Raw genomic sequence first — 67,552 nt, forward strand, 5'->3', positions numbered from 1 at the left:
ATGTCGACTCGATCATAAGTCACGAGAGTGAGGACGCGCCTCCAGCCAAGTTTCCTTCTGGCCAGTACGCTAGCCCGCGGCAGCCGGGCCACGCCGAGCACCTGGAGTTCCCCTCGTGCAGCTTCCAGCCCAAGGCGCCCGTGTTCGGCGCGTCCTGGGCGCCGCTCAGCCCGCACGCGTCGGGGAGCCTGCCGGCCGTCTACCACCCCTACATCCAGCCCCAGGGCGTCCCGCCGGCCGAAAGCAGGTACCTCCGCACCTGGCTGGAGCCCGCGCCGCGCGGCGAGGCGGCTCCGGGGCAGGGCCCCGCGGCGGTGAAGGCGGAGCCGCTGCTGGGCGCGCCTGGGGAGCTGCTCAAGCAGGGCACGCCCGAGTACAGTTTGGAAACTTCGGCGGGCAGGGAGGCCGTCCTGTCTAATCAAAGACCCGGCTACGGGGACAATAAAATTTGCGAAGGAAGCGAGGACAAAGAGAGGCCGGATCAAAGTAAGTTATAAAAAGTGAGGAAATGCCCAGGCCGAAGGCCAGGCGCGGGGGGCGGGGGTGGGGTGGGGAGGCCATAAACGGCGGACAATGTGCAGGGCGACCGCGGCGGTGGCCCCGGAGCGCGCAGGGGGCGGAGGGCAGGGCCCGGGAGGCAGGCAGGAAGCCGCTGCCGCAGAAGGGGAGACTGAGGCCGCGAGAGGAGCGCCGCCCCCGCGCCTCCCGGTCGGCGCGGGCACTGCGGCGCGGGGGACCGACGCGGCTCGCGTCCTCCCTTCCCCCCACTCCCGCGGAGACCTCGGGCGGGAAAGCCGGACCCCGTCTGGCCCAGGCTGCCCGCGACGGGACTGCAGGGGCCGGGGCCGGCCGCGGGCGAGGCCCGGAGCCCGTGCGGGCGCGGCTGGCAGGAGTCCCCGCGCCACGCGCAGCCCGGGAAAGCCGGCCAAGGGGAAGTGGGAGGGGGCTCATTAGGGTTTTATTTGCGATGCAACAGCTTGGCGGAGGATGGTGCCTCGCAAAGCTGAGGTTGGAGCGGCGCAGGGGCCCCCGCAGCCCGCGGAGGAAGGAGGGGGGAGCCCCGGAGCCGGACCCCCTCCCGGAGCCTTCCCTGCTGCCGCCCCCTCCCCTCCCCGTCAGGCCTCCCCGCCCGCCCGGGGATCAGCTTCCTTTCCGGTGCCCCCTCCCCATCCGCCCCCCCCTCCCCAGCAGCTCTCTGCGGGGCTCCCTCGCTCGCTCCTGCCGGAGCTGTCCGCCTCGCGGGGAGTCGGGGAATCGCTTCCGAACTTCGGGGCGGGCCGTGGGAGTGGAGAAGGAGAGATCCCGTCGGGACCCCAGGAGAGGAAGGGTGGGAGGGTGGAGGGGGGGAAAGAGGCTTGCAGGGAGGCGGAGAGAACTTGCCCCTTCCAGGGCCCTTCTTCTCATTTCTGTCCCCCTCCCACCAAAAGAGGGGTCACCCCAAGTCTGGCAGATTTCCAAGAGGAGCTGCTGGCTCAGGGGTAGGCACCGGGTGAGAGGAGTCTGCTGGGGTTTTTTGGTTTTTTGTTTTTAAGGTTGGGAAGGACAACTTGGTTGGGGGTTCTAGGCAGCCCCCAGGGTTGGTTAGGACAAGTCCTCATCTCATGCTCTTCTGGGGGACCTAGGGTCGCTGTTAGAGCTCCTGCTGCTTTGCCAGATGCCACTGTCAAGGGCTGCAGTCCCCCAGGCTGCCCCTGAGGCTGGGTGGTAGGGCTGCCCCCTCTCTGCAGGGCATCCCCACCCCAACCTGCCAGGCTGATTCTTTAGAGTGGGACTTGGGGGAATAAGGTCTTCCCACGCCCTCTCCACTCAGAGCCAAGCAGACCCCACTTGCTGGACCCCACAAACTGCCTGGAAAGCCCATAGCTATGCCAGGCAATGGTTGGACTAAGGATCAATTATTAACCGTCCCCCCTCTTTTATATTTAATGTGGCTGTGGGTCCCCTCCCAGGCAATCACATTAAGGAAATAGCGCTGCAAGTCGGTAAGAGGCTATTTAGTGTAGGATGAACCAGATTAAAAAGAAAAAAAAATCATCAGGGCTTTTCATTTGGGGAGCAGGAATGTAGCAGAGGGTGGCTGTTATTTTTAATTGATTCTGTTGTATTTGGCAACTTCTCTGAGTTCCAGGGCAGGGAGAGTGAGGATGGTAGGAAGAGAAGCCCGTCCTGCTTCCCACCCCCTCCTTCCACTCAATTACTCTTTCCGCTGGCCCCCTTCCCCACTGGGACCAAATGGAATTAGGTGTGCAGTGAAGAGCTTTCTGTCCCGACCCCCTTCTCCCCCCTCCTATCACCCAAGGCTTTCCACCTTGGGACTGGAGCAATCTTGCTTTCCAGTTTCCCTGAACTTGCTTTAACCAAACTGTGAGGCGAGCAGCCTCGGAAAGAAGAGACTATTGCAACCATAAGTTATCTGAGAGCCCTTGGCGCTCCCTTGTCCACAGGCTGGACTTGATAAATGGTTGCAATTGGGTTGCTTGTGAATTGGAGTGTGCGGGATGCTTGTGTCTCTAAGTGTGGACCCATATTTGTGGTGGGGAGGGCTGGGAGGGGGGTGCTCACAGACACACATGCCTACTGCCATGTGGCTGTGAGACAGGAGCTTGTGGCCAAGGCAGAGATGTTCAGCCCGGACTGGGGACCAGGCGGTCTCTTGACTGTGCCTGATCAGAATCGCCTTACTCAGCATCCCCCATACGCATACCGACCTCCCAGTCCTCGAATCAGCCTTCTCCCCAGGTCAGACACCCCTGGCCTGTCTTGGTGGTGCTGGTGACCGGGTGCAGGTCAATTAGGCTGGGCTCTGACATGGATCCTAAGTAACCAGTTTGGACCCAAGTGGAGAAAGAAATTGAGCAAGAACCTGAGGTTGGCCAAGCTAAGAACCTCCATGCTGAGAACCTGGGATACGTGTTTGGGCATGCTGAGAATATGGGGTACACCTTTGGGCATGCTGAGAACCCAGGGGACATGTTCTGACATACTGAGAACCCAGGGCACACCTCTGGCTTGATTCCATCTCATTCAAATGACCTCTTTACCTGGCCTGTCTCCAGCAACTGCATCCTGGTCTCTGAGACCCTTCCTGGGGACTTGATGGTCCAGACCCTCCTTTTCCCAATACAAGGTGGGGAGAGAGGAGCAGGGGCATGTGCCCCTGTTGAAAGGAGAACTCTGGGGCCCTCTCACCCCTGCTTCCCTTCTTTGATTCTATCGCTGCTTCTCTTTCAGCCAACCCTTCCGCCAACTGGCTGCACGCTCGTTCTTCCCGGAAAAAGCGCTGTCCCTACACCAAATACCAGACGCTGGAGCTAGAGAAAGAGTTTCTGTTCAATATGTACCTCACCAGGGACCGTAGGCACGAAGTGGCCAGACTCCTCAATCTGAGTGAGAGACAAGTCAAAATCTGGTTTCAGAACCGGCGGATGAAAATGAAGAAAATGAATAAGGAGCAGGGCAAAGAGTAAAGAGTGAAGACCCAGCCCCACCCCTCCCCATCCCACTCTTATTTATAAGTGATGGCTGGAGAGCCGGTGCAGTCTGTCAGTGCTCCAATGAATGGGGAGGGGGCTGCTCCCTTCCACCCCCCTTTCTGCCCCTCTGTCCCCTTTTCCTCCACCTTGCCCTGGCCTTTCTCCTCTCTGTGCTGCTGGGGGAAACCTTGTTGATTTAGAAGGTAGAAGTAGTTTGCTAAGAAAGTGATGGGCCACAGAAAAGAGAGACCCTAGTTGAGCCCTTAGGAACCCCCTTACTTTTTCTGGAAAACCCCAGCTCTGCCTTGCTAGCCTGCCTGCCCCCTCTGCTTTCTGATTTTAAGGGCAGCCTGAGTTCCTGTGCTACACTCAACCCCAGAGATACACACACCCCTAAGCCTGGAGCCCGAAGAACCCTGTGGAATGTGGCGCCCACACCCAAGGGAGGTGACCCCCCAAAAAAACAAGGATTCTGTGGCAGAACAGGCTGCAGACCATCAGACAAGCCCAGATCCTCCTCCTGACACACCAGCACCCGAAGTTGTTTAAACACACTCTGAGGGTGTTCAGGCCAAAGGGCGGCACAGCCCTATGCCATGTCCACAGAAGCCAGAGCTGTACCTTACCTGGGACCCAGGGGCCAGTGGGCACACACAGGCCCCAGTGTGGTGGGCCCAGAAGGGCAAAGAAAGGCACATTTTTGGAGGAAATGTTTAATTCTGCATGTTTCCGCCTCCTTGCAACAAAAGGAGGTCAGCTCGTGGGTCACCCGCCTTGACAATGTCACCCTGCTCACGTGTGTGTCCTGCCTGATAGCCTCCGAGACTGTCACTGGACTCGTTCTCCACAGGCCATGCATCCTTCCGCATGCCCCCCAGCTCTGAAACTTTGTGGGGGGGAGGGGCGAGGTGGTGCCCAAGTCCATCTCATACTCCCCCTGCAAGTCAAGCCCCCACACCCAGCCCTGCAAGCTCAGTGCAACCCCACCCCCCAGGAGGCCGGGAAGCCTGGGTCAGGAGAGACCGATGGAGAAATTTATTGTGGATCGATTCTGAACTCCCTTCCGGGATAAATTGTCTAGGACCTGGAGGCGCAAATGTTCCAAAGCGCCGGAGTGCGCGCAGCGTGGTGGTTCTGTCCATCCCGGCCAGCGCACAGCCCCATCCAGAGGAGCCCAGTGCGCTGAACCCTGGCTGGGCCCAGAGCCCAAGGATACCCACCCAGGCTGGGCTCTACCTCCCGCCAGCCCGGCCGCCTAGTGCTAAGCCTCAGGCCCGCAGCCGCGCGCACGCCTCTGGGGCACTGTCCCGCGTGCAAAGGAGAGGTGACACCGACCACACCTGAGCACCAGGCCACTCACGGAGAGCTTCCCTGGCGTCCCCTCCTCCCCAGCCCCCTTGCATTCCACGGCCCCCTGCTCCTGTTTCTCCGGGGCCCTGCCGGGTCGGGAGGGGGGTGGAATGCCCGTAGAACTTTTTGTTTGTTTCGTCAGTGACTGTCGTGAAATTGTGCTGTGTTCTGTGCTTTCTTTGGGGGTGATTGTCTCGCCTGTTTAAGTTGTGGCTTACACGGGGGGAAGTGGGGTGGGTGGGTGGGAGTCGGGAGGGTGAGGGGCCTAGAGCTCTGAATGTTTGTTTTGGAAGAAAAAAAAAGAAAAAGAACAAAAAATATATATCACTCTAGAAAATCCACTTCTCATCGTGTCTTATTCTGGGTTGACCCCCTTCACCTGACTAGAAGGACAGGTCCCAGTGTCTGGAGGGCAGCTTGGGGGAAAAGGAGGCTCCTGGATGGGGTAGCTTGCTCCTTAGACCTTGCAGAGCCAGTTACCCACGGAGCAGAGCTCCGGTTTTCACTCAAGCCTCCCAGACCACTGCAAAAAACGAGCCCGCATTGTCTGAGGGGTGACATGGATGGGGAAGGAAGTAAAGAGCAAGCAGCTGGGGCCACAGCAAACAGTATCTTCCAAGATGCAAGGGAGACATACCCCCGCCACCCAGGGGCAGAGGCAAACTAGACCAGCTACTGATCTCAGGGGTCTACCTGGCTGCCAAACAAAGCTCTCACCTGGTTTGACCACCTGGAACTAACAAGGACCAAGAACCTAGTCTTGAACTCAGTCTCTCCAGGGCTTCCAGTCCACAGAAGCACCCTCCAGGGCCCTTGACCCCCACCTGGAGGCCGAGGTCCCTGTGTATGTCCCGGAGTACTTGGTATAAGGCGGGTTGAGTTTGGGAGACCGGGCAGGGAGAAACCGTTGAAGGGGAAACACCTCAGGAGGAAGAAAAGCGTCCCCAATCAGACCCCAGCACCCAATTTCGTTTGGGATGGCCCCTTTTTGTCCCTCTGTGTGTGCGGTTGCGACGGAGAGCCCTTCCCGACCTCCCGGCTCTCCGCAGCCCAGTGCATGCGAGCCTGCGGAGCCGCGGGTGTGGGCAACAATGCGGAAGCCGCTTCCGGCAGGAGCCGCGCCTGGCAGCCCCGCGGAGCCCAAAAGGATGGAGCCGGTGGGGGCACAAAGCCAGGCCCGCAGGGAGATGGGAAGGGAAAAGGCTAGGCCTACCCCTGTCCAGCGAAAGGAAGGAGGAATAAAGGGCGCGAGCTGGAAGCACGAGGAGCGCCCGGTCCGCAGCCTGCAAGGAGCCTTCCGTTCGGGGTGGGATATGACTCTGGCTGGAGCGTTCGTGTGGCCGGGGCTCTGTCCCCACGCTGGCTCCCTGGGGTCAGCCGGCGCCGAGAGCAGGCGGAGAAGGCCGCCTGCCATGCCGCAGGAGCCGCAGGCGCGTGGAGCTGGGGCGAGCTTTCTCCCCGCGCACGCCTGGGGCGGCGGGTGGGTGCCGAGCCCGCCCAGGCGGCTTCTGTACAGACACACAAAGGCAAAGATGCGGAGGCTCGGAAGCCGGAGATGGGGAATCTGTTGCCATAAAAGAGGGAGATTCCGAGAGGGAGAGCAGAGAGAGTGCCAGACCAAGAGAAGCCGGGAGAGGAATTCAATGCCGTGTGTGCAACCATAAAAGAATATGACCGCTATAAAAGTTTATAGCGTATAAATTTCTGAAGGTTAAGAAACTAAACAGCAGCAAAGCAAACAGTGAGGGGAAACTTTCCGGAGAGCCAGTTGCAGCTGGGCCTGGGTTTGGGGCCTGGCGGGTGCATGGGTGGGCCTGTCTGTCCCAGCCCCCCACCTACCCCAGCACTGGGGCCTGGGTTATTTTTTTTTGGGGGGGGGGTCGTGTGCTTCGAGGAGTAAAGAAGGCAGAAGGTGGAAAGGGTGGAGAGGGAAAAACACTTTATTGTCACAGATATTTCTTAGGATGCACTTGGGATTAGTCTTTGTTCTTCGCACCCGCTCTGGAAGCCGGCATCTAAGTGAGCCCCCCAGGCACCCGAATGCACCAGCACACCCGCACACATATGCACACACTCGCACGCGCTCAGGCCGCAGTGGGGCCAGACGTCTGGGCGCTGGCTACTCTCGAGCCTTTTACAAGTCCCATCCACCCTCCACCCCTCAAAGCCCAATTGTTTCTTCTCAGAATCAGAAACAATCATGTTGGGTTTGAACAGTGCCTAGTTCCCCCTTTTATGGACGATAAACGACATACTGCCTGGCGGTCTCCACCAGAAATTAAGGGTTTGAGGTGTGTGCATGTGCGTGGGGGGTGGGGGGAGGGGAGTGTTGAATGGTGCTAGTAGAAGTTGGAGAGAAAAATAAGCTTATTTTTGTCCCCTATATTCCTTATTTTTTTAGCTTATAGGCACAATTTCATGAACCATTTAATGATTTCCAAAGCCCTTTCTCTCGCTCGCTCTCGTTTCCCTCTTTTTCTACTAATAAAGAAAGTTTCTCCACACAAGCCTTGGTGGCTGGCTAACCGAGAAATCAGCCGCATTCACGGCGGCATGCCTTTTCTGAGAATGACCGCTAGATGGCACCCTTGCTCCACGTGAAAATCCGCGGTGCGGCAGCTGCGGGCGCGGGCTGCGGCCAGTCGCACCTAGGCCGGCCCTAGAATAGTCTAACTGCTCGCTACCAAAAGTAATGAATAATTGGCGCGTAATGAAATAGAGGGTTCGTTATGGTCGTTTCTCCCATTTTCTTGATTTAAGAAATGCTACTCTTTACCCCCTTCCTACCCACATTCCTCCCGAAACTCTCAATTTTGTGAATTTCGCCCAGGAGGAGTGCTCAGCGCTTTCCACCCACTTTCTGGGTTTGGTGGAACAATAAATGCATGAAACGGAGAATCATCATTATAGGAATAATAGATCCAAATAAAAGCAAGAAATTGGTTCAGGAAAAAATGAGGTTGCCCCCGGGAGGGAAGCCAAGTGCGTGGTGGCGGGTGAGCAGTTCAGGTGAGAGGGCAGCGCGGGCAGAGAGAGAAGGTCGGAGGCAGAGGAAGCGGCCCAAAGCCCGCTGCGGGATCGGGCAGGAAAGGGAACCACGAGAGCCCTCCCGGAGGGCGGCGGAGAATCCATCTGGGCGGAACGGGTCCCTGGGTTTTGCGGGGCATCCGGAGGTGCCCCTGGAAACGGGGCAACTTCCCAGGACCGACCCTGGAGCCTTTTTGTACGTGGCCCGGGCTGGGCGCGCGCCACGGGGCCGGTCCCCTCACAAGCGCGAGGTGCGGGAAGGCTTGCGGTTTCCTCGAGCTGTGCTGAACGCCCCACTTCGGGTCACCCCAAGGCGCGTCTTCCCTAGGCGAGTGAGCACTGGCGGGGCGGCCCCGGCACCAAGCTCGGGGCTCCAGACTGCCCGCGCCTCGGCTGCCAGGTGAGAGCCGGCTCTGAGCGCTGCGGGACCGGCCCGGCCAATCTAGGAACCTTCAGAATGTCGCCTAACACTCCCGCCGATTCAGTGCCGGCCCCTAGACCCCTGCGATCTCATCCCCTACTCTCCCTGGTTCCTAACCTCCTCTTTCTTCCCGGCCCAGCCAGATCAGCGAACCCCCATCCCGACAAACCTGCGCGCGGAAAAAAAAATCCCCCCTCCCTGTTTGCAAGGAGCCCAGCGGCCCCCTCTGAGCTCTGCGCTCTCCCGGTGCCCCCTCGGTGCAAAGAGGCGAGGGGAGTTTCTCCTCAACTTGAGTTTCTCTAATAAATCTGCGCTCCGTTGGGTGTTTATAAATTATCTCCTCGCTCTTGCTTGTTTTTTCTTATAATAGAAACATTTTCCTTCCATCAGGAATTTCTTGCCCGGTGTAGGGATGATTTAGAACAAGCCATTGAATTTCTACCTCACCGGTGAGTCCTCAAATCAGAACCATAAACCCCCTCCCCAGCCCACCGCACTTAATACAAATGTTCGCTTCCCGGCAACTTCTCTCTGCCTTCCGCTGCCTGCCAGCCCCCTCAGCCTCAGGAACCTTCCAGACTCGGGTTCTTCTCCCTCCTTCTCTCTTTTTCCTCGCTCTCCCCATCAGCTCTTCTCTCTCTCTCTGGACTTTGCTGCTGAGGGATCGAGCGGCCCCCCTGGAAAAGGTGAGGGTTTCATTTTTACAAAGGTTGGGGAAAATGGAATTCCTCCAAAGCACCTCTCCAAAAGTAACCCACTCTCCATGCCTCAACAATGGGCGGGTGTATCTCTGACCCCTACCTCTGGTGCTGTCTCTCCTCTTTCTCCCTCCTCCCACCCTTCTTTCATTGCTTCCCTTGGCCTGGGGGTCACTTTGGGAGCCTTTCTAACCTCACCCGAGCCTTCTGAGGCCCAGTCACCCCACCACCCAGGCTCTGAGGCCCTGAGGGGAAACGTCAGCTCTTCACACTGTTAATCTTTTGTGGGGAGCCTAGGTCCGCAGGTCTGGAGGGAGAGCCAGGCTTAGTAGAGATGCCCCAAGGGGAGAAGAGAGAAAATGGGGGGCCCGATGGTATCTGATCCCCAATTTCCCTGGTGACTTCAGATAGTTGCAGTGATGTACAGGGCAATGAAGGCCAGAAGGTGCCCCCACACCGTTGCAGCCTCTGAAAAGGCAAAGATGTTCTCTGAATTGAGTACCCAGGCCGGGCGCAAGGCCCCAGTACTGGGCACTGGCCTGTGGTCACCCTCTGCTCCTTTTAACAGAATTTTGGTTGGGTGGGACCCTCTCACACAACCCAGAGTGCGAGGGGAAAAGGTGCTGGGCCAGCCTGGCCAAGCTGGGAGCCCCCACTGGGTTTAGTTACTGGACCCCCCCCCAAGGCCTGGCACAGGGAGGAGGCAGCTCAGCGTCCTACTTGGCACTGTCCTATCTCTCTTCACATAAAGTCGATGCCCCCAAAGCACTGAATAGACAAAGTGCCTTCTTCCCGGGGACCCCCACATGTCAGCTCTACCCCTTTCCCCCACCCCAAGCCAGCTAAACAGTGCAGGGCTGCATTTAGTGGGCTGAGCCAGCCTGGCCTGCCCTGCTCCTCTCTGCCCATTAACCAGAAAGTTTTTTCTACCCCTACCTCTCTGAGACCCCTTCTCTGCAGAAAACCCAGGCTGGAGGGGCTCAGGGGGGAATGTTGGTGAGGGGCCTGAGCGAGGCTGAGGGGTGATGTGGAGGCTCCAGACCAGGGTTTGGGGGTCAGGTGCTCACCACAGCTGAAGGGGGAGAAAAATCTCAGAAAAAGTCACCGTTTGCGGCGAAAAAAAAAAGCCATAATCGTTCTCATTTCGGCTTCGTCACCCCCACCGTGGCGCAGTGGGCGCGGGGGCGAGGAAAGCTGCAGTTTTATAGCTGTAGAGGAAAGAACTCGTAAAATGCTAACAGCTTTTATGCGCTGCGGCATAAACAACAACAGACTCCGGCTTTATTGCGTTTTATAGTTTGTTAAAGAGTTTACAGCCGTTTTTGGGGGGCTGGTTACTCAGCCAATTCCCTCCACACGATAGTTAAACCTTTATCAATAATAAGGAAATTGATCATTAAAGCTTTAAATATGACTACCTCGTTTGTTTGAAAATATGTTTAGGAGAGGAAGCTGTATGATTTGATAACTTGTATTAAAATACCAATTACATTTATAGGACCTTTTAAAACTCGGCGCAATTAAACCGTGTTCTTTTACATTTTTCCGAAGCGACCCTGACATTTAAAAAGACTCCAACTGCCTCGTTAAAATCGCGAAATTAACAGCGTGCCTCTCGTGTTGTGTGTGTGTGTGTGTGTGTGAGTGGTTTTTTTCCACGACTCCCCCACATCAGTCTTTGGGGGTGGTCTGCGAAGGTATTTGATTTGTTGTGAGGCAAGAGATATCTCATTAATGTAGGTAGTTAAACAGATTTAATCCGTATTCATTCTCTCTCTCACCCCCTCTCCCTCTCCCCCTCTCTCTCCCCCTCTCCCCCTCTCCGTCTCCCAGGGTATTTTTTTTCTTCCCCTCCTTTTTTTTTTCCTCTCTCGCTCTCTCTTCACTCCCTGGCGCTCTCTCGCTCTAGCTCTCTCTCTCGCTCTGCGTTCTGTCCGGGAGGAGTACAGAGAAGCCAATAGCATGCGGGGTCTCTAATGGATGCAAATGATCGTGAAAAGACAGTGCGAAATATGAAACAACTCATTTGCAGGGAAGTAAATCACCGAAAACTGTTTATGAACTGGCATCCCTGCTTCGAAATGTAAAGCGAGGACCTCTTTAAGTGGCGGTATATTTTTGTTTGGGGGGTGGGGGGTGGGGGGAGGGCGAGCGAGCCGCGGCTGCCATGCAAGCCTAGACTTTTCCAGGCTTCGCTGGCCTTTTCCTATTCCTGGAAATCACCAAAAGTGCGGCGGCTTCGAGATCTTCTTCGCCTTTTCTTTCTTTCCTCCCCCCCTCCTCCCTTTCCCTCTCCTTTCCTGGCGAGGGTGACTAGGAGCCGGCGAATCCGCGTTTTTTTTTCTCTCTCTCTCCCTCCCTTTCCCCCTCCCCACCCCCTCCCCAACAGCCCCCAACTACAGTCGCCGCCGCCGCCGCCGCCTCAAAATTCAATAAAATGAGCTCTTATTTCGTCAACTCACTGTTCTCCAAATACAAAACCGGGGAGTCCCTGCGCCCCAATTACTATGACTGCGGCTTCGCCCAGGACCTGGGCGGCCGACCCACCGTGGTGTACGGTCCGAGCGGCGGCGGCACTTTCCAGCACCCGTCGCAGATCCAGGACTTCTACCACGGGCCGTCGTCGCTGTCCACGGCGCCCTACCAGCAGAACCCGTGCGCCGTGGCGTGCCACGGGGACCCCGGCAACTTCTACGGCTACGACCCGCTGCAGCGGCAGAGCCTGTTCGGCGCGCAGGACCCAGACCTGGTGCAGTACGCTGACTGCAAGCTCGCAGCCGCCAGCGGCCTGGGCGAGGAGGCCGAGGGCTCCGAGCAGAGCCCGTCGCCCACACAGCTCTTCCCCTGGATGCGTCCGCAAGGTGAGCTCGCGGCGGGGCCGGCGGGGCCGGGAGGGAAGCAGGGGGGCTGAGGCCGGCCAGGGGGCGGGCAGGCCAGCGCCTTCCCCCCAGCTCCTGCAATACGTGTCCGCAGTTCAAATCGCCTCCTCCTCCCTCCCTCCCTTCCTCCCCTTCCTTCCTTCCTTCCTTCCTTCCTTCCTTCCTTCCTTCCTTCCTTCCTTCCTTCCTTCCTTCCTTCCTTCCTTCCTTCCTTCCTTCCTTCCTTCCTTCCTTCCCTCCATCCTTCCTTCCATCCTTCCCTCTGTGTTCCCTCTCCCCTCCTATTCTTTCTGTCCCCCTTGAAGAAGGGGTGTTTTGGTGACATTTCCTGGACCCATACCCCCTTCACCCCGCCTGACTTTTCTTCTTCCCCTCCTTTCCCCCTTTTACTGTTTTATGGGGGGTAGTGGACAGAGGGTGGTGGGAGTGGGGGGTGCTCAACTTTTGCACTTCTCAATTGCTTTATAGTTTAATTACCCTGAAGAAACTTTTCTTCTGGGGCAGGGGCTCTGGGGGCTTTCCCCCCCCACCCCTCAATCTGGCTTTTAAAAATTCTTTCTCTCCCCGTCTCACAGTTTTCCTTCTAAAGTTTATGGCACTTTTAATAGATTTGAACCACCCCCACCCTGCTCTCTGGTGCTGGTTACCAGGGGAGGGGCTCCCCCTTCCTGGCTCCCTTAGATTCAGCGGTGTCTGATCCCCCTCACCCCCCCCCCCCCCCCGTTGACCGCGGCCTCCCAGCGCCCCCGCCCAGAAGGTCCCCTGCCCTTATTATCTTGGTCTCCTAGGCTGGTTCACGAATCTCCCAACCTTCTCCGTCTCTGCCCCCTCCCCCCTCCCCTCCCCTCTGTCTCGCCCTTTACCCATTCCCAGCAGCCGCCGGACGCAGGCGAGGCCGCCAGACCTACAGCCGCTACCAGACCCTGGAGCTGGAGAAAGAGTTCCTATTTAATCCCTATCTGACTCGCAAGCGGCGGATCGAGGTATCGCATGCGCTGGGACTGACAGAGAGACAGGTCAAAATCTGGTTCCAGAACCGGAGGATGAAGTGGAAAAAAGAGAACAACAAAGACAAGTTCCCCAGCAGCAAATGCGAGCAGGAGGAGCTGGAGAAACAGAAGCTGGAGCGGGCCCCGGAGGCGGCGGACGAGGGCGATGCGCAGAAGAGCGACAAGAAGTAGGCTGGAGCTGGGACAGCCAGGGCCGCGGCCGCCGCCCGCCCGTCCGCCCGCCCGCCCGCCCGCCGGTGCCCCGGCCGCGCCGCCGCCGCCCGCCCCCGCCCGAGAGCGCTCCGGCCCCGCGAGCGGGGCCCCGAGCCCGGCCTCCCACCGCAGCGTCCCCGCCGCGCCAGTCCCCGCTAGTGGTAGTATCTCGTAATAGCTTCTGTGTGTGAGCTACCGTGGATTCCTGCCCTTCTCTCGGGGGCCGGGGGGCAAAGAAAAAAAGGATTGAAAGCAAGGACTGCCTCGCCCTGCTAGGGTGAGCGGCCGAGGCCTGGCTGAGCCCCCACGCCCCCCCGTCCCGTGTAAAAAGCTTCCTTGTGCAATGGTCTTTTTTCCTTTGAACGTGCTTCTTTGTAATGACCGAGGTACCGATTTCTGCTAAGTTTCCCAACAACATGAAACTGCCTATTCACGCCGTAATTCTTACTGTCTCCCTCTCTCTCTTCTCTCTCTCTCTCTCTCTCTCTCTCTCTCTCTCTCTCTCTCTCTCTCTCCCTCATTTCCCCCTCCCCACCCCTCTGTCCCCGCTGCCCTCCCTCGCTCGCCGGCTTTCTCTCCTGCTTCTCTCTCTTTTCCTCCGACTCCCCCCCCACCCCCCTTTGGTTTGACAATTTCGTCTTAAGTGTTTCTCAAAAGAGGTTACTTTAGTTAGCATGCGCGCTGTGGGCAATTGTTAAAAGTGTTCTTAGGTTTACTGTGAAGAGAATGTATCCTGTATCCGTGAATTGCTTTATTGGGGGGAGGGAGGGCTAATTATATATTTTGTTGTTCCTCTATACTTTGTTCTGTTGTCTGCGCCTGAAAAGGGCGGAAGAGTTACAATAAAGTTTACAAGCGAGAACCCGAGACTGGCCCGGCTCCGGGCTCCTCATTTGCTCCTGGCGCCCTTTGCAGAGCTGGGGAGGAGGGGGGGCGGGGGGAGCCGGTCACCGGTCTCCTGCGCCCGCCTGGCCAGGCCAGGCCGCCGGGAGGAGGGGGCGGGGGCTGGAGGCAGGTGGTGCGAGTCCCTGGGCCCAGGGGCGCAGGGGGTGAGGGAGGCGGCTGCGTGTGATTGGAGGAGAAGCGAGCGAGGGAGGGGAGCCAAGAGAAACCCCCTCCCCTCGCGTTCTGAGGCTGCGGGCCCGGGAGACCCGGGCGCCCAGGCCATGCCGCGCCGGGGAGATGCGCCCGGGCTGGTGGCTCTCTCACCGCCACCTCCCCCTTTGTTTCTCTGTGTCCTCTCCTGGGGGTGGGGGTGGGGGGGAGGGAGGGGGCGGGTAAAGGTGGAGTGCTGTGCTGCTGAATAAGCTTATATTTTTATTTTTCCCGGACGGGGGGGGAGGGGTGTGGTGGTGGCGGAGGCAGGAGCGGGTAAATGTTCTTCTCCCTCATCTCCCTCCATGGGACTTGGCTACCTTTTCCCTCGGAGGTCGAGGCTCGCCGCCCTCCATCCTCTGCGTTTCCGGCAGCTAGCCTCTGGGAACCAGAAAGCAGAACACTCTAGCCGCCTTCCCCCCTTCCTTTCTCTTTCCACCTACTCCACTCCCTTCTTTTCAGAAAATTTTCACATCACCCCCCCCCCCATTTTTATTTTAGCCACCGTGATCCGCAGCATCCCAAAAGTCCGTGGGAAGGACCCCGCGCTTCTAGGAGCATCCACGAAGCTTGGCACTGTCCCTGCCGTGGGTCTGGGCCAGGCTCACCTAGTTCCTACCTTGAGGGGACCGGCCTAAGTTCCCCCCAAAGGCCCAGCCTGACTGGCTGGGTTCAAATTAATAGAGACCTGCTCCCCGCCACCCACCCAGTGGCGTGCCATCTCTGCGTTTGTTTCTCGCTGGGTAACGGGCTGGGGAGGTTGGTGGGGGGAGACAGCACAGATCGCTCGGTGATTATTTATTTTCCCTGCCACTCCATTCCTTCTTCCCCAAATCTCGCCTGCAAGCTGCCTCCTGCCCACGGGGGTCGCCAGCGGCCCTTGAGCCCCCAGCCCCAATCCACAGGACTTGGCGCTCCCATTCATTATTGATCATATTTTATAAATCCAACGCCACACAATTTTTTCCACATTACCGGGAGCCGTGGGGAGGCTGCCTGGCCATTGGCGGAGGGGACGTCACGTGGGCGGGGTCACGTGGTCCGGAGAGGAAAAAGGGGGTCCTTTTCGGTGTAAATCTGGACTCTAATTCTGTAATATATCAAGGAATCTCGTAAAACCGACACTAAAACGTCCCTGCCTACAAATCATCCGGCCAAATTATGAGTTCATTGTATTATGCGAATGCTTTATTTTCTAAATATCCAGCCGCAAGTTCCGTTTTCGCTACCGGAGCCTTCCCCGAACAAACTTCTTGTGCGTTTGCTTCCAACCCCCAGCGCCCGGGCTATGGAGCGGGTTCGGGCGCTTCCTTCGCCGCCTCGATGCAGGGCTTGTACCCCGGCGGGGGGGGCATGGCGGGCCAGAGTGCAGCCGGCGTCTACGCGGCCGGCTACGGGCTCGAGCCGAGTTCCTTCAACATGCACTGCGCGCCCTTTGAACAGAACCTCTCCGGGGTGTGTCCCGGCGACCCCGCCAAGGCGGCGGGCGCCAAGGAGCAGAGGGACTCGGACTTGGCGGCCGAGAGTAACTTCCGGATCTACCCCTGGATGCGAAGCTCAGGTAACGCCGCGCACCCAGCCGTCCCGAGCCGCAGTGGCCCGGGCCCGTCCTCCCGGAAGGCGCCCCCTTCCTGGCCAAGTGTCCCTTTCCGCGTCCTGAGTGCTCTCGGCAGGAGATCGGCCCTGGGGGACGCGGCACCCCCCGGCCCCCACCCCGTTTTCGATTTGGTGCTCTTTAGGTTGGCGCTGCTTCGCTGGCGGATCTCTCTCCGCCGACGCCGTGGCGCGCCGAGCCCCCTGGCCGCCCCCCACCCTTCCTCCTGGCCTTTTAGCTTTAAATATTTATCAGCTGCGCCGGCACGGGCTGGAGATGAGGCCGTTTGTCTTGCGGAGGAAGGCTGGGGTTTGCAGAGAATAGCCATTAGGGTCTCCCCCCTCCTCTTTCCCTCCCCCCCCAATCTCAGCTCTGGGTGTGTCCCCCTATTCCCAGCTTGGATAAGATCTAGGGGAGGGGGCCGCTGCACTGAACAGTTTCCCCCTCCCCCTTCCTTCCCAGCCAACCCCGCTCCCCCTCTATTCCCTTCAGGACAATTAGAGGTGGGCTCTAGAGGCCGGTGGAGGAGGGGGTGTGAGAGGAGAGTCCAGGCAGGGACACAGAGCCAGGGAGGCAGGTGGAGGGGGGGGATGGCTGAGACCAAGAGAGATATAGCTCCTGACCCCCCAGTGAACTTGGGAAGGGGGGCGGAGGCCTGGGAACCAGCTGGCTTCCTCAGGTGCCCATCCTGGAAAGAAGTTCCCTGGGGAGAACTGGCCAGTAAGTTTACAGGTATCATTCTAGAAGGTCCTTGTCCTCTCAGAGAGGGCTTACAAGTCTAGGGAGACAGATCCTAGTCCCAGAGAACAGCCACTAAGGCAGCTACTGTGGTGGGAATTCTAAGAGACTGGGGGAACATGGGGTCTCCTGCCAAACTTGTCCTAAACATTCTTCCTGTTGCCTTGGACTCTGACGGGGGTGGGGCTGGGGTGGGGGTAAGGGGCTCTGACACAAGCTGCAAAAGGCCCAAGAGATTTGTGAGTAGAAGGGCCCCACCTTCTGAGGGTAAGAGTAGGGCTTCAACCTCAGTGCTATTGGTTGAGGTCCCCTTTACCAGCCCCATAATTCAAGCACCTTTCCAGTTGATTTATCAAAGCCCAAATTTTTCTGCTCATTAACATTTCAGCTTGGCTTTTATCTGACTTGAAATTAGGGCCCTTAGCTCCTCTTCCCCTCCTCTCCTTCCCAGGAGACCTGGCACCAGCACCTCCCTGTCCCTCCAGCACGCATAAGCCTCCCCTCAGCCTCCTGGGGTGGAGATTTTGGGTCTGACTTGGGAAGCTCTCCTCTGCCTTACAGGCCCCCCCACCACCCCAATACATCAAGTGCCAGCACATGCTGCTGTCGCTCTCGCCCCCCCTGTCGATTTCTGTGGGAGAGCAGGGTGGTCTGGATGGGTGGACCAGACAGGTTGCTTCGCTGTGAACCTGTCACTCCCTGGGGAATAGTCCTCAGAAGGTGGCTCTCAGATGGACTCCGTGCTGCCAGGAAATCTGCAAATCCTTACCTCCTAGGTCCACACCCACGTCCATTTGGAGGTGGTGATAGACTGGTCATGCGAAGCTCCTTTGTCTCCTTTCCATTGGGGGGGGGGAGCATTCAGGCCAGGCCTTAAGCCCCACTCCAGAGTCCAGAGTCACTTGGATGGTTTCCACTGCTCTCTGTGCCCCCTCTCCACCCCTGCCCCAGATCATCAGAGTTAGCATCCAAAAGAGGAGATTCAGAGTGTCTGATCTCCAGGGGGAAGCAGGGGCTCTCCTCACCTTGGCACAGTCACCCTTCAGGTGCAGATCCTTCAAGGGCTAACAGGTCATATCTTGGGTTCACAGGCCTTGAACTGGGAGACTTCCGGGATGGCAAATGGAAACACAGGCCTCGGTGGGCCTCAAAGCTGCACACAGAGGGCCCAGAGAAGGCCTGGGCTGCCAGGTGGAAAGGGAGAATTTGGTTTAGAATCAGAATGCGGTCTTCCAAGCATTGATCCTTTCCCTACTACCCCTTTCCCTACCCCCAATCACAGGGAGGGTTTAAGAAGGACTTAGGCACTCTGGTGACCTTTTCCACATACACTGATTTTTCTCCTCCAAATACTATGTGCAGGGACCGACCGCAAGCGAGGCCGCCAGACCTACACGCGCTACCAGACGCTGGAGCTGGAGAAGGAGTTCCACTACAACCGCTACCTGACCCGGCGGCGGCGCATCGAGATCGCGCACGCGCTCTGCCTGACCGAGCGGCAGATCAAGATCTGGTTCCAGAACCGGCGCATGAAGTGGAAAAAGGAGAACAAGACCTCAGGCCCCGGAGCCGCCAGCCAAGACAAGGCTGAGGCCGAGGAGGACGAGGAAGAGTGAGGGACAGAGAAAGGGCAGAAGAGGAAAGGAAAGAGAAAGGGAGAGAAAGAAGGGAGAAACCCATCTTTGGGAACTGAACCAAGAAACCCAAATCTAACGGGGGTGGGGTGGGGGAAAAACTATTTAAATGGAAAGTGGTTTTAAAATTTTTAAGGAGAGAGAGTGGTGAGATTTTGGTTTCTTAACACTGAAAAAAAAATACTACCTATGGGAAAATCCGTCGGGTTTGTTTTTGTATAATATGGGAAGGACATACCTATCTGCTCTGTAGCTTTCTGGAATTTGCTCCCCCATTTTTTATGTGGCTGTTGTTAAGGTCCTTGTAAATTCTTGCCGTTTTGTAAGCCCCTATGATGCTGTCTTTGTGGCCTGTGGGTCGGGACTAATGTGTGGCTCCCCTCTATCCTGAGCCCCTGCTTTCCCAGTAAGGGCACTGAAGGGACCTTAGGGAACCCCCCATAACTCTCAACTAGCTCAGTGTCCCCTCTGTGCAACCTCTTGCCCGATGCTCGTGTTCCCTCCCATCTGTCCCTGTGATCCTCTTTTCATTCTGGTTGTGTCTGGAGAATGGAGAAGTAAAAAGATTAAATAAAGCAATTTAAAAAATAAACAGAGGTCCTATTTTCTGTGTCTTCCTGAGGCTGGAGTGAAGGTGGTGGGTGGGGTTCAGGTTTAGCTATGCACCCCAGTTTTCCCCCTTCCTCAATTTTTAATGCTGGGATCTGTTGTTAATTCTTATTCTCTGAGGGCTGCGAACCAGTGAACCCCAGTATCACACACATTTCCTCTAGGTATGTACACGCAAACGTACACAGTAGCATGTGTGAATAGGCTGGCATCCTGCAAAAATCACTGTGCACATGTCCTCTCAATGGTCACTAATAAACTTTCAGATCTTATAATCATGGACCAGGGTCTTCCCACACCCCAACTCCACACTCAGAACACACGCGCATTCACATTCACACACACTCAAAAGCAGACACAAGCTTGCGCTCACCCTGACATTTATCTGCATACCGACGGACAATTCGCACATTGGCTTATAAACACACGGATTCACATTTGGCCCCAAGTAAACACATCCATGAGTCTGCACGCTCAGTCCCGCACATTCCTCAAACCAAACAAAATCCGCTCAGTGCCACAAACTATTTTTCATGCAGGCCTTCAAACAAGGCTGCAGCCCTGCAAGGCCACTGGGGCACAAATGCAGAGCTGACCTCCAAAATGCCAGCTCTGCTCTGCACAACGGAAGAGCGGAAGGTAGGGGAGGGTGCCTTCCTGTGTCCCCAAACCCTCTTGTCACCGGGAGCTGGGCAGAGGCCAGGCCGGCAGCAGGAGCAGCGGCCAGGACAGACCTGAGTTCCCACTCACTCGGCTGACACGTTCCGCAAGAGCTAGTCAGTTCTTTTATTTCGATCTATTTTACTTTAATTCCTTTAAATTTGTCTAATTCTAAATTAACATAGAAACCCACACAAAATTTTTAAATGGGGAGAGATGAGCCCCAAGAGCGAGAGTACCCCGGTGAATTTACCGGGCTGGTGAGGCCGCTGTTGAAGCCGTATCCAGGCTGTCCTCAGCCGCCGATGCTCTCAGCCTCTACCGGCTCCTCCGCGCCTTTTTGCCCTCTCACCGCACCGCTGGCAGCCTGGAATTTTCTCCGGAGCTTAGGGAAAGCAAGGGAAGAGTAAAACATTTGGGGGAGGTTATTTCGTTTCAAGCATCTGGGTTCTGGTAGCTTAATTTAAAATACGGGAGTATTTCCGGGGACTTGGGAAATCTGGGGTGAATTTGGTTGTTTGCTTTATTTTTGTTTTACCCCAACTGAGGGACAAAAATCTGTAGGAACGGTGTAACTGGGGAGCCGAATTTTAGTTTTTAATGGATCCCATGCTCTGGATTATTAAAAACTTTTAAACAGGCTTTTGGATCTAGAATGGGAAGAGAATTGGAGCGGAAGAGCGTTTTAGGGGGCTCATTTCATTTGAATATGTAAGTAAAGAATTCCTACACCTGCAGCTTCCCTATTAGTGGGTGTAGGAACCACCTCACCCTCAGAGTGCTGGGAGCTGTCTGCAAGAACCTGGGCTCACTGGGATTTGGACAGACACATCTGGGACCCCGTTTTAACCCACCCTGATTTCTAGGGTTCCTGAAGTGAGAATCCAGTGGCTAGAATTCTATCTCGGTGTCTCTTGAGTCAGCTTTATCTTCGGGGGGGAAAAAACCCAGACTCTAGGGCATCTCAGGCCCCCACACCTGCAATGCTACACCCCTTACAGGTGGGGGTCGCACTGTCTACAGGGCTGGAAATGTGGGGTACCTTCAGATGTGAAAGGGAGCCCCCCTGAAAGCTTTCATTTTTCCCTGATGCAAGTAAGCAGGATCCCCTCTGCGGCTCCCTCCCGACTCATTCGCAAACGGCCTTAGAACGATCCAGGGTGAAGGCTTGGGGTAAATTTTTTACTAGAAGAGTCGGGACAGAGTTCCTTTGACAAAGAGGGAAGCTCCAAAAAGAACCCTCTTTCCCCCATCTGGTTCCTGTGACTCCACAGTCTAGTTTCCTGCACCCCAAATCTCACCCCTTCACAGATTGGGGCTTCCCCAAAAAGCGAGAAGGAGAAGAAAAGAAGATGGCGACTGGGAAAAGGGTTGCTGGCAGAGCAGCCATGAAGAAATGCAATAAATTCCTTGTTGTTTTATGAAAATTTACAACTTTGTGATAGAAGTTTATGAGTGGTTGAATCCAGCGATTGGCCGGCGCCGGTCATGTGGCCGGGCGATCGTGAACATGAACTTTTTATCATTTCCCTGGTGGTTATAATGCAGCATTCTTTTGGACACCACACCTAGGTCGGAGCACTGTCGTCCTTCAGGGCTCCAGCCTCTTGGTATTTTTATACTTCAGTATCAACTCGATAAAGCAAAAGAGAGAGAGGAAGAGAGAGAGGGAGGGAAGAGAGGGAGGGAGAGGGAGAGGGAGAGAGAGAAAGAGAGAGAGAGAGAGGGGAGGGAATTACACACAAAAGACAAAACCAAAAATAATCTTAATTTCTAAATTAATTTGCTTGCTGACCTGGAATTTTAGTCATCATGGAGGCAAAACGGACAATCTGCCCAGGACCTCAACCTGATATCATTTTTCAAAGGCAGAACTTACTCCATTTTCTATGCAAATATCAGAAAAGCGAAACACACCCTCTCCCAAGTCAGAGGAGGGGAAGCGACGGCTCTCAGGTTGGGACAATATTATCTGGAAGATGAACAAGAAACGGAACGCGCTTCCCCCCTCCTTTCTCCCCACCCCGTTCAATCCGGAGGAAAAGAATCCCAAGGTCTACAAAGGTAAGGGAGCTTCTACAATTCTTGCTCTTTTCATTCGTTTTGTAGGGGGTGGGGCTTGGGTTTGTCTCCCTCCCCCCACTCCAAGAAGGAGCTGAACCCCACCTCTGGGCGCTGCAGGGAGAGGCTTCCCAGGAAATATAGTGGCCGAGAGAGGGGTGACTGCATCCTGGAGGGGGAGCCAGGGCAGGGAAGACAGGAGGAAGAACGGAAGGGCCACGGAGAGGAGCTCCAAGTCGCTCTTTGAACAGTGGCTGCAGAAGCTTCCGAGGATGGGGGCGACTGGGCTGCAGGGCCCCTCAGAAGCTGCTTGCTACAGCCTCAGGGGGGTTTCAACCCCACCCCTCCCCCCAGCCTTCCCAGTCCCGGCCTCCCCAAGTGCCCCTGCGCAGTTCTCTTGCCCAGTGCGTATCGTATCGCTGGCTGATGGGCGGTTTCCCGGCAGCATTGGCACGCGGGGCGGTGGCGCTGAGGGGCGTCCTGGTCTCCGGAGGGCCTGGAATCTCCGCAGAGGCCATGGGGGCGAGGCGGCGGCTAGAGAGACACAGAAAGAACAATTCACAGAGAAAAGCTCATTAGCTCTCTTCGGAGACCTTCCTGAAATGGAAGGGCTGTGGGTGGAGGAGCCCAGATCAAGGCATACCCCCCAGGAAGCCTGCCTGGAAATGCCCAGGTCTCTGGCCACTCCCGCTGGAGGAAGCCTCGCTCTGCAGGGAGACAGTTTTGTGGTTTAAATGCGGTAGGTCACAGCATGTTGGTTCCTGTGTCATATTGATTGTATTTCTTGTGTTTTCGTTGGGGTGGGGCATGTGGATTTGGATGGAAGGGGAATCAGGTGTGTGTGATGTGGAAACATTTCCAACTTTCCTGGATCAAAATGTGGTGATGTGAAAACAGCTGTTTCTTTCCTTCCCCCCCCCCTTTCTTTCTTTATTTCTCTTCCCCCCTCCCGCGTTGTTATTGTGTTAGGCTTGTAAACAAAGATAAAAAGGGCGCAGAGAAAAAGAAAAAGAAACCCTAAATTAGGGGACAGGATAGGGTCTTCTGAACTGGAAAGATGCCTGGCCTGGTGCTAAGCTCGGCTAGCTGTCCTGACCCTCCCTCCCCAGCCTGATTCCATTCCCAGCCAGGATTCCTGGGGAGGATCAGGGGGTCTTTGGGCGATTCGGAACAGCCGCCTGGTGCTGGAAGAGGCAGGTGAGAATTTAAAAATAGAGCAAGAAGGCTTCTGGGGAGGCTTTCTGCCAAAGATACTTTGGGCGTGGAGGGCAGGCGGGGCTTTTGGAGAGCCTTGCTCAAATCTCAAATAAGTGATTGCTTCTCTTAAAGACTGATAAAGAGCATCCGCCTTAGGACCAGTGATTGCCTAGGATTGCCAGGGCTTGGGTATTTGTGTGAGGGATTAGCCCTCTCACCCTGGTGCTGGCAAAGCCATGGATGAAGCCACTTGTGGCACAGGAGCAGGAGAGGGGGCCCAGAAGGCACAGGTAGGTGCCTCCAAGCAGGCCAGGACTGAGGGCAGGGAGAACCCCCAGCAGCTGCCTAGCTGGAGAAGTTCTCCACGGCACCCACAGCACTCGGAGCATATTCTCGAAGGAAAAATTTCCCCAACTCACCCGGACTAAAGATCTTTCTCTCCTGTAGTCTTGGCTGAGTATAAATCATGCCTTTAGACAGTTTGCTCTGGCCCAAATTATGCGGTTTGCTGCCATCTACCGTCCGTTCGGAGACATGCGGCTTCCGTGCCGACTGCCTTAACTGACTGAGCCGAGCCCCGGCGCGCAGGTTCGGCGCGATCCTCGGGGATTTCGGGCCCACACGGTTTTCTTGGCGCAGGATTTCGGTTCCAGACCGCGTGCGTGTAACTGAGGGGACAAGTGTCCCCTCCTGCTCGCCAGTCCCATGCCAGCCCCAAACCTGGTGGCTGGCTGGGGAAGAGGCTTTTTTTTTTTTTAAAGGACATATTATTCAAAAAGGACTAATACTATGGGCCGCGGGCAGGGGGTCCTGAACCGGGGGGTGGGGGCGTCCGAATCGCCGAGCCCTTCACCTCCCGCTGCGCCAGGGGATCCTCCCGGGTGCTTGGGAGATTGGGAGATCGAGGCCAAGGCTGTCGGAGGTTTATTTGGTTTTCTTTTCGGCCAAGGGAGGGGGCCAGTTCCACTTGGTTGTCAAAAGACAGGCCGGGTCTGTGTTTTCCCTGTTGGCTGCTGGGTCTTGCCAGTTCCTTGGCGGGCGAGTCGGTGGAGAAGGAACTGAATCGGGTTTTCTGGAAAGTGTTGGTGTCTGCCAGTGAGTGCGGGTTCCCGCCCCCATTCGCGATCGTTTGGAGCGAAATCGACATGACTAAGCGTGGAGAGAGGGGGAAAGGTGGGAGTGGGAGTGGGGATCAATCATCAAGGAAGCAAACCACTGCCATTTCCGTTCCTGCCAGACCCCCTCACACCCGCTTAACCCGTCCGGTCGCGCAGAAGGGGGTGGCGAGGGCGGGGGGCCGCGCGTCCGCCGCCGCGGTGCAATATTGGCCCTTGTCTCACCGGTTACTGATTAGCTCGGGCTTTCAAGCCGCAGGAGCAAGCTCGACCCTTTCAAGGTGCTGGGGCCCGGGCTCCTGGCGGGAACTGCAGGAAATCGCCTTCGGTGCGGGCCAGACCGAGGTGTTACTAGGGTCTGGCCCGGAGCTGGGGGTGTGGAGGGGGGGTGCGCCTGGTGCGCCGACCTGGAGCCTGGGAAGGTGCTGGGCTGCAAGGCGGCGGCTGCGTGCCCGTGCCTCTGCGCCTCTCGAATCTGGGCCGGGGGTACAGCCTCAGCGGCGAGGAGGCGCAAGAGTTTCTGGCGTCTGGACGGCCGGTCCCAGAGCTGAGTCCCGGGTGCAGCGCGCTCCGAAAGTCTGGGACTCCTCGGAGGTGTTGCCAGTGCACAGCCGGGAGGGTAACGAGGGAAAAGTGGGCTGGTATCAAGGAATGCTTTCGGACTTCTTAGGGTGCCCATGGCCCTGGGAGAGGTTCTGGGCAACCTGCGAGCTGAGCGCTACCGCAGACCGCCCCCCCACACCCCATGAGACACCGGTCATTTGCATAATGGAAATGAGGTTCTTTGTAGCTGGCTTGGACCCGCTGATTTGAAGGCGATGTCCGCTCTGTGTGCCCCAAAGTCAGAGGTTCAGAGTCCAGGAAGGAACTAGGTTGGGATGGTTTCAGGATCAGCCCAGCCAGAGTTGGGTGAGGGGTGAAGGCAAGTGCCCACAGTCCAAAGAGCTGCAGGGGGAGGAGGGGTGTGAGTTTTGTAGCTGAGAGGAAATGGGAAACCAGACAATGTCTCACTCCCTTCCTCACTACCTCCCCCCCCAGGCTAATAACCCCCTTTCCAAGGCTGGGTGCAGGAGACATGTACTCCTGAACTCAATACAACCCAGACATTTATACAACCCTGGAAGCTCGGTGCCTATCCACAGGGCCTCAGACCCTGCACAGAAAATTACAATCACCAGTTCTGCCCCAGGGACTCCTGAGCAAGTATTCTGTTGTGTACCCCATCCTTGTTACACAGCTCCACCCACCTCTCTCCAGACACTTCCTCCTGGAGGCAGGTACAGGCCCCTCAAACCAGCAGATCACTGTGCCTGCGGCTGTATATTTATATATTCTTCCTTGGAGACAGACAGACAGACGGCAGTGGACAGAGGGACCCACAGACACATTCGTTGAGATCTGGCTGTAGAAACCAGGCAGGCAGGAGGCCCTGCCTGCCTGTTCTTTCTCCCAAACAAACGCATCAGACGAATAAACGCTCATAAATACCTCTGGGCTTAGATAAGAGCGATGAGGCGCTATTTCCTTTCATGCCGACGCCAGGCGCCCAGGCCATGCCTTTGCGGCTCCAACTCTCGGACAGGCAACCTGCAGAGGTGAGGTTAATTTGGGGTCTAAGACTCTAAGAAAAAGAGGATTAATTTCCTGCATCCACAGGGGAAGGCTCCCTCCCTCGAAGAATCTGGAAAACACAGGGCATCCCAGGATGAGATCCAAGGCCTAGCCCCAGGGACCTGAAAGAGGGGTTGCATTCTCTCCACCTTGTTTCCTTGCCCTACCCTCCTTACCCTCCTTGGAGGAGTGAGCTCAATCCCAGTTAGATGGGACCCTTAGGACTCCATCTTAAGGGACCTCCAAGTCACTGTCTTAAAACTTCCTTAACCCTCACAGTGTCTAGCTGGGCGGTGGTCTGGAGGGAATCCTGGGGATGGTCCCTTGGCCATGAAGGTGCAGCTGAGAATTTGTCCTGAGTTTAGGCAGCACTGCTGGCTACTTTGCAACCAACCAGGTTTCTCCTTTGGTCAACAAACCTCAGCCCTGTGTCACTTTTCCTGCACCACATTTCTGAAGATGTCCTATACCATGTTCAGTGGGCAAATCTGCCCACAAAAGGGAGCCCGAAGGACATGACAGAGGAGGGCAGCCTGGGCCCTTGGTCATCAGAAAACTTTGCCCCACGACCTGGCTGTAGGCCCAAAGATGGTCTACCTGTACTGCCTGTTCTCCATATACATATTAGAATATTGAAAACACTATGATTAGGTCTTCCAAGGTGGTCTCAATTCTTATTAGGGAGAGAGAGATAAAGAAGAGACAGAGAAAGAGACAGAGAATTGTGCCTAAGCTTGCCTGCAGGAAATGAAGTAAAGGTGGCCACACAAACACAGGGTGTGGGAGGGGATTGTGCAGAAGCAGCAGAGAGACAGACCGAAGGGCTGTGAGCATCTGGAGGTGGGGTGGGCTGATGGTTATAGGGTGTCTGATGAGTCCCCAGGAGGACCCTCAAGCTTCCCTCCCTATAAAACTAAACCCAAATCAAGTATTAAGAAGCAATTCATTTGAAAAAGAATTGCCAGCTTCTCATGTGACCTGGAGAAGAATCAAGAGGCCTCCCCCTTGCCAATGGCCTCTGATTATCTCCAATATAGGAGGGAGGCTTGGGAATCCCACTTTGGAGGAGGAAAAATTTCCCCTACTCAGAAATTCTTGATTCCGGAGAAACTGTAGTACAGGCTATGCACGCCTTTGGGGATAGAAGGAGGGAATCAAGTGAGGGCTGCAGGCAGGAAAGGGGTCCCGACAATCAGGCTGGAGTCACCCCACCCTCCAGCCTATATTCCAGAGAAAGGAATGGGTAGCCCTTTTTCCTGTGCCCTCTCCCTTGCCAAGAGCAAGTGGTACAAGCTAGAACTAGGGCTGAGGGATGCCTGGAGAATCCTCAACAGCCACCCCCTTCCAAGGAGCTCGTGGTCTAGCCGGAGAGCCAAGGGAGAAACCCAGGCACAGACCTTCCCGGCCCTGGGGTCCTCTGGGCAGGAGACTCTGGCCTGACCCTCAGACCCTAGAGTGGCGGAGAAGCAGGATAATCAGCCCAGACTTAGAGGAGACTGGAGTGGAAACCGGTTTTCAGAACCGGAGAAGCTGGCTGCTGCTTCTTTGCCTCTTTCTTTCGGAAAACGATGTTAATGTGCAGAGAACTCTTCAGGATCTGTAGTCACACAAACCCACGGAATAAAATCTTCTTCTTTCGAGATCCCTGAAGGAGAGGGTGTTGAGAGATCTGGGGACACTGACACACCTTCCCCTTGAGGCTGTGGGGCCTCAAGGCACGCAGGGGTTAACTTTTCTGAAAACACAATTAACTTTTTTCTATCCGGTGTGGAGGGGGGGGGGCTATATTTATTTCATCTCAGGGTGGGGGGTAGGGTGGTCTCACTGCAAAATGCTCCCTCCTCCCTCTGAGGCACAGACGCCACTCGCAAATCCTACGTAGGTGGAACAGGAGCAGTTGTGTTGTTGGAGGAAGAGAGAGAGAGAGAGAGAGAGAGAGAGAGAGAGAGAGAGAGCGCGAGAGCGCGAGAGCAAGGAGAGGAGGGGAAGAAAAAAAAAGGTTGATAGGTTTGTGCGCGGGTCCCTCGTGCGGGCTGCGCTCCTCCTGGGTGCTATTTGACAATTCCTGCCTCTGCCATTGGTCAGTGTTGGATCAGATGGTTGTATTTCCTTCTGGCCCTCACTGGCACCTCGCCATCCCCCCTCAGCTAAAACCCAATCTCAGATATACTACTAATAGGCGCGGCGCTCGGACTATAAAACACAACAAATCATAAACCCGGCGGAGCAGCAGCGGCCGTGCGCGCCTCCCCTCCCAATGAGTTCCTATTTCGTGAACTCCACCTTCCCCGTCACTCTGGCCAGCGGGCAGGAGTCCTTCCTGGGCCAGCTGCCGCTCTACTCGTCGGGCTATGCGGACCCGCTGAGGCACTACCCCGCGCCCTACGGGCCCGGACCGGGCCAGGACAAGGGCTTCGCCGCTTCCTCCTATTACCCGCCGGCGGGCGGCGGCTACGGCCGAGCGGCGCCCTGCGACTACGGGCCGGCGCCGGCCTTCTACCGCGAGAAGGAGTCGGCCTGCGCGCTGGCGGGCGCCGACGAGCCGCCCCCGTTCCACCCCGAGCCGCGCAAGTCCGACTGCGCGCAGGACAAGAGCGTGTTCGGCGAGACCGAGGAGCAGAAGTGCTCCACCCCGGTCTACCCTTGGATGCAGCGGATGAACTCCTGCAACAGTGAGTGAGCCTGCTCGCGGCCCCCCGACCCCTGGGCCCCCGCCCCCTCCCCAACTAACCAGGCTTGCCCCCCACCTCCTCCCCACCGCCGCTCCTTTCCCGCAGGCGGCTGGGTGGGCATCTCAGGAGGCTCCCGGAGTTGTGAGGGGCGTCTGCCGGGGGGTCTTCTGCCCCGCGTTCTCGCCCACCAAGAGTTTCAAAGTTTGCAAAGTCCCAGCTGCCCTGGGAGTCAGGGGGAGCGCGGGGGGCTCTCTGGGAACGCCAGGCCAGAGGCCGTATTTCCAGTCAGGGATGGGGTACCCCCCACCTCCCGCAGTCACTGGCTTCGTTCCCCACCCCGTGTTATCCCCCCCTCCCCAGTCCTGGGCAGGCCCCCCACCCCGAGACGATTCCATTAAAAACGGAGTGCGTCATGGGAAGGGGGCGGCGTGACGCTGGCGAGGGCGAGCCGAGGCTGTCCCGGACCATGTTTCCCTGGAGGTCGGGGGCTGGGGATAGATGAGGCACCCGGAAAGGGGTGTAGGCAGAGGAGGGAGGGAAACGAAGGGGAAAGAAAGCGCCAGGGAGCAGGCGGAGGCGGAAAGAGGGGGCGGCGGGCGCCGGGTCTCAGGCAGGATTAGCAGTCGGCCTTAAATCCCCAATTGATGTCCATTAGCGGGACACGAAAGTGAGGAGCCGTTAATGCCGACTCGGGATCGATCCACGTCATTACGGATTAGGGGCCGGAATCTATCACGGGATGGGGGGGGGGGGAGCGAGATGGATGGGTAGGAAAGCTGCGGCTGGGAGACCCACACCTGACCGCTCCTTCCCCGGCCCCTCCCCCTCGGCTCAGGTGGGATTTTCCACGGCGCCTCCCCTCCCCCACCCGAGGCGCAGGCCTGGGAGACCCGGAGTAAAGCTGGAGGGGGCGCTGGAGGAGTGAGAAAGGGGGCACTGGGGACGGGGCCCCTAGCGGAGGGCATCCCAGGATAAGCTAGAGTCCCCGACTGCGGGTTGGGGGAGGGGGCGGGGGCGGTTGAGGTTGGGGGGGGGCTCGAGCCCCGGTGACCCCAGGCCTCAGCATCTCCTCTCTGCGTAACAGGTTCCTCGTTTGGGCCCAGCGGCCGCCGGGGCCGCCAGACCTACACGCGCTACCAGACGCTGGAGCTGGAGAAGGAGTTCCACTACAACCGCTACCTGACGCGGCGGCGGCGCATCGAGATCGCGCACGCCCTGTGCCTGACCGAGCGGCAGATCAAGATCTGGTTCCAGAACCGGCGCATGAAGTGGAAAAAGGAGAGCAAACTGCTCAGCGCGTCTCAGCTCAGCGCGGAGGAGGAAGAAGAAAAACCCGCCGAGTGAAGGCGCTGCAAAGTGGAGGGGGCGGGGTGGGGGAGTGAAAGGAGAGGTCGGTGGCGAGCCAAGGGCATCGGCGAGCCCCCTGAGATGGCTTTGCGGGCGGGGGGGCTGGGGGGAGCCCCGGGAGCCGCTGTCCAGTATGCGACAGGCTGGGCCCAGCGCTCTTTTGCACGCCTCCCGCCTGCAGAGCCTCCTGGGGGTTCGGAAGCCGCTTGAGCCCACCCAGCACCCCTCGCGACTCCCTCCATCTCCGCAGAGCCAGTCTCGGCCCCATCCAGGCTCCCTCATGAGAACTGAGGACTGGACTCACTTGATGTTTCCCGGAAGCAGAGCGAAACGCTCTTGCCGTGTCCTGTCTCATTTCGTCCATGTCCCCTGTGCACGGTTCAATGGTAGATTCGCAGGCCCCTCGGCAAGGGCCTCGAAGACTCCCTGACCCCAGACCTCGCTCCCATCCCCTCCCAAAGCCACTGGAAGGAGCACATACTACCTAGAAGTAAGAAGAGGAGCCTCAGAAGAAAACAAAGTTCTATTTTATTAATTTTCTATGTGTTGTGTTTGTAGTCTTGTCTTAGCTCTGGACGTGAAATACTTCGGTAATAATATTAATATTATTAATAATGATAATAATAATAAAGATGTAAAAACTCGCCGTTCTGTCACCTCTGCTCCTCCCCTGTCACTCTACTCCCCACCCCTCACCGTCACCCCATCTTCCTGGTGCCGGAAACTCCACAGCAAAAGCTGGAGCCCTGGTCGGCCCCTGTGGGTCCGCCGACTCGGAAGTTACAGTTGAGATAAAGGCTGCGTCGTAGCTGTGCCTCTGAGGCCTGGATCCTGGCTGACTTGGGGGGCAGAGAAGGGTCATTCTCCTCTTGTTCTCCACGGTATCCTCATGGGTTATTGGCACTGGGGACACTTCTGAGGCCCCCTGAACCGGAGCTCCTCCAAAGCTGAGCCAGGCGGGTTTCCTGCAGACTCTGCTGGGCTTGTCTGACCGCATGCTGGCTAAGGCCCCTGGCCTTTGGCCTGGTCTGCGTCGTTCTGGCCTGGGGCCCCTGGCCTGTGGCTCTGGAGAGTAAATTGGGGCTACTGGGTGTCTGCCTGCAGCTGAGGGCCCCAGGGGGCCTTTCTGCTTCAGCGGGAGCTCAGAGACAAGTAGGGGAATGTGAGCTGCTTGCAAGGGTGCCTGGGCCAGTGCTCTGTTCTCCAGGCTCCTTGGAGCCTACAGGGCAGGGGGACCAGGTGATGGGCAATTTGGTCTCATCTTCTCAAACCAAAGCGACCAGTCTTCTCCCCACCCTTGCCCTCATCCAGACAGCAAGCTGCAGACACTGTTTTTCTTGCTTTATCCTCCCTCTCCTTTTTAATTTTTTTTTTATTTTTAAAGAAAATAGCCGCCCAGCTGAAGGGCCCCAGCTGCGGCTGACTCCCGGCCGCCCAGCGCGCTCAGCAGGGCACTGCTGGTGCTCTCGGAAGCCCTTCCCAGGGAAGGTGTGGGCTGCTGCCGGGGGATATTCGGAAACTACCCAGCCGCCAGGCAGGCTTTCCTGCCCCTGCCCGGGGGCCTGAGTAGGGGGACAATAGCCAGCATCTGGTGAGAAGGCAAAAGGGCTTTGCCTTGATCTCAAACTCTAGGAACCATGTTGGATCCTGAGCCCCAGGCGCAGCTGTGCCTCGCGTCCTAGCAAGGAGGTTGCTTTGCCTGAACCAGCCGCGCTCCTCCTCTGGGGTCCCTGTCCTGCTCTGCTATCCCTGCGGCCTGGCTGTGGTTGGAGACAAGGCCAGGGGGACAGCTCAAAACTTCCTTTGGGAGCCTGGGAAAAGTAGAAGCTTTTCCTGCAAGTCCTGGACCCAGCCTCCCTCGCCAGCTTGGCCTGGACTCTGCCGATCCAAGATGCTGAGGATGGGCCAGAGTACCAGGTCAGGAAGCAGGCCAGGCCCAGCTCAGGGGGAAATCCATTGAAATAATTGTTTTTCACACACATCTTCCAACCCTCCCCCCTCATTTCCGTCCCCAAGTCGCCGACCTACTTTGCCCAAGAAAGGGAAAAAGCAAGTCAATCTTTGATCATCCATCCCGAGTTAAAATAAGAATAACAACGGGGTTAGGGGGAAGAACACAAATAGAGATTAACTCCATCCCCTCACCCCGAGTGAGTAAAGACTCAACCAGGTCCCTCCAATAAAAGATTCAACCCCACGGGGAGCCTAGACCGGGTTCCTTTCTCGCTGGGCGCTGCTTGGAGCTAGCAAGGAGGCAGCCGTGGCCGCCATGGCGGTGTGTGGCCCGCGCTCCCGCCGATCGCCGGGAGGTGGCGCGCTCTGCTCAGAGGCCGCCGCCAACCTTCTCCTGTTTCTCCCCCTTCTTTTCCCCCCCTCTCTCGGAGGCTCGCATTGAATCGGCCCTAACGATTCTCGGATCGTCATTATTTGTAACCATAGAGCATGAATTACCTCTTGAGGTCATCAGCGAGAATTTACGACTGGTCAACAAAAGCACGTGATTCCCTAACGCCCCCCCATCCCCCTTCCAACTCCCCCCCCCCATATTTGGCCGCATACATAGCAAAACGAAGTACAGTGCATCGCTATAATTCATTAATACATCATAAATCGTGAAGCACAGGGTTATAACGACCACGATCCACAAATCAAGCCCTCCAAAATCACCCAAATGAGCTCGTACTTTGTAAACTCCTTCTCGGGGCGTTATCCAAATGGCCCGGACTATCAGTTGCTAAATTATGGCAGTGGCAGCTCTCTGAGCGGCTCTTACAGGGATCCCGCTGCCATGCACACCGGCTCTTACGGCTACAATTACAATGGGATGGACCTCAGCGTCAACCGCTCCTCGGCCTCCTCCAGCCACTTTGGGGCGGTGGGCGAGAGCTCGCGCGCCTTCCCCGCGCCCGCCCAGGAGCCCCGCTTCAGGCAAGCGGCGTCGAGCTGCTCCCTGTCCTCGCCTGAGTCCCTGCCCTGCACCAACGGCGACAGCCACGGCGCCAAGCCCTCTGCTTCGTCCCCTTCCGACCAGGCGACCCCGGCCAGCTCCAGCGCCAATTTCACCGAAATAGACGAGGCCAGCGCGTCCTCGGAGCCGGAGGAAGCGGCGAGCCAGCTCAGCAGCCCGAGCCTGGCTCGGGCGCAACCAGAACCTATGGCCACCACCACCGCCGCGCCCGAGGGACAGACTCCGCAGATATTCCCCTGGATGAGAAAGCTGCATATCAGCCACGGTAATTCTCTTTCTCTCTCCTTTTTTGTTTCTTCCGCTTTTCTTCTCTGCGTTTGGGCTGGGCTGGGGTGGGGAGGGGGACAGGAGAGCTTGGCTTTCCCTCAAATATAGATTTATATTTTTCCAAAGAGGGGGGGAGTCTCAAAAAAGGGTCCCCGCTGCTCTGGGGACAGAGTCAGAGAAGGTCTTTGGAGCTGGGGTGGGGTGTTGGGGAGGAGTATTTTTACTCCCCTGTTCACAGAGGCGGCTTAGGTTTTATCCGCTCAGCTGCTGGAGCTTTAGGATGAAGAATAGGGGTTCTATAACGTGGGTAAGGGTCCTGCTTAGCCGCCCCCCCCCTTTTCCCCCCACAAGGTGGAGACGGCCGCCAGCCCTGGAGGGACCAGGAGCAGTCTAAGGAGCTGCTTTCCAGGGCAAAAGTGCAGCGTGCTTTGCCTCCCTCCCAGGGCGGGCAGCCGCCCGAGCCCAGCCGAGGGTGAGGCTCAGAGAGGGAGCAGGAGACAAAGCCGGGCGCCTCCGCCGGCGGCAGAAGTGGGGGCTGCAGGAGAAGGGGGTGCAGAAAAAGAGCTTTGGCTGCAGGGCTAGGGGATGGACGGGAGCGGCGGAGAGCTGGGCGCCGGGGACGCCTGGGTCCAGTTCCACGCCCCCCTCCCCACAACCCCCCCCTCCTCCAGGGTCTCCTCCCTGAACCGGAATAACGTTGCCTTTTGCGGCTCTGCTCTGCCTGCTCCAGATATGACCGGGCCGGACGGGAAGCGGGCCCGGACCGCGTACACGCGCTACCAGACGCTGGAGCTGGAGAAGGAGTTCCACTTCAACCGCTACCTGACTCGGCGGCGGCGCATCGAGATCGCCCACGCGCTCTGCCTGTCCGAGCGCCAGATCAAGATCTGGTTCCAGAACCGGCGCATGAAGTGGAAGAAAGACAACAAACTGAAAAGTATGAGCCTGGCGACAGCCGGCAGCGCCTTCCAGCCCTGAGCCGTGCCGGGAGGAGCCGGGGCGGCCCCCGTACCCCGTGCCGCCCCTCAGCCCCCACCCAGGCCTTTCCAACGCGTCCCCGCGCTGCAGCCGCCCGCTGGGGACCGGTTCCCAAGAGCCGGCCTCGCCCAGGCCTTGTGTTATGATTTTTCGTTTGGTCTTAGGTCTTCCTGTGGCTCCCTCTCTTCTGGACTGGTTATCTTGTTATTAATTGTTAATAATGATAATAATTATTATTCCCCCCATGATCCCCAAGTCCCTGCGCTCACCCCCCACCCCAGCCAGTGTTTCTGAATGTTTGTGGTTGCACTCCTACCCCCAGGAAAAAAAAAAAAGGAAAAAAAAAAAGAAACTCGCATGTTTAATGTGACACCCCCCCTCCCCAATCTGTGTTCTTCTAACTTATTTATAAAGGACAGATCGCTGTATTTTGAGTTTCAACTTGAAACTTGTCTGAGGGCAGCTGTGGAGGTGGGGTCGAAGAGGCACAGCCTCAGGGCCCAGCTGAGCTGGCCTGGAGATGCAGGCCTGGCCGTCTGTCCTCCTCTCTGCCTCTCTCCCCACTCCCCAGGCCCAAGTCCTCCAGTGGGTCCAGGGGTGGGAAGGGGCCAGGACACACCAAAGGGGTGATGTGGAGAAGAGGGGAGGAGAAGAGAGAGATTTAAGTTCGCTGTTTGGGTAGGCCCCATGAGGCCTGGGGTGAGGATGGACAGAAACAAAAATAATTCTCAGTGTAAAACGTCTTGTGTATTTCTCTGTGAATCCATGGGTCTGGTGTGGAGGGCCCCCACAAAGCTTGTAAATATGGGGACAGGCTGGGTCAGACCCAACCCCCTCCCCCTGCCCATTGCGCCTGGAGACCATTTGTAGTGAGCGAGTGGGTGCTGTGCTCCCTGTAAAATCTGTCTTTGCCGGGCCTGTCTCAGTGATTCGCTTGTGGTATTTGTTTGTAGCTTTCCTTGAAGTCAAATAAATGTTTCCCCTACTCCACTGCCCTTCCACTTGTCTTTTCTCTGGGGGCCCCCATCGCCCATGCCTGGGCCCACCCTCCGCCCTTCCTAGTAATTCTGGGGGAAGGAAGGCAGGGGTTCAGCCCCTCTCAGCCTCCTCAGTCCCTGGGCAGGCCAGCAGTGCCTGGACCAGGGGACACCTTCTGTGCCTGTGGGACTGAGAGGCCCAGAAACCCCAGGTGGGGCTGGGGCAAGGGAAAGACTGACCTAGACTTCATCCTGGCCTGCCACCAGCTGCCCAGAGAAGCCTCTGGAAACCTCAAGGCAGGTAGTTGGCGCCTAATTCTTAAGCAGGAGACTCCTGGCCTTTGGGGGAGTGGTACAGGCCTGGCCAGCATGCCTGTCCCCTGCTCCAAATCTCAACTTAGTTCAGCCACCCATTAAAGCCAGAAAAGAGAAATAAAAGGAAAATCAGCTCCATTTCAAAGGTTTTCTTTCACTCTTAGTCTTCTCTATACTTCTCCAGAGCTCCCTCTCTCCAAGGGCCCAACTGATCTTTCCTCTCAGTGAGGAGTTTCAGGACCCTCCTGAAAGACATCCTGATCCCCCCTCCAGCCAGACTGGCTCAGGGCCAGGGCCCAGTCCTTCTCCATCCAAGCCAGCCTCCACCCAGAGCTCCAGTCACTCAGGTCTGGACACTTACCGGGTCATTCCCTTCCAGCTCGGCCCAACTTCTTACAGGACTGGGGGGGAGGGGAAGCTGGTGAGGAGGCAGCCGAGGGTCCTGGAGGCTCTCCTGGGCCCTCCTTCCCCTTCACCCCTTGACTTTGTCCCCCTTTGTCCATAGCAAACTATCCCAAAAGTCGCTATGACATTTAGATGTCAAATGGATAGGGGTTTTATCTCGAAGTTAGATCGTAAAAATCGCCGAGAAGTCAGACAGATACCCCTCACTGGCTCGAGAAAGTCACGTGAGGTCCATAAAGTTAGTTTTATGGTTTTGGGGAGTTGACACCGCGCGGTATATTTCACATTCTCCAGAATGTTAAGTGACACTTTAACTGCTCGCTGTGGTGGGGAAGGGCAGAGGTAGGTGAGCGCTCTCCCAGCCCAGAAGGCGGTGGCTGCAGCCCGGGCCCAGCTCTCCGCACCCACAGTAAGTTGCTTCCACCTTCCGCTTTCCCCTCCTGCGATATGGGGGCTTGGAACTGGGGGGTGTGTGCTTGTGGAGGGGAAATTTTGCTTTTGGCAGGGCTGTAAAGTAGTGTGTGGGGGAGAAATTTAGTCTACATTTTATACCAAGTTCTGACAAGCTGGGTGTCATGAAATGGGGGTGCTCGGTTGACTGAGGCCTCTGCTGCAGGGGTGATTGGTTTCTGTTTGCAGGAGCGAGCTGATTTATTTTGATGGGGAAGAAAACTTGCGTGGGTTCCTTCGAGGGGGGCCCCTAGGAAATTCGGGGACTGTGGAAAGAAGGGCCCCTTGTTGGGGGGCACTGGCTGCCGGGCATCTTCAGAGGGACTTCTCTCCACCCCCAGGAAGGAAACTTTATGGCATGCATTTGTCAGGGATGTGTGGGGCGCGCCGCTGAGCACTTTTATCTGGATACATCTGAGCTGAGGAGAAGCACCGACGAAGGGAAGAAGGGAAGGCTGAGGCTGCTGCTGGGGCCGCCTGGCACTGGGACTCTCTAACTTTAGGCTATTTGAACCCCAGGAAAAAAGGGGACCTCTGGTTCTACTTCTCCACAGCCATCTGAGGCTTATTCAGCTCAGGAAGCAGGCGCTTTTGCACCCAATTTGTTCCAAGCCTTCCTCCTTGCTTGGCTCGAAGATGGGTGCTGAGGTCAGCCAGGAGCGGACAGAGGCAGATGATTCTCATTTCCAAAGCCCGTTTGTGGCCAGAAGTGAGGAGATTGGGAGAGCTGCTTCCTTCACCCAGAGGAGGTGGGTGCTTCAGGCCCCCCTCTGACTAACCTTTAAATGATACTTGCTCAGAAACCCACACCCAACTGTAGAGACGAGGAAAACCGGGAGTCAGGAGCTGGAAGGGAGAATCAGAAAAGCACCCTCTTTTATCTCCCTCTTCCTTCTTGGCACCAAGAGAAGACCCTTGAAAGCCTCTGTTTTAAAACCCCACAAAACCAGAGGGATTCCATGCTTTGCCCCCCCCCCCCATTATTTTCTGAAAACATGTAAGCTGCTTCTGAAAGTCAAAGGCCTCTTCTCTGCCAGCCCCAATTTTTAAATGTTGAGGTTTAACTACCGTCTAATTCCAGTTTCTCCAACCCTCTATCGCTTGGTTCAGCTCCCCACTTCCTGTGGCTGGTCCCTGGCATCGGACAGGTGATACCAGAAGGGACCTGTGATCTTTGGGGTGGAGCGGGGTTCCAGGAATCCCTGAGCTTCTCTTTAAGAGGCTCCGGGCTCCACTGGCTGCTCAGCCCGGGCCTGAGCCGCAAGAGGCCCTTCTTTGGTTTTGAGACTGAAGAAAGCAGAGAGTTTGGGGTCCTTCCCCTCATGGGAGGACACATTTCTTCAAGAGCTGGATGGAGTGTTCCTTGGACCCCAGTGAACTCCCTAATACAATTTAGAGAGCGAACCTCTCCAGGCTCCCCTTCTGGACAAGGCAAGGGCAGGGCGTTGAATGGGGAGCAGAGGAAGAGTGCAGCCACACCAATATCACCCGGGGCCTCCAGGGAAACCCCAATCCTATGTGCCCCTGGCCACCTTCCAAAAGCCTAGGCCACCAGGCCTGAGCCCGAAGATTTTTTTTTTTTTTTTGGCCCGTCTCTCATGTGAGTTCTGCAAACTCTGATAAAGAGCCTGTGGGACCTGCTGCCCAGGGACATCTGCCCGGCATATCTAGACAGATTTTCTGGACTGGAGAAGAGCAGCCCTGGGGCGGGGTGCCCACTTCCGAAGCCAAGGCCAAAACCACTGCCTGCGGTCTCCTGTTCTCAGGGGCATCGTCCAAGCTGGGCTTTCCTCTTTCTCACATCAGGCTCGATGGACAGCAGGGTCCCCTGAACCCCAAGAAGCATGCACTGGGGGAGGGAGACAGAGGAGAGGTGAGAAGAAAGGGGGTTCTGATAGAAAGGATTCCAGCCCCCTGCACTCCCTCTACCTCCTGATTTTTCCAAGAAGCTTTCATTCTCGGGAAGCTACTTCCTTCTCCAGGACGTGGCTCTCTCTCCTCTCCCACCCACTTCCCCTCCGTGGCGGGTTAAACCTCTGAGCTCCAGGCCTGCACCCTCTGGCTCGAAGTGCCTTAGCCATCCCTCTAACCTCTGGCCTGGGGCAGGGCCCGGGGGAAGCAGCAGCCAGAGATTAAGGCTCCGGGTTTTCTTTCCCCCTTCAAGGCCAGCATAACCACCTCAGTAAGCAATTTGGTTTTGATTTGGGGGGTCCATATAGGATTGTTTTATTTGGTTAATTTTTTTGTTTGTTTTGGTTTGTTTCTCTGCACCCGACTGTGGGGTGGGAGGAAGTATAAAGAAGTGTAAACAGGAAAAGCAGCTGGGCCTATATTTCATCGGCTTCCTTTCCATAACTGCAGCGGGGACACTTAACCCTTCCCTGGCTGTGAGAACCTATTCGCCCGGGGCGGTGGGATAGGGTGTGGGGCCCAGATCCAAGTGCAAGCTCCTCTATGTCTACTTCTTTTATTCTGGAGTGTGGAGGCTGGGAAGAAGGCAGGGTTCAGGGCCAGGGAGAAGGCATCCCCCATCCCCCCACCTTCAGTTTCTTAGAGAAAACCGATGGCTTCTGCTTCTGCCTGTGTGGCGCTTGGGGCCCAAGCTGGCTACCTTGGTCAGAGTTAGCAAGAACAGCTCCCCTCTTAGGGTGAGACCGCTGGTCATCCTCTTCAGTTTTGAAGTTTTTCAAACTAATCGGATTTGGAGGCTGGGCTCTGCCCAGGGCGGGATTTATCGATTGTTGCGGGGCGCTGTTACACATCCATATTAATTAACCCGGACACAGCCTGGAAACCCAGTTGTTGGGGGAGGGGAGAGAAAGGGAAAAGTGTGTGTGGGGGGTCCCTTGAGGAGAATGAACTTTTCTCCCTAAGCACACCAGTGGCCAGATTGGAGAGACCTTCTGAGGCTTGGTGTCCCTCAAATTCCTAGCAGGGGGTAAATAAGTTGCACCCCAAATCTAAGTTTCCTGGGAGCGGAATCACACACCTAGGCTGAAAGGCTTCTGATCAGTTATGTTTCCCCAGGCCTCGGGAGGATGGAGCCCAGGCAGATGTCCCCCGTGCGACCTTTCTAGAAAGGCGAACCCCTCCTTCCCACCTTCCTTTGAAGTTTTTCGAAGGTAGAAGCATTTTATGGTTTTGGGGGGGGCTTGTTTTATTTTTGTTTTTATTGGTGGCGATAGTGACGGCCTTCCTCTCCCTCCAAAAAGTGATTAAAATCTGTTAAAGGATTTAATTAAGAGAGTTAAATGAAAAGGAAGGAGGCGCAAATGAGTTGGGGGAAAAAAACCCACACCAAAGCTATTCTCAACGATTAAATCGCCATTTTAACAATATAATGGAGTTTGCATCCTGAAAGGGGAAATCAACGCTCATATCTCATCAATAATTCATAGAGTCTGGGATCACGCAGAGGTCAGCAGACGGGGGCCGCAGCGCCGGCCTACCCCGGGCTCCAGCCACTGCCGCATACATTACGCGCCGTGAGCCGCACCGCCGCAGCCACCTCCGCGGCTCCCGGGCGGGGGCCGCCCACAGGTTGAGGGCGAATTATCGTGGTTTTTTAAAATTTTTAATTCTCGCTTTTGGCGAATTTACATAAGAGTGTAGGTTGCAAGAGGAAGTGGCGGGGTTGGGGTTGGGGACGTTTAGGAAGCTGGAGTGAACTGGGTTTGGAGCAATTTATCTGTGGGTCAGAATCTTACGACCTTCCAAGTTTTAATCTCTGTCCCTCCTTCTTTGCCCCTTTTCTGTGATTCAGGCGTCTCTGCCATGTCTCTTCTTTCGCCCAAATTTCCTTTTGTAGCGGAAAATGCAATCTTTGCAGCATGCGCTGGTCCCCCTACTTCCCTAGAAATGCGTCCCCCCCTTTCTCAGTCTGCGGGCAGGGCTCCTTGGGGGCCTGAATCCACATCTCTGCGGACTTCCCGGGGCCGCCAACACTGGGGGTCCCGACACCTCAGACCTGTGAGCGAGCGCGCCCTGGAAAGGGAGGAGGGCATCTAGGGCCGAAATGCACCTCGCAGGCCCCAGTCTGGAACGCCTCGACAGGAGAGGACCCAGGCCAGGTGGGAAGAGGTGGGGTGAGGGGGGAAACTCCGCCTGGGAAGAACTGGGGAGGCGTGGAGGGGAGCCCCAGGATGCGAGCATCTCCCTAGAGTTTAGAGACACAGTGGAAGAAACCCCTTTCTATGGCAGCTCTGCCGGCCTTTTTTATTCGTTTTCGACGTGTCCTGCTCTCATTCCCGTTCTCCGACTCCCGAGGACCCCCCGGGAAAAAAGCACGAAACCTTTCCTGCTGAGAAATAGGGGCCTGGGAGGTGAAATTTGGCCGCAAAGAGAAAGCGAAAGGGCGCAGGTCGCCGGGCAGCCCGGTGGCGCTGGCCGCGAAGCAGAGGCTGTAACGTCCCTGAGCTGCCAGTAGAGTCCGCCTTAGACCAAGTTCACAGCCAGGCAAGGGCCTCCGAGGCGCCAGCGAGCGGCGGCACAAGGTGGCCCCGGCCGCGCTGGGTCACGCGCTGCTTGGCCACTGCGCACTCCCTCCAATCCGGTGGGAACGGTATCCCCCTCAGCTCCCCAGGAACCCTTGCTCCAAGCTTCACTGCACCTCTTCACCCCCGAAAGACCCTTCTCCAGGTCAGCCCGTTCTACCGCTCCCCTAGGGTCCCCCCCCCTCGTCCCGTAATGCGGCCCGTCCTGGGAGACAAGAGCAAAGGGGGTGGGGTGGGTCGCCAAAACCTCCAGGCACCCGAACACGAGGGACCGCTGGGAAGGTGGGACGGGGGTCAGCAGCATGGCGTCTTTTCCCACGGAGTTAGGTGCCAATCTAAGCCTCCTCTCGCCCAGGTCGAAGGCCTGCAGGAGGGGTGGGGGTGGAGGGGGATGGGGAGGGGCAGTGTTGCGCGGAGGTTTCTGCAGCCGGCACAGTGGAATGAAACCCTGGGCGGCGAGGCCAGTGTTATTGCTGGAGGGGTCGCAAAGTTGGAGGGTCAAAAGTTTACCGCGTGCGTGAGCCGGCTGCGGCGTCGGGGGCGGGGGCAGGGTGGGCGAGGGGAGGAGTTTGTGCGGCAAGAAGTGAGCGCCGGCCAGGGATGCCCGAGGTAAGGCCGACTGGGGGGCTGCGGGGGTGGGGGAGCAGGGGCGGGGGAGCAGGCAGATCTAAGGAAGGAGAAACTGAGGGAAGAGGGAAAAAGATTCTTTCTCGGAAAACAAAAGCAAATAACAACAACAAAAAAACCAAAAACCCGGCCTTGGAAGGGTAGGAGGCCGCGTGAAGGAGAGTGCTCTGGCCTGGCGAATCCTCTGCGCAATTTTCTCTCCCAAAGATAACCTTTGAGTCACCATATAAAATTTAATTGAAACCTACCCAGCCGCACACATTAAAAAAAAAATCCAATTACCCACATGTTCTTGCAGGACGTTTGGTTGAGGCCAAAGAGGGCTTATAAGGTGAAGGCCTTGCTCACCCATTCAGTCTTATCCTGCTTTCCCTAAAGGGGCAAACAACTGGCCTGCTCAAATCCCCCACCTACCCCCGCATCTCCAGGCCTGATTTTTGGGCATCTAAACCCCTCACTGCTGGGGCCTGGCAGCAGGAGATCATGACCGTGGACTGGGGGCTGCTGGGGGTGGTGTCCATCCCTCTTTCCAGATAATATGGAATTTGGATATGGAAAGGTTGCCTTGTTAATTATCTCAGTCTCTCCCAGCCCTCCACTTGTACATTCATGCAGAATCCCTCTCTTCCTATTTGGAGGAGGGAGGGGACAGAAGGAAAAATACCGAATGGCCTCAGAGAGATCATTTTAACTGCAGTTGAAGCAGGCGACCTGAAATGAACCTGGAATCTGTGCATTAAGTTTAGCTCATCAGTAAAATGCTTAAGAGACTCTGTAATTATAACACCCAGGCAGATGCCTATTTTGCGTCTTTAAATGACTGTTTGTTGCAGTATGGGACGTCATCATATTCTCTTCCAAGCACTCAATATCGGAGTGCGCTGTGGGGATGTGTCCTGCAGAGCAGAGATAACCTGAGGGTTTTCATAAAGATGCCTTTTGAAATATGGCCAGAAAAAACTGTCTTAATGTCAAATTTCAAATTGATATGATTCCAGTTTTTAACTAAACCAACTGGGCTGAAACCTCATTTCTACTCCGTCTTTTAGTCAAATTTTTGGGAGAGTGAGGCCAGGGAGTACTTCCTAGGGTCCAAAGGCAAAGCCTGAACTGCAGAATCCATCTCCTTCAGCTCCCTGCCCTGCCCCCTCCACTCCAGAATGTTAGCAAATTCTGGGTGATAAAGAAGAAGAGCCCAAGATCCTGGACTGGATGAGGAAAGGGAGTCCTCTGACCTCCAGGCATAGCAGGGTGCCCTGGAACAGCCCTTCTGAGGCACCCTATTCCAAGGGCTTGCCACAGTGCCAGCCCTTCCCCTCCCCCCCTTTATCTGAGTGGAAGGAGAGTCACCTATCTACCTCAACTAATTCTCCTTGGAGGTTGGAAAAGCGGGGAAATGAGTAATTGACACCCCAATCTCACCAAATCTAGCCCTGCAGGGACAAAGCAAAGAAAATCTCCAAGTGTCTTTAATAGCTCACCCTGAACCCACCTGCTTGTGGCACCTTGGGGATGGGGAGGCAAAGCAGTTGCTCTACAGATAAGAGCTGGCTTTTTTTTCTTTTCTGGAGGTAGTGGGTGGGGGGGAAAAGGAGAATATTATTTTGTTTTTAATTTAAAGGAAAAAATATTAAAGCCTTTGAAAGTCAAGACCAGGAGCTCTAGACCCATTCTGAGTCCTCTCTGACTTGCTAACCTGGAGTCATAGCTGAGCATCAGAAAGGAGAGGAAAAATTCTGAGGCCCTGGAAATATACAGTTTGGGTGGAAGTGAGGGGACCTCTGGCATGGTGAAGGCACAAAGCAGCTGGGTTGGACATATACCGGGAGACTGGCTGTCAGAGGGAAGGCAGGGGAGGAAGGGGCTCTGTCTCAGGCCTGTGGGGACCCAGACCCCCCAGGCCACGGTTTTCATCCCCCCAGGTGCCAGCTTCCCTCAAAGGCTGCCAAAGCAACCCCCATGATACCCTCCTTCTCACTCTTTGCCCCAGGAACCACAGCTGGCAAAAAGTACAGGCATGACCAGACTATCAAAGCAGGGACCGGGCACACTTGTGTGTGTGTGTGGGGGGGAGTGTAAAAGGAAGAGAAGGTTCTGGACCTAGGTAGAGCCAGAGAGGATGAACTGCGTCAAACTCCTGCTCTGTCATTTTTCTCCCAAGTAATGACCTGCGTAAATTCAATATGACCGAGAGAACCGCGCGAGCGTATTATAGTAACTGGCTGCTCGTGGGGCAGGCCTGGAGAGGGGTGAACTGCAGGTCACGGCGTCTAAAAATTATTAAAATGTTCGAGAGCCCTCGTGACGCGCCTAGCTGTTTAACAAAGACTGCCAAAGTATGAGATTAATACGAAAACTTGCGCTTCAAAAACAAAACAAAACAAAAACACTAAAAAAAAAAAAAAGTCTTGTTCCGGCCTCCAAGGGGGCCCGGAGCTGCTCTGCCCGCAGCAGCGGTTCGGTTTTCCCGACACACAATAGTGGACAAGAAGCTGCGCCGGGGCGGAGCGGGTGCGCGGGCGGGCGGCGGTCCGAGGGCGCGGGGAGCCGCGGTGAGTACTCCTGCCCGCGACCTCTGGGCCTTCCACTCCCTGCCGGGGGCTGCCTCCCGGGCTCCGGGGTGCCCTCCCTCCCCGCCGGCCAAAGGTGGACAATTCCGCGCGGGCGGGGCACGCCCGGGACGCCAAGGGGGGGTGAGCAGCGAGGGGTCACGCGAGCAACCTGTGGCTGCCGGACGGAGAAGCGGCCGCGAGCGGGCGGACGAACCGCGGAGCTCAGGGACCGAGGCCCCGGCCACGCGCTGAGCCCCAGCTCGCCCCCGTCTTTCATATTTTTCGCCAGTGGATGTTAATACTGCTCCGGGGCTGACGGGAGAGGCAGACGCTAGCTCGGCAAAACCCGTCCTGGGTATCGCTGATCAACCCGGTCTTCCGCCCACGGAGGCTGGACGCGGCTGGGGGTGGGGTGCGGCGCCTCCCAGGGATGGCAGGTGGCGGCTCCCAGCGCGCAGAGAAGAAAACCCCCCTCGCTTGGTCCCCATGATCAGCCAAAAGCAAGAGGCTCTGCCTCTCAAGTACGTGTCTTGGGGGGCTTGAACCACCTGGGCCGCATTCCTTGTGAAGTGTACAGCGGCAGAGGCCCAGCGCCCCCCCCAGAATTCTGAAACCGACGAGTCGAACGGGTTTGGGAGAGCGGGCAAGTTGAGAAGGACTTGGAGGTATGGGGTGGAGGAGGGGCCTGGTCCGCTGGAGTGGGTCGTGGATCTCCAACCGAGCGGCCTGGGACAAGATTTGGAAAGGTCCCTGCTTGAGGGTGGGTCCTGTTGGAGCATTTTTTATCTGTGGGCCCAGGGCCAGACTCCAATCTCCCTGTGCAGACGTCTAGATGAGTGTCAGAGTTTAAGTTCTGGACACACGCTGGGCACAGGTAACAACTACAGTGTAATCCTGCGTGTGTGTTTTCAAATATGCGTAAGTTCAGCCTGGCTGGGAGTCTGGTGTCAGAAATCAGATGGAGAGACTAAAACTGTCAATTAGATTTGAACCAGAAAAGGGTGCCTGGACCTAGTTGATGGCAGGTGAGACTATTTCTCCTATCCACCTGCAAGGGGCTGGGAATGGGCATGGCAGAGACCTCTGGGTTCAGTGGTTTGAGGGTTGTTGTTTTTTTGTGGGTGTTGTATTTATTCATCAGATGCACATTATTCTGGCTTGCCTACCAGGGTTGCAAATGTTTCTCAAACCCAGTGAGATAGCTGGGGAGTCTGGGGGTGTATGTGTGGGGTGTCTTCTGTGTACCCTTGCCTCGCCTGCCTGTGAAGGCCCTTAGTCTCACTGTCTAATTGTCACCACTGTCCAGCCGAGTTCCCAGTCCCTGCAGTTAAGAAATTCAGTGGTGACTGGGAGCCTGAGGAAGTTCTTTGGCAAAGTCTAGGTCTCCACTTTGGCCCCACTGGCAGGTGGAAGAACTAGCAAGGCATAACCTGCTTGGGGGCTAGGGAGGTTGGGGGAAATGGGGTTATATCCTGAAATAGGGGTTTCTCCCCTTTGCTGGCCCCATGAGGTAGGGGAGGTTGGGAGGGGCCAGAATATCATCTGGCTGTAACTTTTATGGTTCCTCATTGCCCTTCATTCGGAAATGAAACGCCTTTGATCTTTTTCTCAGGTTGTAAACGGAATTGCCCGTCATTAAATATCGGGGGCCCCATCTGCTTGGTCTCCCAGCATTTTTCTTTACAGCTGTTCTTTCTCTTTTTACCATTGAATTTTTCCAAAAGGGCTTTTATGATACCCCCTTCACACCCGCCTCTCCCTCCTCCCTTTGCTGAGAAACGCCTAGGAAAATATCTAGATATTCGTTTGATCGTAGACTAAAGAAAGGATGGCAGGGGCATAGAAGAGCCGATCGGGGGGTTTTGTTTTTCTTAAAAAAAAAAAAGTCCCGGGGGGATGGGAGGGGCAGGAGGGCACCCAGAAGGGCCCGATTCTGACTCGGCGGCAGCCTCAGGATGACCCGTCCTCCTTTTGTGCTTAGCTAATGTTTACATCTCATAATTCATGCGCCGCCCAGAGTCGTGAGGCAGCCGGGAGGTTCGCGTCCTTGGGCAGATCGGCCGCTTCTGCTTCTCCATCATAGAAGAGCAAGAATGGGAAACACTGTAATCCTGAGAATGGACCCGCTTTGCCTTTTCCAGAGCTAAAAACTAGAGCAAAACGAAATAAAACCAAAGCCCTCAAACCACACCCCAAACGAAGAGCGCACGGAAAGTAGGAGAACTGGAAAATGTCTGGGCCACGAAGATCTGTCTGTCTTCTGTATATACCCTGTAGATCCGAATTTGTGTAAGGAATTTTGTGGTCACAAATTCGTATCTAGGGGAATATGTAGTTGACATAAACACTCCGCTCATTTTCTTCCCCTGAAGAAAAAAAATTTTTTTCTCTTAAATGAGGGCAATCTAGTGACTGACCATGTGAAGATTCCTTCCTTTTCCTTTCTTCCTCTATCTTATCCTCCCTCAATGGGCTGGAGAACAAGGAATGATGTACCTGAAATCTGCCCATGTCCACCCCTGGGATCCTGGATTTCTTTTCATTGCTCTGAAAAGGTTCTTGTTGTGGTGATGGTTTTTCTTGTCTCCTCTTACCTCCAGCCCACCTATTCTCTATTCTGGGTGCAGGAAGACATTCCTAGAAATCCTGTAAAAATCACTGTTGTCTTCAGTGAGTAAAGGCAAAGGAAATTGGCTTTTCAAGCGGATGCGGAGGCCGTCTTTCTGTTTGGGTTCAGAACAAGATGCCCTGGAAATGCGCAATTACCAAGGGGTGTGATTGTGTTTGGTGGGGGCGGGGGTCACATCTAGGGCTCCTACCCGGCATGACAAGGCTCTGGATTTGTTTGCTGCCAAGGCACCAGCATTAGCAGCAATTAGAACGTCTGGATGCGGTGGTTAGTATTGCTCGGGTGGTTCTGGAATTAGCAAATTGCTATTCAATTTGCTCTTAAAAGTTGCAGGTTTTTACTTCAGCGCACACATTCAGTGTGAGAAATCAAGTCATTTCTACGGGGCAAGGGGATGAGTGGATAGGAGAGGGGAACAGACGGACTGACTGACACAGCCAAACTAATAGCGCAGCTAAATGCGATTTGGAAGGCGAGGTCTCCCCGAATTAGTGCATGAATTTCCTATCGATCCGCCCTCGGTTCCATTCATCTCTGACAAGTCCCTCCCGCACCGCCCGCTTGCTCTCAACGCCTCCTCCCTCACTCCCTACCCCTCCCCATGCAGGCTGCAAAGAAAAGCCCCTTGCTCAGCGCCCCTCGGCCTCCAGTGGGTTCCCCCCATCCAGTGAAACCCCCCGTCAGACCAGACCCCCAGTAGGTCTCTACACAGATGCAGAGTGCATAGGCTTCCCTCCCATTGAGGTTGGGGGCGCTGTGGAAGACAGAGAATACTGGGCAGAGGTGAGAGGTAGCACAGGAGGGGGTACGCTGGGACCCCCAACTTCTGAGGAATTGCGGGGATGGCGCTCTACCCCGCACCCCGACAGGCCCTCGGGTGGCGACCAGAATCTCCCCCCACACCTCCCTTTCTCTGGTCCCGAAGAGAACCAGGGTAGGAGGCGGTGGCTCCGCAGGAGCCCTATGTAAATCCTGGTGTTGGGTGGGTGGGGAGGGGAAAGAAAGGGGGAAATAAACCTCTTTGGCTGGAGTAGGGTCCGGGTGAGCAGATTTCCTTATCCGGGAATCGCAGGCGGGGCGGCCATTGGCTCCGAGAATCACGTGGGTCCCTAACTTTGTTCACTTGACAGTAAGTAGGAGGGCTTTCGGAAACAGGAAAACGAGTCAGGGGTCGGAATAAATTTTAGTATATTTTGTGGGCAATTCCCAGAAATTAATGGCTATGAGTTCTTTTTTGATCAACTCAAACTATGTCGACCCCAAGTTCCCTCCGTGCGAGGAATATTCACAGAGCGATTACCTCCCCAGCGACCACTCGCCGGGGTACTACGCCGGCGGCCAGAGGCGAGAGAGCAGCTTCCAGCCGGAGGCGGGCTTCGGGCGGCGCGCGGCGTGCACCGTGCAGCGCTACGCGGCCTGCCGGGACCCGGGGCCCCCGCCGCCGCCCCCGCCGCCCCCGCCGCCGCCCGGGCTGTCCCCTAGGGCTCCTGCGCCGCCGCCCTCCGGGGCCCTCCTCCCGGAACCTGGCCAGCGCTGCGAGGCGGTCAGCAGCAGCCCCCCGCCGCCTCCCTGCGCCCAGAACCCCCTGCACCCCAGCCCGTCCCACTCCGCGTGCAAAGAGCCCGTCGTCTACCCCTGGATGCGCAAAGTTCACGTGAGCACGGGTGAGTGCGTGGGCACCCTTCCCCCTCCCACCCTGGCGCTTTACACCGAAGGGACCGCGAAGGCTGGGGGGGGGGGCGCGGGGGAGAAGCTGGGGGAAGCCAATTGTCCCCGCTATAAACTCGCCATTGCGGGAGATTTACGGTCGCCTGTTTTCAGAGCCACATAATTACATCCCCCATAAATTTTTATGGCCTGGTGGGCCGCGCGCCTTTGAAGTCGGTCCCCCATCCTCTCGGCCATTCTCACCAGCGACTTTTTTCGCTAGGGAGCTGCAGTCTCAGTGAAGTTGGAAGTTGGGGCGGGCTGGGGGAGGAGGAGAAGGAGGAGGTAATCTGTATTTAAGCAGAAAGCTGAGTCAACTACCAGTATTTATTTCCCCCCTCTTTCTTTCCTCTAGTTGGGCTCCTAGGCTCAAGAAGTGGGCAAAAGTTTTTCCTGGGGGCAGGCACTGCTCGGAATCTGAGCAGAGAGGGTGAGAAGTCACAGAAGGAAGGTTTCTGGGAAGCCCCCCTCCCTATCTCACGCACCCACTTCTCCCATACCCGCCCCTCGAACGGGGGGGGGGGGCGAGAGGGGGAGTAAGGGGCACTTAAAACCTCGTAAAATTTCCTCTCTCCCCACCCGACCCCACCCCCCAAATACGACACCAGGATAAAGCAACCCTCTAAAACTTTGAGATCCCTTGCTTCCAGGGGCTCCCCGCTTTCTTCCCTCTTCATCGCCACCCCCTCTGGTGGAAGGAGAGGTTAAGGGAGAGGGAGGGAGGGTGGGAGACTCTGGTGGAAGAAAGGGCCCTGCCTCCTCCCTTTGGGGCAATAAAACTTTCTCTTTCTCCCTGTCTCTGTGTGTGTCCAGTAAACCCCAATTACGCCGGCGGGGAGCCCAAGCGCTCTCGGACCGCCTACACCCGCCAGCAGGTCCTGGAGCTGGAGAAGGAGTTCCACTACAACCGCTACCTGACGCGGCGTCGGCGGGTGGAGATCGCCCACGCGCTCTGCCTGTCTGAGCGCCAGATCAAGATCTGGTTCCAGAACCGGCGCATGAAGTGGAAGAAGGACCACAAACTGCCCAACACCAAGATCCGTTCTGGCGGCACTGCAGGCTCCGCAGGAGGGCCCCCGAGCCGGCCCAACGGAGGCCCCCCCACGCTCTAGCCGGGAGTCCAGAACCTTGGGGTGGGGGTGGGTGGAGAGCTGGGAGGGGGGTCGGGCGGGAGGGGGTATGGGAGGAGACCCTGAGGCCTGGGCCCCCCCTCCAAAAAAAAAAGCCTACCTGCCTGTCCCTCACTTGATCTATTTACACGAATAAACGCAGAGGAGAGGGAGGGGAAGCTTTATTTATAGAAATGACAATAAGCAGCCGTGGGAGATTCCCCCCCCCCCAACTAAGCAAGGTTCAAGCCTCTTGCTTTCTTCCTTACAAAAAAAAAAAGAAGAAGAAGGAAGAAAAAAAAAGACAGAAAGAGCAATAGGAGGAGGCCACACTCCTCGGTTTCAGCTTTGGCGAAGATGGATCCACGTTTCATCTTTAATCACGCCGGGCCCGGGCCCATCTGTCTTGTTTACTCTGCCGAGGAGAGGACGGGCCTCGGTGGCGACCATTACCTCGACACCCAGCTAACAAATGAGGCCGGCGCCGCGCCGCCTCCGCTGCTGCCGCGGCTGGAAGCCGGCCTGGATTCTCTTTCTTTGTCCCCCATTTCTGCCACCCAGCGACAGCACCCTCTGACTGCCACATAACGCAGTGTGTTGGCCACGGTAACAAACACGCACACCACCTTCCTCCCCCCTCCGTAACGGTGTGGGGGCCACTGACTGCTCACCCCCTCACCGCCTGGGGTTGGTTGGAGGGCATAGCAGGAAAGGGAAGGAGGCGGGTGGGAGAGGCAGGCAGGGAAACTGAGTCCCAGACCAAAAGAGAGAGCAGGAGGGCCTTCCTCTGGAAGGTCAAGCCAGGCAGGAGGAGGGGCCACCGAGTTGGGAGAGCTGGGTGAGGCCTTTGCCAATCTAGAGCCCGACAGCCTTCTCCTCCTCTGCCAATGAATGTGAAACTAGGACATAAAGGTCGCGCCCCTCCCATCACGGAAACTGTGTTGTGGAGACCTTTCCCATAGTTTATTATTGTTGCATCGATTATTATTATTATATTATAATTATTTTATTATTAATTTTATGTCCTGTGCGTCCTCTCTCCTATTCTCTTTCTGACATTCCAAACCAGGCCTCTTCCTAGTTCTGGGGCTGCCTGAGTCTAGAACCCTTCGGTGTGAAGATGTGTGTCTTGTACAGAGTGACAATAGAAATAAATGTTTGGTTTCTTGTGACCAGCATGGCGTGGTTTTTGTTGAAATCTTGGTGTGATGCTCCAGATCGATGCCACCCAGCATCTATGGGAAACACCCCAGTCCCAGGGCCTGGCATTGTCCGTTCTGGAGGATTTCTTTTCAAAGGGTCCTATGGGAATTTCTATCTCACAGGACTCCCAAATTGTGGTCGCTGGTTTAGTTTCCTTCTCAGATGAATGTGTTTTGTTGGGGCCTTTTAATTTTTTTCCCTCCAGTCCAAAAATGGATCGAAAGAACTGGAAGGGCTGACTCCAATCCTTAATTGGGGAGGGGGGAATGTTTCATTGTAGGACACAGGAGGTTTAAGTACGGCAAAGCCCTTTCATATTGTGATTTATTTGTCATAAGCAAATAAAATGCGGTTAAGCTGTCTCTTTCTAGACAGACGGCTATTTGCTTATTAAAGTTCCGAGCGAGAGGATTCCGCGCGGTCCGGCCTCTTTCCTCCCGCTCAAGAAGGTATCGTGTTCCTCTGAGGTGTTTAAGGCTTTAATGAGTCTAATTTTTGGCACAGATGTTTCTGGGTGTTTGCAGGTTTTCCGAGTATTTTTATATTACAAAGGAGCTAGCCGGTGCCATAGCTCAAACTCTGACAAGCAAATAGATAATCAAGAAGACAAATGGCCTCTTTTGTGAAGCCCTGCTCCTGTATTAATTTTCATTTTCTTTCTCATAGAAAGTATCGAAAGTACGACTGGGGACCAAATAGCTTTCTGTCTCTGAGGTCCCAGTCACCCCTAGAATGGAGTGGGGGAAGGGGCAGGGGGGTTACAGTGACCCTCAGAAGCGCTGTCAGACTTGAGTTGCCTTTGTGCAGCACCCTATGAAAAGTTCTAAGTCCAACCTTAGGGTCTCTGGTCCTAGGGTGGCCCAGAGTTCAGTCACTCTACGTCCAAAAAGCTTGGGGACTCTGTAATCTGCCATTCAGTCTTTTTTTTTCCCCTTCCTCTCCCATCTCCCTTCAGAAAATAAAAGTAGCCAATACCACTTCTGCATGTTTTATTGTGAATTTGGGGGTATTCTTTCGGGTTGCAGCTTTGGGCAGGACCGGGACTCTGGGGTCTGGGGTCCAGAGCGCAAGTAAGGGCAGGGCGATGGGACTGCCGGTTCAATGAGGCCGGGAGAATCGTGAGACGGGACCTGGAGGGGAGAGCGGGGAGCTTTGTTTCGGTGGAATCGAATCTCATGTGATGGGGATGGTGGGGAGGGGGTAGTAGAGAGAGAAAATAGTTCTTAAAAAAGCATATGCCCCCCCCAATGTCTCTATAGAACCAAATCAAAGCTGCAAGTTGGAAGGTATGAATAGAATAAAAAAAGATTTCTATGGTGCTTAAAGTTCACAGCCATTCTGTGTAGACAAGAGCTAAGAAAAATGTGAGAATTATACAGAAAACCATTAATCACTTCTTTTCTTTAAATACGTATCCTCTCTCCTTTGTTATTATTCAACAGCAAATCTCTGCAGACCGGCTGTTGGGGGAAAAAAGTGTTAGCCGTCTCTCCCGGATCTGCGAGGGGGAAAAAATTTGGAACCATAAAGTTGAAAACTTTTTTCTCTCAGTTTGGAAGAAGCTGTTCATCATGAATGGGATCTTCGGAGCCGGGGCGAGAGGAGGCGAGAGGCGCAAAGGTAACAAAGCCCCCGCCTGGGCTGGCTTTTTTTTTTTTTTTTGATTGTTTTATGAGCTCTTTTTACAAGGGAAAGAAGAAACATTCTCTCGCCTCCTTCTTTTTCTTTTTCAACTATCCTCGCGGCGATTTTATGGTGGACGCTTGGTCCGGTTTGCTGCCTTTTATGATGACTGATGCTTGGCTCAGAGGGAGCGAGGGGCCGCACCTGGAGAGTGTTTGAACTGCTTGGAACTGAGGTGTCAGGGCCTCTGAAAAACCCCAGAGAAGAAATGTGTTTGTGAGGCAGCTCAGAGGGTTTTTCTGGTTTGGGAAATGCAGCGCCTATGTGCCTGTGTGTCTGTGTGCCTGTGTGGGGCCAGGAAGAAGCTCCTGTGGCCTCTGTGATCTGAGACCCCATGAAACTGCATCGGGACTGGTGTCCCCTGTGTCTATTTACCAGTAAAATGTAGTCACTACTGCCTCCTGAAAGAGTGTACCCCACATTCCACCCCCAGTGCTCCAGCCTGGGGCAAGTGGGGCTGTGGGTGGATTTCTTCCGTGGGTGTTGTGTTTTCTCCTTTTTGTGTCTTGCTTGGGGTTCTATGCAAATATTTGCAACTCTCCGGGGCAGAAAATGGCTCCTTTCACGCACAAGGGAGATTTTGTATGTCCACTGCATCTTTTTCTTCCATTCTGCCCCCTTCCCTACTTTCTGGTGACTGGGGGTTTGGTTTGGTTTTCTTTGGTTGTCTGGACTGGGGTCTCTGTTGGTCCTCTGGGGCTCTCCTTCTGGGGGGGGGAGGGAACCAGTGGGGTCTAAATGTGCTGGCCCCCTTTCCCTGGGGCTCACTGAGGGTTTGAGGCAAGAGCCTGGCAGCAGAAAGAGTTCATGGAGAGGCCACGTTTTCTAGGCGATTAGCTCAGTATTCGAACCACAAACTGACCTCGGAAGCCCCTTGACCTCCCTGAGACTGGACATTGTGTGGGCTCTTGCCTCCTGCCCAGGAGGGAGGGCCACACCTCAGCAGGGAGGGTCCTTGGGGTGTTTCATGTCCGTCTTCTCCACTCCCTTCTAGTTCCCCCCCAACCCCTCATTTGCTCTCATGGAATTTCTGGATTGTTTTCCTATTATTTTCCATGGAGGGAGACAAAGTATGGACTTTTCAGCTCCTGAGTATAGCAGAGGAAGGATGTGGGGCGCCGGCTGATGTGTCTCTGTGCAGTACTGGTTCCCTAGACCAGCTGCCCCTAGAGACAGTAGAAGGAGAGACGGGCAGTAGGTTAAGGGGAACAGGAGTCTCTCCGAAGGAGAGAGAGCGAGAGAGCGCTCAGCCTCCAGGTCCAGACCCTCAGAGATTAGTGTCCTGTGAGGTCAGTTATCCATATCCATAGCCTGTCAGCCCATTATCTGGTTGGAAGTTCCTTTGTTTAGGGAGCTATTCCTGTAACTCTTAGACCCTTCGAATCCCTGCTCCCAGTGTAGATCCTCACAGAGCCAGAGCCTCATTACTTCTCTCCTGAAGCGAGATCTGGGAGGAGAGTCAGTGACCCTGTTAGGACACTTTCAGAGAGAGAGAGAGCTCCACCCTATGAACCAGTTCACAGCAACTTTTTCTTTCATAAAATGAGTGGAAAATTTGTTCAGAAGTGGATCCCAAATGTACAGACAACCTTTCTACAATTATTTTCTATTTGCTGAATTTTTAAAGTCTACACCAGCAGCCAATTGCTTGGTGGTAGGGTGGAGGGGAAAGAGACAGACAGACAGACAGACTCCAGCTGGGAAGAGGAAATGCTCCTTTTGGATGCAGACCAGGACAGACAAAAATCTTGCTTGGATGTGTGTGGAGTGTTGGTTTGCTTTTTATAAATTGTCTCCTGACATCTGGGGATTGTCCCAAGCAAAAAATAACTGGTGTTGGTTGGTGTCATCTCCTTTGTTTCTCAGTGGCATAATAAAGTCAAGGGCCAGAGCCCCAGTAAGGAAAGCATGCTAGCAGAAAAGGCAAGCTGCACTGTTCCTGGATTGAAAATATTTGGGGTTCTGGGGAAGTGTGCGCCCACTTTTCCCTAAGGGCAGACAACCAATTGTGAACCCTCCATAAGCTCAGCTGATTAAGATTTGCCAGAGGGGTTTTACAAGCTGCTGTCTGTAATGTGATGATTGGGGTCCAACAAAAAGGGAGAGAGAAGTGAAACAATGGAAAAAGGAAGGTTGGGGTTCATTCAAGAGTGTTAGTCCCACAGGGAGAATGGGAAAATACCTCCTTTCCCTTGCTCCGAGACCCCAAAAGCTCCAGAGCTGCGTGCTGCTACAATCCCGTAGCCCGCTGGGCTCCCTCCTGCAATTTCAGCGGCTGGGCCAGTCTGTACCTTCTAATCTGTTCTTCCCTGAAGTTTCCTTGACCCTCCTCCTTCCCACCGCCTAGGCCCTGGAGCCCCTCTGAAGCCCCCAGGAGCAGCCCGATGCCCTGGGCAGGGTCTCCCCGGGAAGCAGTGGCCGGGAGGGGGGTCTGGCTGGAAAGTGGAGTTGGGAAGTTTCCCAGTGTGAGTTGAGCGCTGACGGATTTGTGATCGGCCATAAAACTGGCGCGTTCAGATTCGTAAATCAATCTCGCCTTTCTCACAGTATAAACGTTCACTTTATCGGCAGCAAGAAAGCTCTCAGCTCCAGAGCGGGCGCTTGTTTATTTGAACATGGACATTCCCAGGATCCGAAGAGAGTGTGGGCATTTTTACAGAACGTGCCCGCGTGCCTTCGTGTCATTTTGCTGTTCTTTTTCTTGTCCTTAAAAATATTTTTCCCTTCTCAGAGGATGCTGTTTTCCCATCCATGCCTCTCTCTCTCTCTGTCTCTCTCTTTCTCTCTCTCTCTCTCTCCTCCTTCCCTTCCCTCTCCCTTCCTCCCTTCTTCCCTTCCTGCTCTTTTAATGCAGTGTTTTTCTTTGGGGGAACATTTTTAGTGGATTTGGGGGACCAGGGAGTTGCAGGGAGAACGATGTCGGCAACAGGCTGAATTCAATACCAGTCTGTGTTTTGTATCTGGACAATCAAAGCCAACTGTCCCCCCCCACACACCCTCCCCTACAGAGTCTGGCCTCAGTGACAGGTCAGGAGGGAGGCCAGGCTGACCCAGTGCCCTGGCAGGGGTCATGCTGCCCCCTCCACCACCACTCACGGGTGTTGAAATTTCTTCCTGGATTGTTAAGGCAGCTAGTTCGTTCAGAACCTTCTCCCCACTGAATTGCTTTTGGTTTCAAATCTCCTAGTGATCTGCTGGTATCCTCTCCTTGGCCCCCAGCCCCTGGGGTAGGGATAAACTCCCTATCCCACATTAGAATTGTTTCCCCCCCTATTTTGCCTGTCTGGCCTGGAGGCCCCAGAGCTGCTGAAGATAAGGCAGGGAGTGAGCGAGCAGCTGGGGCTTCTTCAGGAATGTCTTTTTAGCTTCTTGCTGCTTTGCCCGGCACCCCCCACACGTCGTGGCCCAAGACTGATTCAACTTGTAACCGGTCTGCTCCTTCTGGAAGCAAGCTGTTTGCAAGCCTTAAGGACATTTTTGATTTGGGTTTATTTATAGCTGAGGTGAGGGAGTCTGTATACAATTCTCTCTCTAGTCCAGGGGATGAATTTCTCCCTTAAATCTTTTAATATGCACTCCTCCCCATCTTTCCCCCATTGATCAGTTCCCATTGTCTGCTGATTGGAAGTAGAGGGGACTAACACCTAGGAAATAGGGACTCAGGGCTGCCGTCTGGTCGCCTTCAAAGCTTCCGTTGATGCTCCCCCCTCCTCTAGTTTGCATTTCCCGTTGTCTCTGGAGGGGGCGGAGGGACAGTGTCCGACCTAGGTAAAGAGAGACTGAGTGCCCACTTCTTTTGTGTAGAACCCTTAGTGTGGGTCTTTGTTTCCTGAGCCCTGCCTGCAGTGTACTTGCCCGGCCAGTAGAATTGGGCTCCCTAAAATAGTAACAACATAAAGATAAAAGTCCCCCTTGTGGTTATTCTCAACTCTGGTAGTGCCAGAGACATTTCTTTACTGTGTTTCTCTTCTGCCCCTTCAAAATGTGCCAGAAGAGATCAGAAAGAGAAAGTCAGAAACCTTAGTCCTTACACACATATATGACAGGGACTTAGGAACTGGTCCCGTTAGCAGTGTTGTTGGCCATTTAGGAAAAGGGGAAGTGGGTCCCACTAAAATAAATCCCCCATGAGTGAAGAAGAGAAAGGAGTGTGTATATGTGGTGGCTAGGGGTGGGGGGAATCTTCATCTTAAAGACTGCAGAGAGAATGGGAAGCTTGGGAAACCAGGGGCTTGGAGAAGGGCTCCGCGCCCACCCCACCCCCAACCCCAGACGCCCCTGCAGACTATTTCTGCACCTCCATGAACTAAGCAGAAGCAGGAGAAGAAGGGAGAGAGGAGAGGTGGGCTCTGGGTAAGTGTGTGTCTGGGGGTGGGGTGGGAGTTAGGGAACTGTGTGTATATCCAGGAGGTATACCTCTGAGTGTGGGAGAGAGAGAGAGAGAACTCGCTACTGTTCCATTGGTGGGTCGGGGGGAACCTCTTTTGCAGGAAAATTTCTCCTCTTGAAGGGGAAGGTCATAGTGGTCCTTTGAGCCTGAAATCGAAAGACCCCCTTCCCCCTCCTGGTCACGTGATTCATTAAATAATTAATGCCGAGGTTGCAGAATAGATATGTATTCGTCAGGAAAATCGCAGGCTCGGTCTCCCTGTTTCTGACGAGCAATTCAACTGTCCTTTGAAAAACAAGCCTGTACCCCGAGAAAAAAAAAGAGAGAGGGAGAGAGAGAGAGGGAGAGAGAGAGAGAGAGAAAGAGAGGGAGGCAGCAATAAAACAGCCCCGCAGCCGGAGCCACACCGCGGGCTGGGGTATTGTAAGTAGAAGGGGTTTCTCACTACCTACCGCGTCTTCTATGTCCATGTAAATTTATTGTTTGTTATTAATGTTATTGTCGTAAAATGTGACAAATAGCCATCTTCATTTCCTGCCATTTCTCTTCACACAGTGCTCTGTGTGTTTATACCCATTGAGGCATTGCATAGAGATTTTAGGAATATTCCTCTTCTCTCTCCCTCTCCCTCTCCTCCAACCTTTTTCTTGATTTATAGCAATATGGGTGTCAGCTTCTCGGCCGGCGTGCCAGCCATTGTGTGTGTGTGTGTGTGTGTGCGCGCGGACGCGTGTATGTGAGCGCCCGCGTGTGTTTGTGAGTGAGTTGTGTTGTTTATGGCCATGTCTTCGATAAATCATTTCTCACGGAAAATGATGTGGAAGCTGGGCTGTTGCTGCGGCCGGGAGAGAGTTGCTTTCAGAGGCACTTCCTCCCTCGCTGCTCTGCTCCCAGGAGTTGGTTATTTCAGACGATTTACAGTAATATATCAGCAGTTAATATGAAAGCTCTATAGCTGGAGGTCTTAAATTACAGCATCTGTGATTATCAATTAAGGCGAGATTTGTATAAATTTGGTAAACCAGAAATGCCTCATTGGCATATAAACCCAGTCAAAGACCACGACCTAATATAAAAATTATATTTGCGAGCCTGAGAGAGCCAACATTCTTGCAGCAGCAGCAGACCGAGCTCTGTTTCTCAGTGCTTTCCCTCCAGGAGTCTGCTCGCGCCGACTCTGCTCCAGCCTAGAGCCAGGAATCCAACTCCGAAGGCAGCAGGAGCCTGGCAGGGGGGCAGGAGAGGTGGAAGCAGAGGGGGAGATGCCTGGAGTTGGAGGCAAAGATTTTTTTGTGATCGATGGAAACCAAATCTGAGTTCCCTGTCCTGGGACTGGGCAGGAGGGACTCCATTGAGAGCAGGGCAGTCTAGTATAGGGGGATCTATGTGGAAAGCAATGCTGAGGGGTGAGAAGGAGCTATCCAAATTGGGGAGACAATGGAGAGAGAGGGTGAAGGGCAGAGAGAGGAGCTAATAAGCCCTGGCTCCCCACCCTCCTGGCTAACAAAACAAGGAAATGAATTCACACCCCAGTAGCCTTCCTTCGACCTCCTGAAACAAAGAAAGTTTCCTCAGTAGCAGGGGACTCTGTGTTTGGGGGTGAATGCAGGGGAAAGTTCTCTAAGTTTTTCTAGAAAAGCAATGTTTTGAGAGTCAGGTGTTTCCAGAAAGTTGGAGCATTTTCCTTAAGTTTCCAAACCCAAGAAAGAGCACATGGGGAACAGACTACTAGGAGTAGAGAATTGAAAACTTTTCCCTGGGGTCTCTGGGTCTCCTGTGGGATGGGGGGAGGTCTGTCTTTCCCCTTTATAAAAAGTCTGCTGGCATGGAGCAAATCAGGATGGCTTCTGGAAACATTCTGCCCTGCACCCCAAAGTTGTGATGGATGAGGGGCAGAGGTCCAGAACCTTTGCCAAGTCCTGCTCTGGCTCTTGGCTTCGCCTTCCCGGGCTGGAGCTCAGCCAACTGACTTTATTGCCACTATTATCTGTGATATTTAACTCTGTCTACTAGTGTAAACCTTTGAGTAAGAAAGTGAGAGTGATGCCCTTGCCCAGGTGTTAATTATTCATGGCATCAGTGTGAGTGGCAGCATAGGCCCAGCCCTGGCAGTGGGGTGGGCATTGGCTCCCAGGAGTTCCTCAACAGGGCACTGAGCACTCCTGTCCTTGCTAACAGGCCACTAGACTGGGCAGGTGGTGGTGGTGGTGGGGGGGGGTGTGGGCAAAACCTTCCAGTGGGTCAGTCTGGGTTGAAAACGGTTGAGGGAGAAAAGGAGGCCAAGATCCTATACTGGGTTGTGTGTGTATGTCTGGGGAAGGGGGAGCATTTCTAGCTTTGTCAAAGGAACAGGGGAGAGTCTGGATTTGGGGGCAATTTTTGCAGGGCTTGGGAGGTAGGAGGTGTGTGGGAAAGGCTGGAGAAGCCAGCAAGATATTTGAAGGGTAAGAGGGCCCCATATAGATAGTACAGTGGGTAAGGTGCTTGCCTTGCACTTGACTCACAGGGTTTCAATCCCTAGCACCCAAGATGGTCCCCTGAATGTTCCAGGAGTGACCCCTGAGCATTGAACCAGGAGTAAGCTCTTAGCACCACAGAATGTGACCTTATAGAAAAAGACCTGAAGGATAGGGGGTTCCAAACTGTCCAGGCTCCCTTCTTGAGTTTTTGAGAACACCCCCATACACACAAAGTGGGGGAGGCAAGTAGCTCCCTTGCCCTTACCTGAGAGTGGGGTTTGTGCGTGATGGCCTGGAGAGGGCAATCTGCTCTGGAATCTTACGGCAGAACCCCGAAACCCTCAAGGAAGAAAGGATGACTTTTTCCTTAGGAAAAAGAAGTATGGGGTTTTTCTGCCTCTGTGTCAGCCCTTTTATTGGGGAGAAGGGACAGGGGGACTAAAAGAAGCCAAAGACCCTACCCTTTGGGAACAGAAAAGAGGGAGTCAATGCTGCACCCCTGTCCCTGGTGTTTCTAACTCCTCCCCCTCCTCTACCTCCACTCCTGCTGTCTCTGTGATGTGGAAGCCCAATCCCCCTCTTTTCCACTCTTTTCTCTCAGCCCCCTTCAGGTCTTTGTCTCTCTAGCCCTGTGGATACTCCCTCCCCTTCCTTTCCCCAACTCACACAGACTCTTCCCCAGGAGACAAAAGCCCTGAGACCATCTCTCTCCACCATTAGCTTTTCTTTGCTTGCTGGCCCCTTGTGAGGCCTGGTTCTCTCCATCGGGCACATAGATCCACCTCTCAAATCAGCAAATTTGCGAAGACCAGGTGTTGTTTTAGATACACAAGACATTTGTTTCCTTTAGCCACAAAGCCCCTTGCCTCTTGCCAGTCCCACACACAGGCATGCAAGCCCCCTCCTCACCCGTGTGTTTTTGTGTTGGTCAGGGGATGGGGTAGGTTGCAATTTGATGGAAAGGGGTTGAGGAAAGCTGCTGACAGTCTTCTCCACAGACTCTTCTCCACTCTCTTGCCATAACCTCAATCACAGACCTTGTACCTGCCAAGCGGACTGTAGCGCTGTCATGGTTAGAGGGCATGGGTAGGAAAGTGAGGGGCCAGGGAGCAGGAAAACAGAGGTCTCTGGTGAGAATGCCAGTGCTGGGGGCTCTCTCTGGAGTGGGGAATCAAGACTGGGCCCAAGGAGAGGATAGCAGGGAGAGTGAGTGGAGACTAAAGGCAGAGCAGATGCGAGGCTCTTCTAGGGGCTCTGCAAACACACACAGAGAGTTAAGTGAGAAGGAACATGGAAAGGAAATTGCTCAAGGTGGGGGGCTCTCTGTAGAAAAGAGTGTCTCTCTGATAGAAGGGTGGATTCCCCCTCTGAGAAAGGACTCAAGATCCTTTGGGACTCTGCAGTGCCCCCAAGGAGGAAAGACGCAGCCCAGTCAGCGAGCCCAAAGGGATTTCTGGAGACAACCCTCCCCCCCACCCCCAAGCCCCTCTGCCAGGCTCAATTCAGAGGCACAGAGAGGCAGAGTGAGAAGACAAAGAGAGAAAGGTAGGGAGAGGCGAGAGGATTGGATGAGGAGTGGGGGCAGGCACAGAGGGGTGAGGGGTGGGGGTTCTGGGAGCTCCTTTTTCCCAAAGCAGCTGCCCCAAAGCTGAGGCCAACCCACAGGCCCCTGTGGCTCTGTGGGCCCAGGATGGGGAGATCCAAAAGCAGCCTTGAGGCAGCTGGGGAGGACCTGAGGTGGCAGGGAAAGGCCAGGATGTCCTGGGCATGTCACTCTCCTCTGCCATCCTCAATAACTTATAGGTTGGGACTGCCCCAGACAGAATTATGGCCTGGATGGCCGTAGCTGGAGTCTGCTCCCACACCTGAACCTTAGGGCCTATCTTCTCCTTCCTGGGTTTGGTCTCTTCTTTCCCGTTGGGGATGGAAAGAAGGGAATCCCCGGGGCCTCAGAACTTTCCCTTTCACCTCCAATCCGCACCCTCCCCTAATACTCTCCGGAATGGATGCGACCCTCACTAATCTCCTCCTTTCCCCATCTTTCAGGAAAGAAAAGGAAAAGGGGCAAGAAAGTTGCTACCAAGCTAAGCAGCTTTAGAAAACTCCAGGGAAAATGGAAAAGGCAAACCACTTGGCCTTCCCCGTCCCTCCCGTTGTCCCCCCTCGCCGCCCCGGGCCCTACTCCCTGCACCCCGCACCGCCCCCCTCACCCCCGTCCCGTCCAGCCCAGAACTCTCTCCCTTCCCCGCCCTGCCGGGCCGGACATATGGAACCCATTTCGCTAGTGACATTGAAGAGCCGCCGGTGCGCCCGCCTTCCGCCATGGCGCCCCCGCACCCCCCGCGCCTCGCGGGCCCCAGCCAGTCGCTGTGCCTCTCGCCGGGCCACTCGGCCGGTTCTCAAAGCCCCCAGCCCCGCGCTCCGTGCCGAGCCCGCCCGGCTCCCCGCAGCCGCGCGCCGGCCCCGGGCAACGGGGAGCCCGGGCTCCTCCGGAAAGGGGCGCCGACCGCGCCCCGAGTGCAGCATCCGCGCGCCTCGCCCGCCCCGCGGCCGCGAAGGGCGAACAAAGCCGGGGGCGGGGGCGGGGGCGGGGTGGGGGCGCGCTTCCGGGCCGCTCCCCGGGCTCGGCGGGGCGCTCCCGGGCGGCTGGGGGTGAGCCGAGCGGGATGCGGCCGGCCGCCGAGCCCCAGCCGGGGCCCACCGACCCGGGCCTGGCAGTAGGCTCCCGCGCGCCCCCGGCTCCGGGCCGCCCGCCGCTGCCCGGGCCCTAGCGGGAGACGCGCACAGGTAAGCCGGGACGCCTGGCTGGGGCGAGAGCCCGGGGTGGCCGCCCCGCTGGCCTGTCTCCTGGTCCCGAAGAGTTTGGATCCGGAAGACAAAGGTGCGCCAGTCCCGAAGGCGGGCCGGGGGGCAGAGCGGGGAGCGGGAGTCGGGCGCGCTGGGCAGTGGGGCAGGGCAGTGTGCACCCGATCGGGATTAGGAGACCCGCTCAGGAAGGGTGGAGAACTCTCCAGGGGAGGCGGGAGCTGTGCTTCCAGTGGGAAAGGAGAGGGGCATGTGCTGGTGGACGGGGGGCCTCCTGCGCCCCGCTCCCACCGTCCAGCTGCCACCATGATCCAGCCGTTTAGCACCTAGAGGGTTATTTGAAGACGAAACTACAAGGGCTTGCGCTGAGGCCGGGTGTTAAACTGAGAAGGTAGAAGAGTGGGTGATTTATGGCTTCGGAGAAGCTGTGTTTACTCCCTGCCTGCTCTGGAAACCAAAAACCAAACAGAGTAGAGGCGGGAGAAGCCCCACTCCTTCCAGAGGGAGTGATGCCAGGTTGATTCTCTGGGATTTATTTTCCCAGTTGTGGGGGAGAGGGTGGGAACTGTCCGTTAGCTGGCTCAGAACGTGGCAAGTCTGTGGGAGGCGGTGTGTACCAGTCTGCACCTCTTATAGGTGTATTGGGAAATTGTGCACGTGTGCCCAAGTTGGGGTGTGTGGGTGCAACACTGCTTTGGAAACAGGCACCCAGGGTGCCAGCCCAGAGGCATAGTCTTTGGTCCCACCAGTTTTGGACACACTTTGCTGCCCCTGCTTTTACCTCTCTGCGGTGCTCCTTCCCTCCTGCCTGTGGTTTCTTGCCTCCCACAGTCACGCACTGTAGCGCCCACATGGCCTGGTCCCTGGCTCTTGGCCTCTGTGTGCCATCTGCCCACACAGCCTGGTCTTCACTTTGAACCTTTAACTTTGTTTCGGGAGACTGCGGATTGTATTACTGAGCCCGACTGTGTGGGAAGGGGAAGAGAAGAGGAGCAAAGAAAGGCCCGGGATGGTAGGGACTGTCCTTTGGCTTGAGGCTGGACCCTGCAGACTTGAGTCCCATCATTACAGCTCAACTTCTCTTTCACCCCCATCTCCGCTGGGGAGGAAGACAAGTGAGCACAAAGGAAACGAAGTCAGAGAACTGGTGCTGCCAATGGGGGTGGGAGAAAAATATTTTGACCCCCAGATAGTTATTTCCGCAGGCCAACTGGTGGCTCTTGCATTTCTGTCCAGACGCCTGGCTTTGCCTGGAAATTGTTTTGCATTAAATTTTCTCAGCCGCAGAATTATCTTTCCTCGCCTCCAGCTAAACTTGCATTTTTCCACCAGACACTTGGGCCCCGCACCAATGAAATCTGAGAGGAAGCGGCTGGGCCCTAAGTGGCCGTAATTTAATTGATTTTATCATAAATCATCAACTTGATGAAGAACCCGAGGTTTCAGTGAAGTAAATTGATATTAATGGGAGTTTCTTGAAATGCAAACTCGCAGTATTGTTGGGGCATCTTGAGCTCGGGAGGTGGATTACATGTGTCCCAAGAGCGGAGTGCCTGGACTTGGGTACGCACAGCTTTTGGGGGCAGCTGTAGGCAAACCGGGTTATTTTTGGTGTGGGGAACTAATGCAGAGAATGGAACTTTGTTGAGGAGGAAACCTTCTGACTCCGCTAAACTCTGGCCATACTGGGAATGTGGGGCTCTAAGGGGGTCAGTGAGGAAGGCTGGCATTTGGATGGAATTGGGGGGGGTCGGGTGAGAAGGCCAGGCAGGCACAATGGTTGCATTGACTCCTGGTTAAAAATTGCCAGGTTAAAGCCATTCTCTTTTAATTATACAAATTAATTATTTACTGTGCAGGTTGCTGTCCCAAAATAGCTTTTTTGATTGGCTGATGAAGGCAGGACTCCCCCTCACCCCCCAGTCACACACAGTAGAGCAGTCAAAACTGAGTGTGCAAGCCTCTGGGAGACAAGGAAGACCAAAACTGGGGTCAGTGACTGGTATGTCAGTATTTTATTTCTATCCCAAAAGGAAATAATTACATCTCCTAAATGTGGCCATCAGGGTGCCCATTATTGTCGGAACTCAGTTTCTTATTCCTAATTGTCACTCATTTTACATCATAGAGAACCAGGAACTGGGAGTCCAAAAAAGGGGACCTATAGAGATCACTCAAGTCCAACCCTTTCTTTCTCTTCAAATGCTTTATAGAAGAGGATTCAGAGGTCCAGCAGTGTCTTGCCTCTGATCATTTAGCCAATCCAGACCATCTAGAATTCAATCCAACCTCCTCCCCCCACCCCCACACCCAAGATTGAGATCCTGAAGGTCTTGGCCTCAGTTTTCCCATCTGTAGCAATGGCAGGATTGGGTAGCATGCTCCAAGAGTCTCTCCAGTTCTGGCCTTGAGGAAAGTCTCTGGGACTTGGCAGCAGTGCCTTACTGTGTTCCAGGCTCCTGGGTACCTGGGCCTACGGTCACTGTAGGTTTTCTGGCTTACCACAAGTTTGTATGTGCTCAGAGCAGTGGGCGTTTGCTTAGACTGGATCTGGAAATCCCTTGTAATCTGGACTTTTCCTTCTTTTCCCTTATTCTTCTCAGCCAAGCCCAGGCTGAGAGCAATGGCTGGGATGGGCATTTGGAGGTTTCTTGGAAAGAAGGGGTTGGGTCTCACAGAGCAGGTGCTCCTGCCAGGTGCCCTGCAGAGGCTGAAGTTGAGTTGCTCTAATTTATAACGTGGCAGTTGACGCCCCTCTTAACACCACACCAGAGACAGAATGGTGGGTTTGGAAGTTAGATTCTGGAGTGGCAGGCCATGATCCCCAGCCTCCAGCCCCAGCTGAGCCTTTGGGTCTCATCTTCCCAGAAGGGCACCTCAGCGTTGTGCCAGGGTGCCAGGGCAGGAGTCTGCAAGCTACTGACCCCTCCCCATACTTTGCTCATACTTTCTGTCTCTTTCCTGAACTGGAGAGAAGATAAAATTCACTAAGGGTGGGTGGGGGCTTCTCAGAAGTTGTGGGAGGAAGAGTTTTTTGAGGAGCAGAGAGGAAGAGGCCAGAGAAGTGGGGTAAAGTGTCCTGTGTCACTTCCCAGACCCCCTGGGAAGTGTGGTTGGAAGTATGAGTTCTGGTAGAGGAAGTGGAATGAGAGATGGAAAACAACTGTCTTTGGGTTCTGGAAATCAGATCTTCAGACTTGATCGTCCATTTCCTAAAATCTCATCACAAACACTGTTTTGAAGGAAAGAGAAAAACAAAAGGGCCAGAAGGGTGGGACCTTGGCTCTATCCCATTCTGATGATGTGTTTTTTTTTAATATATATATATTTGGACGCAATTCTGAAGACCTGCTGCTGATTGGTCATTAGACCAGTGACTTATTGTCTGCTAACCAGAGGTCACTGGGAGAGAGACATCCAATCTGTCAGGAGGGATCCGGTAGTCATCCATGCGGGCTGGACCCCAGCTCCACTCTCTTGCCCTTCTGCCTTCCTCCCCTGTTACCTCCTCCCCACTCCAAGATTCCTTCTTTTGCCTCTTCCCTTCCCCACCCTGCCCACCATTGTCTTCATATCCACCAGGGTAGGATTTGCTAGGTCTTGCTCCTAGAAGAAGTGGGTCCCCTGATTCCACCACCAGGGCGCCCACCAGCCCAGGACTCCCGACGGACTCCAGATGGGTCGGCCTTCAGTCTGGTCTGGAGGCCCGCAGTCCCCACAGCCTTGGCAAATCCTCATGTCTGGTCATCCCTGCTGCCCTCAGGATGATGCTGGGGCTGGGGGCAGGGGGAGAGTACAGCTCCATTGGCTCTTCTTCAGCCTTAGAGGCCCTTTCCTTCTTTTGATCCCTGCTTCTGATGAGCCAGGTCTAGACTACCCACCCGGCTGGCTGTCAGAATCGCCCAATCTTCTTCCCGTTGGCCCTTTGTTCCCTCCAGGCTCCAACGGTAAAGGGGGAGGGAGCTGGACATCCAAACTGCAGTCTTCGGATAGCAATTCCACTTTACACCCCCCAGCTTTGACATCTTTATTAGTTGTGAATAAGAGGTGGAAACCCAGTGCAGGGGGGAACTTTTACAGGTTGCAGCCCCAAAGTTGGGCTGTGACACTTGAGAAGTGTTGGGGACTGGGACGGGGAGGGAGGAGATCGAATTGGTAAAAGCCTGGCCCAGCCTCCAGTTCCTACTTCCCCAGTGACTGGGCAGGTCTTGTAAAACTGGGGTAATTTGGGGGACTGGCGGAGCTGGGGGCCCCAAAACTGATGTCAGAAATCGACTTTAACACAGCCAGGCTGTTTGTTTTGCCAGAGAGGAGAATTTTCGTTTTCTCTTGGATGGGATTGAGAAGGGGGAGAAAACCAGCACCCCCTCCCCAAGCCTTAAAGAGTGGTTTGCCCAGGGACTGCCCAGGGACAGGAAAAGGGCTGCTCAGGGTGGTACTGGGTACAGACTGGGTACAGGTGTGGAGGGAGAAGGGCATTGCCCACCAGCAAGAGCTCAGCATGGAGACAAACTTGAAGGAAGGAATGTCTACACGAAGGGGGCCATTTTCTATCCTTTTTACCTTTCTTATTGATTTCTTCCTTCCTTCAATCACTTGCTGGTCTCTTGTGTCTTAATCTTTATCTTGATTTTTAGTTTTTAGTTCCCCCTGTCACTTACATGCACACACAGAGTAAGCTGCTCAGATCTCCCTCTCAGAATCCAGTCTGAAATTACTCCTTCTCTTCTTCCTAGTCTGCCCCTAAATCAGACTTCAGGGAGGACAAGCCCCTGCCCTAGGTTTTTGGTCCAGATCCTAAAGTCTTCCCTCAGACCTACCTAGTATCTCCCACCCCAGGCTTCCAGCTGATCCTTCTAAATACCCTATCTTTGTCTCCTGAAGTTCGGAAGAGTCCCTGGCCTGCAGCAGCACCCCAAAAGCAATGGTGGCCCCTTCCTTTTCTACCACCCAAACTTCTTCCCCACCTCAACCAGGGTCAGCTAGCCAGCCCAAAACTCCCCAGAAAAGAAGAGGCAAGAAAGCAACCCAGAAAAGAAGATGCAAGAAAGCATCTGAAACTGAACTGATCCTTAAGAATCTCAAATGTACTCCCTGAGTTCAGGAGTAGTTGAGAAGCCCCTCCCCGGAAACTTCACTTCCTACTGGCATTTGGCATTTGGGGTGCATGTCCTCTGAGTGACCCCTCCAGACAAGCTTTCTTCTTCCCTAGTTCTTCCTTTTATTTCCACCAACTGTGCCCCACCTCTTGTCACCAGCAGGACCACAAGAAGTTCAGGAGTCCTTAGAACTGGGTGGGGTGGGGTGGTGTTCCACCATTGTCTCTGGAAACCTTCACCCTCAGCTAGATGCCTGCAGGGCAGCCTCTCCACTGCAGTTTGGTGGACACCCTCAGCTCTAGCTGTTCTTAAGGCAAAGCCCAAAGCTCTGTGGTCCCAGGAACCACCAGGTTTGACTCATGATTTTGTAGTGTCCTCCAGAAGCAGGGAGGAACTCCAGCCCCGGAGAGCCAGGGATTGCACCTTGGCTAGGTTTGGGGAAGAGAGAACAGACACAAATGTGCTGATCCCCTTCTGTAAGGAGCTACCTCCATCCAAGGAGACCTGGGGTACAGGTCTGTAGGCCTCTACCCACTCCCCCAAGATCTCAGGGCAGACTTCTTGCAGCCACACATTCAGAACCCTAATAGTTCTAGTTCTCTTTGAGAGTTCTGGCTGGAACCCCAACACTGGACCTGTTATTACTAATAAATAAGTAGAACAAATGACTCCCAGTAACATCTACCCCCCTCCATTTTTCTGTCACCAACACTCCAGGCAGGCTGGCTGGTGGTAGGTTCCTTGAGCAATACGGGAGACGCTGTGTTTGGTGTCCCTGTTGCTGGAAGTTAGGGAGGTCTCCCTTGCTCCCCTTGTTTCAGGAGGGCCGAGGAAATTGGTTGCTCACTCCCAGGAGCTTGATTTAGAGGGTCTACAAGAAGTAAGGGGTGGAGGGGCCAGAGAACTACTCTGAGTAAGTCCAAAGTGTGTGTGTGTGGAGGGGGGGGGGTCGGTGATGGGAATAATGGAGTGTGGGAGAGCTTGGCCAGACTTCACCAGCCTCTTCTAGGAAGGAGCAGGCAGCTGAAACCGTCCTCACCTTTGTTCTCCTAG

At 55.3% G+C, this 67,552-nt stretch overlaps 6 protein-coding genes across 6 annotated transcripts in view; all 6 read left to right on the forward strand.

Annotated features, from left to right (window-relative positions):
- HOXB9 (homeobox B9) overlaps window positions 1-3,467 on the forward strand; it is a 3,498-nt gene extending 31 nt beyond the window's left edge. Inside the window, exons 1-2 of the mRNA XM_004608697.2 lie at window positions 1-486; window positions 3,232-3,467. The exon at window positions 1-486 is cut by the window's left edge and continues 31 nt beyond it. Of these exons, the coding sequence (XP_004608754.1) occupies window positions 1-486; window positions 3,232-3,467 (722 nt within the window). The remainder of the gene's footprint in view (window positions 487-3,231) is intronic.
- Window positions 3,468-11,406: 7,939 nt separating this feature from the next.
- HOXB8 (homeobox B8) lies at window positions 11,407-13,029 on the forward strand. The gene is made up of 2 exons (XM_055131690.1): window positions 11,407-11,830; window positions 12,722-13,029. The coding sequence occupies exons 1-2, from the start codon at window positions 11,407-11,409 to the stop codon at window positions 13,027-13,029; spliced, it is 732 nt and encodes a 243-aa protein (XP_054987665.1).
- A 2,277-nt stretch (window positions 13,030-15,306) lies between these two features.
- Window positions 15,307-18,093, forward strand: HOXB7 (homeobox B7). Its single transcript, XM_004608698.2, has 2 exons — window positions 15,307-15,706; window positions 17,840-18,093. Exons 1-2 carry the CDS (start codon window positions 15,307-15,309, stop codon window positions 18,091-18,093), a joined length of 654 nt encoding a protein of 217 aa, XP_004608755.1.
- Window positions 18,094-27,621: 9,528 nt separating this feature from the next.
- On the forward strand, window positions 27,622-29,380 carry HOXB6 (homeobox B6). The gene is made up of 2 exons (XM_004608699.2): window positions 27,622-28,036; window positions 29,121-29,380. The coding sequence occupies exons 1-2, from the start codon at window positions 27,622-27,624 to the stop codon at window positions 29,378-29,380; spliced, it is 675 nt and encodes a 224-aa protein (XP_004608756.2).
- A 2,674-nt stretch (window positions 29,381-32,054) lies between these two features.
- On the forward strand, window positions 32,055-33,596 carry HOXB5 (homeobox B5). Its single transcript, XM_004608700.2, has 2 exons — window positions 32,055-32,616; window positions 33,349-33,596. The coding sequence occupies exons 1-2, from the start codon at window positions 32,055-32,057 to the stop codon at window positions 33,594-33,596; spliced, it is 810 nt and encodes a 269-aa protein (XP_004608757.2).
- Window positions 33,597-47,260: 13,664 nt separating this feature from the next.
- HOXB4 (homeobox B4) lies at window positions 47,261-48,863 on the forward strand. Its single transcript, XM_055132438.1, has 2 exons — window positions 47,261-47,708; window positions 48,565-48,863. Exons 1-2 carry the CDS (start codon window positions 47,261-47,263, stop codon window positions 48,861-48,863), a joined length of 747 nt encoding a protein of 248 aa, XP_054988413.1.
- Window positions 48,864-67,552: the final 18,689 nt, after the last annotated feature.

Source organism: Sorex araneus, chromosome 3 (genome assembly GCF_027595985.1).
Source record: "Sorex araneus isolate mSorAra2 chromosome 3, mSorAra2.pri, whole genome shotgun sequence".
In the NCBI taxonomy this organism is placed as follows: Eukaryota; Metazoa; Chordata; class Mammalia; order Eulipotyphla; family Soricidae; genus Sorex; species Sorex araneus.

Coding starts and splice junctions, on each gene's coding strand:
- HOXB8 (XM_055131690.1), top strand. CDS start 11,407: ATGAGCTCTTATTTCGTCAACTCACTGTTCTCCAAATACAAAACCGGG. Junction 11,831..12,721: donor CCCCTGGATGCGTCCGCAAG/GTGAGCTCGCGG, acceptor ACCCATTCCCAG/CAGCCGCCGGACGCAGGCGA.
- HOXB7 (XM_004608698.2), top strand. CDS start 15,307: ATGAGTTCATTGTATTATGCGAATGCTTTATTTTCTAAATATCCAGCC. Junction 15,707..17,839: donor CCCCTGGATGCGAAGCTCAG/GTAACGCCGCGC, acceptor TACTATGTGCAG/GGACCGACCGCAAGCGAGGC.
- HOXB6 (XM_004608699.2), top strand. CDS start 27,622: ATGAGTTCCTATTTCGTGAACTCCACCTTCCCCGTCACTCTGGCCAGC. Junction 28,037..29,120: donor GCGGATGAACTCCTGCAACA/GTGAGTGAGCCT, acceptor TCTGCGTAACAG/GTTCCTCGTTTGGGCCCAGC.
- HOXB5 (XM_004608700.2), top strand. CDS start 32,055: ATGAGCTCGTACTTTGTAAACTCCTTCTCGGGGCGTTATCCAAATGGC. Junction 32,617..33,348: donor AAAGCTGCATATCAGCCACG/GTAATTCTCTTT, acceptor TGCCTGCTCCAG/ATATGACCGGGCCGGACGGG.
- HOXB4 (XM_055132438.1), top strand. CDS start 47,261: ATGGCTATGAGTTCTTTTTTGATCAACTCAAACTATGTCGACCCCAAG. Junction 47,709..48,564: donor CAAAGTTCACGTGAGCACGG/GTGAGTGCGTGG, acceptor GTGTGTGTCCAG/TAAACCCCAATTACGCCGGC.